The 72,089-nt window shown below is 47.6% G+C and overlaps 1 protein-coding gene across 2 annotated transcripts; it reads right to left on the reverse strand.

Moving 5' to 3' along the window:
• Nucleotides 1-8,568: 8,568 nt before the first annotated feature.
• LOC123045258 (phospholipid-transporting ATPase 2) lies at nucleotides 8,569-41,478 on the reverse strand. Of its 2 annotated transcripts, none has more exons than XM_044468246.1 (25): nucleotides 41,156-41,478; nucleotides 40,508-40,682; nucleotides 40,224-40,287; nucleotides 39,001-39,117; nucleotides 35,536-35,628; nucleotides 35,286-35,460; nucleotides 35,002-35,168; nucleotides 33,246-33,350; nucleotides 32,080-32,177; nucleotides 31,845-31,987; nucleotides 25,983-26,079; nucleotides 25,778-25,890; nucleotides 25,509-25,673; nucleotides 24,584-24,738; nucleotides 24,409-24,489; nucleotides 24,190-24,310; nucleotides 23,347-23,450; nucleotides 12,140-12,271; nucleotides 11,010-11,163; nucleotides 10,411-10,528; nucleotides 10,141-10,314; nucleotides 9,976-10,027; nucleotides 9,414-9,541; nucleotides 9,186-9,336; nucleotides 8,569-9,097 (listed from the first exon to the last, which is right to left on the reverse strand). In XM_044468246.1, the coding sequence occupies exons 2-25, from the start codon at nucleotides 40,672-40,674 to the stop codon at nucleotides 8,861-8,863; spliced, it is 3,111 nt and encodes a 1,036-aa protein (XP_044324181.1). In that variant the 5' UTR covers nucleotides 40,675-40,682; nucleotides 41,156-41,478; the 3' UTR covers nucleotides 8,569-8,860. The 2 variants fall into 2 exon arrangements, with proteins under 2 accessions (XP_044324181.1, XP_044324180.1); XM_044468245.1 differs by having other exon boundaries at nucleotides 40,074-40,287; nucleotides 41,156-41,477.
• Nucleotides 41,479-72,089: the final 30,611 nt, after the last annotated feature.

Here is a 72,089-nt window from a genome sequence, read left to right on the forward strand (position 1 = left end):
CACGGAGGGGGAAGGTGAGATCCCTTGGTGGTGGGAGGAGGGAGAAGAATAAGAAGAAGAGAGGAAGAAGAAGAAACTATATGGACCGTGATTTGGACAAGTATATGTGATATGTGTGTATGACTACTATTTCTGTGTATGACTATGTGAGATCCCTATGTTTGTATGACTATGTGATTTGGACAAGTATATGTGCTATGTGTGTATGACTATGTGAGTGGACTACTATTTCTGTGTTTTGGACTAATACATGTAATTTGGATATGATTATGTGGCATCTTTATGAATCACAAAACAAAAAACAGTAGGTATTTGAAAATAGTAGTTAGTGCAGCGCCCAAGGCCAAGGCGCTGCACTGTGTAGTGTGGCGCCCAAGGTCAAGGCGCTGCATTGTGCAAAACCTACTAGAATGCTTCTGTTGCTCTCTGGACTGGCATGTCCAGGTGTGCAGCGCCTAAGGGAAAGGCGCCACACTACACAGTGCAGCGCCTTGCCCTTAGGCGCTGCACACCTGCACATGCCAGTCCAGAGAGCAATAGAAGCATTCTAGTAGGTTTTGCACCCCAAAATTTGCTAAGTCCGTGTGCAGCGCCTATGGGCAAGGCGCCACACTATACAGTGCAGCGCCTAGCTGTTGGGCGCTGCACAGTAGAGTGCATCGCCTTGCCCTTGGGCGCTGCACACTGACTTAGCAAATTTTGGGGTGGAAAAGCTACTGGAACGCTCCTGGTGCTCTCTGGACTGGTATGTCCAGGTGTGCAGCGCCTAAGGGCAAGGCGTTGCACTATGCAGTGTGGCGCCTTTCCCTTAGGCGCTGCACACCTGGACATTTATTAGGCTGCACCAACTCCCTCCCACCCATCCTCACCCCACACACCCCCACCCTCAACACAAACCCGAAGCTCAGTGCCTCCCCTCTGCCCTCCTCTCTCCCCCTCTCAAATCCTTCTCAGATCCGGAGTATTTGACCGTGGATTTCGAAGCCAATCCCCTCCCTTAAGGTAATCTCCTCCGATCCCCTCGTTTTCATCCATAGGAATTGTCACATTTGCTCAAATCTTGCTAGTGTGGGGGAAACCCTAGTTTTTGATAGGATTTGGAAATTTGTGTTTCTTTGCTAATTTGGTATGGTTAGGCTTTCATAGTATGCTAGGGTTAGGGTTATGTGTGTTTGATGTTGGTGTTAGGGTTATGTTGGTCTTAGGGTTGTGTTCATTGTTAAGTGGGGGTTAGGGTTGACCAATAATTCTTTGTTTTGTAGGCATGGCTTCATCCGGTTCCATGACGAGGCCACCGTGTGCTAACCAAGAAGACATGCCGAACAAGTGGGAGGACGCATCTTTGGACAAGGTGAAGGAGAAAGATGTCAACATCCCGCAATGTTGGTGTGGAGATGTTTGCAAGGTGAAGGTGTCCACCGACCGAAAGAAAGCATGGACGGAAGGGCGGAGATATTTTGTATGCCCGAACTATGCTTATGATCGTGCACTTCCAACTAACGCCTATGACCAACCACCGGTAAGCTCGAGAAGTAAAATGTTACTCTCAAATGTGTGTCAACACTAACAACAAATTTTTATGCAGTCACCGCCTCCTCTATGCAAGTACTTCACGTGGATAGATCTTGAAGTGCCAGAAGATGTCAAAAAGGACCAATACGGAAATTGTCTTAGGCGGCAACGGCGGTTCGAAGAATCGTTTCGAAGAGACTTGGAGGAAGAGCGTTGTCAGAAGGAGAGGATGGAGCGGAAGAAACGAGAGGAGGAGAGGGCACGCCAAGCGAAACTTGCTCGTGAGGAGGAGAGGGCAAGAAAGCTTGCAAAGGCTCACGAGGCGCAAGAGGAGGACTCGGCACGTGACAAGAAGGGGAAATGGCCTCGCTCTACTCAGTAGGGAATTTGCTTCGGTGCACTCGTCGTCAACTATCTTCTAATGAATGTGTCGTGAAGTTGTGAGGGCATGTGAGATGTTGGTGAACTATCTTCTAGGGCAAGCTGCCATTTGTCATTTGTAATGAATGTGTCGTGAACCATGTCGTAGTAATGTTTGAATTGTCTTAAGTTATGAACTCGTCGGCATAAATTTGTGTTTGTTCAAATTGTTGTGATGCTGCAGTCATTGTAAGTATTATGGATGTGATGCAAGCCAACTGTGGGCGCCTAACTGTACAGTGCAGCGCCTAACTGTTGGGCACCACACAGTACAGTGCTGCGCCTAACTGTTGGGCACTGCAGTGCTGCTATAAGCTAAACTGCAGAAACAGATGCCATTTTGGCCTCCTGCAGCAGCACTCACATAACTTGAACATCCATAAAAGTATTGTAAACTGCACATACTAAACAAAGAGAACTAATAACTTGAACATCATATCATTTAAGACAATTCAACATTACTTCAAGTTCGCAAACACAAATACCACACTAGTAAGAGTTCACCAACATATAACATAACCTCACAAGTTCATCAACCTAATTAAACGACTACAAGTAACATGAACAAGCACTAATGCCTTCCGCGCGTGTTCCTGGTGCCACGCCTAGAAGGACGAGCCTCCTCTTCGTGCACTTCCTCCTCCACCTCCACCTCCGCCTCCGCCTCCGCCTCCTCCGCCTCATCATCCAAGCTAGCCATCCGCGAGGTCCCTACGACCACCTTTGGGTTGCCTTTGTTGTCATAGTCGTTGGGCGTGTACCGGCGTCTGGGCTGCCTAGGCTTGAACACATATGCGGACCGAGCTTGAGCGTCCACCAAAATCATGTCATCATCAAGCTCATGGCCCTATCACACAACGAAACAATATGGTGAAGGCCGGTGTCGTAATCAAGTGAGAATCACATCTAAAGGATTAGTCATACCTCTTGGGTAATCCCACCCTCATCATCCATATAAGCATATGAGGAACTCACATCGTCCCCCTCATGGTGAGATGCGGGGTCTGATGGTGTACCAGACCTAGAGGCAGATGGTTCATCATATTCAGGATCACGGCAACCGAGAATGTTCGATAACCGCCTTAACTTCTTGGCCTGACGCTGTAACATGAACAAGTGTGTAACATATCAAACTTCGCAACATAGACTGGCTCTCATAGTGAATGCGATATGTACCTTGAGGAATGCTCGTAGTGAACCATCATCATTGCCAGTTCCAACCGGTGTCTTCTCCAGAATAGACTGGCTCTCATCAGCTGCTTTCTTGATCTCGGTGCGCTAAGGATGAGAAAGAATGAATGTGTTAGCCATTCAAACATGTGTAATACGGTCAACGGGAAAGTAAAGAAGGGAACACTTTACCACATAGTTAATCACCGGAACAGCAGGGACTCCTTGCCCTTTCCTGACATCTCTGTTGTACTTCCCCTTTGCTAGATCCTCAAAGTTTATGGGTTCTTCAAGAATATCCTCATTATATGGCGGCGGCAATATCTCAACTCGAGTAGTTCCAATAAACCATCGTACGTAGTTATCAAAATCTTGTTGGTTGTGCTCACGAAGCGGGGCGTGTGCAGTGCTACGAGCTTGCTCCACAGAAAGCTGGAAGCGGGTAACATACGAAGCATGATGCTTGTCCCAGTCCTTTATCTTCCGCTGCCTTCTCCTGTCCAACCTGCGTGGTATAAAACCAAGCATTAGCACAATCAAAAGGAGTCCCGATGCTTAGACAATATGCAGACATGCTCTCTTACCTATGAAGTGCTTTGTCCGTGTCCACCCAGTCCGGCGGGTGAGGCTGGAACAGACCAAACTGACGATACACGCGATGCAGCAAATGAAACTCAACCGCCTAGTTGCATATCAGTGGGCACCGCATAAGCCAGAGATCCTTATCCCGCAAGCACATCGGGTTGAGGCGGAACTCCTCGGTGTACCCCAAGCTCTCACCCGCGCCATATGGCTGCCATTCCACCTATGAAACAGGGCAACAATGCAAATTTGATGACTATTTTTCAAGCAAGCATGAGAAAGGACTGAAGTAATGACCTCCTTACCTGCTCAGGCGTAATCGTGTCCAACTCGGCAATGTACTTTTGGTACATGAGATTGACATCGTTCGTCATCTCGGAAACGATATCCCACTTGTAAGCCCACGTGGGGCGCCGTAATTCGTCATGTTCATCTGCATACCAAGGATCAAACCTGACGCTCTTCGGGCGTCCAACAGGCAGACGCTCCCAGCTCCATACAGAAAGTAGAAGCAGATTACCACCAATGCCTGCACTATCTGTGATCCTGCAACACGCATCGTCCAGCTACATATGAAAGAAAAACAATGTTAACTTGACAGCAAGCTTGCATTGCTAATGAAGAAATGAGTTGATCACAAAACAGACCAACTACCTGTCGGTACAAGTAGGCAAGAGTCGCTGAACCCCAGCTCCATTTGCTATCGAAGACGGTCAACGCCTTCAGCCACATCCATGGAGCGTTCTTGCCAGTGGAGTCAGGAAACAAAGTCCTCGACACAACGTACCACATATACACACGAGCATGTGTCTAGATCACATCATCAGTGGCAACCGGAGGGCACGTCGCAAAGTTATTTTGAATCCACATGAAAGCAGCTCCGGCTGCTTTACTTTGCCTCTTCTTCTTCTCTTCTCCCTCCTCTACATCAGCCTCAGCCTCGGTAGGAGCCATACCGATAAGAGCAATCATCTGCTCGCGCCACCCATCAGAATCGGTGCTCATACAGAGAGGCCTCCCGTCGATAGCAAGACCGGTGATCAACGAGACATCCTCGAGTGCCACGGTCATCTCCCCAGTCCGAAGATGGAAACTGTGCGTCTCCGGCCTCCATCGATCAACAAGAGTGGACACCAGTGGAGCGTTCAGATTCGGCGTGGACCGGCTGACCAACAGAACCCACGGGAGTAGTCCTGCCTGCTTGATGTACGGTGTGTACCGCTCATCGTAAGGCATGGCAGGACCAGAGACCCCGTGATACCGAATCTTTAGAGGTTCAAGCTTCTGCAAAAAACAAGTAATGACAAATCTTAGGGCATGTAAATTTCAACTAAAGGCAAATTTGCAAAAGATTTAGATTACTCATTATTACCTTCTCCTTCTCGCGCATCATGTAGGCCCGGTGTTGCACGTCGTAGACATCGTCCAAAAGCCAAAACATCCTTACAAATTTCAAACAATAAACATATATGAGTTCATCTCAAATATCGGTAAACACTCAACATTTCATATGTGTTCATCTAAACATCTCATATGTATTCATCTACAAGAATCTCAACATCTCCTTCTCACACAATGAATAAATGATTGTAAATTCTCATATATATCTCGTATGACATATGTGTTCAAATAAATCAACATCTCATATTTCAAATAAACTCAACATCTAATATATATCTAAAAAAACTCAACATCTCACATATAGCTACAAAACTCAACATCTCATAATTATCTACAAAACTAGGCATCTCATATATATCTAAAAAAATAAACAATCTAGGTTTCACTAACAAGAATCATATACTACCGGATATGACTACACATCCTCCATCACAACACACAATCTTGGACAAACAAAGATCCAAACCAAGCAAATCTAAGTTTCCACCTAATCTTGGGCAAATCCCTAAAATTGCAACGATTTTACGGAGGAAAAGAAAGGGAACAAAAGAGTTTACGTACTAGGAAGGATTGGAGATAGAATCCAGGCCTCAAAACTTCAGATCTGAGAGGGGGTGTGGGGGGGGATCCGAAGGGGGCGCCGCCGCCGCTCTCTGTACAGAAGAGAGCAACTTCTCAGAGGTGGAAGAACTGCCTGGGAGGGGCTGGCCCGATGCGGCCTAAGTCAACGTGCAGCGCCTAAGACACGGGCGCTGCACTATACACAGTGCGGCGCCTAAGCCTTAGGCGCTGCAGTACTGTTTGTGGGGCCGCAACTGGACCAGGGCTGCCACGCTGGCAGGAGGTGCAACGCCTAAGGCAGAGGCGCTGCATAGTAGTGTGCGGCGCCCAGCTGTCGGGCGCCACACTAAAGGGTCAGCAGAGCGAATTTTTTTTGAAAGCAGGTCAGTTTGTGATTTGGTTTCGACCTCAGGTCAAATATGTGATTTCTGCCGATGCAGGAGGCCCTAAATTGCCGACACCCAAATCGTCCTCCCCGACTCTTGTGACCACCACCACGTCACAGTCTCCTCCCCTTGTCGGCTTTCCTAAGCTCGATGTGGTCCTACCGAAGCCTCGTGTGTCCTACCCGAGCAGCCCCTCACCCTCGAGCTCACCTATCGTGATACCGTTCTCCGTTGCCCACAATCATTGCTCCGATGATTCCTCGCCGCATCCAAGGAGGCTTACATGCTCTAGGTAAGAGCATCTCCACTAGGCTCCCCAACAACCCCCCAGGAGCATTTTTTTAGCGTCGGTTGTAAAAAAACGTCCCAGTCATGAATTCAAGACCTCGTTTTTAGCCGGATGTGACGAACGTTACGGTCGGCGCGCCCACCCCACACCCAGCTCCCTGGGGGCAGCTAGGGACACAGGCGTTTGCCTTTTGCATGCGCAGGCCCACCTGCCAGCGTCTCTCTCTCGTCCCTTTCCCTCCCTGGCCCACCCACGTGCTCCCCTCCACACACCCATCCCCCCTCTCTCTCGGCTGCAACTCCTCTCTTATCCTTCTCCTTCTCTCACCTCGCTGCGCTCGGCATGCCGCCGCCCTCGCCTCGCCGCGCACAGGGACGGCAGGATGAAGGAGCTCCGGGCCGGCTCCGCGCCTCCGCGTCTCCACGTCCCCTGGCTCCGCTCGCCGGCGGCCTCCTCCGTCCTTCGCGCCCTTCGGTCATTCTGGTGCAGCGGCGTGCCCATCGGCATCGGCGGTTCGAAGAACCGCACGGCGAGGCTGGCACGGCCCCCGTCTGCTCCGGGTGGCCCAGCTGGATCCCGAGCAGCAGGTCTGCCGCGAATAACCCAGGTCGTCCACGAACCCCTTGGCGCCGTCCAGCGCGCCGCGGAACGGCTCCAGCACGAAGGTCCCGTCCAGCACTAGGCACTGGGCGAACTCGTTGGCCGGCATCCATGTGACGCGCCCGTGGTGCAGCGCGCCACTTGTGGCGCTCCATCTCATGCAGCCGCCGCTTGCCAGCGTGGAGAGAGCCGATGGACACCACCTGCGGCATGTAGGCGCGCTCGTCGCCCTCGCGGAGGGACTTGGGCACGCGTGCTCTTTGGTGGCGTCCTGCTGCTGTAGCAGCGCGTCCGCCGAGGCTGCGGTGGTCTCCGCCGATGCCTTCGCGGCAAGTACCTCCCACAACACGGCCTCCAGCGACGCTGGAGAAGGTGCAGAGCCGGCTGCCGCTGCTGCCGCCGTCCTGGACGGGGAGGCGCAGCGGGAAGCGCAGGTCCGGAGGTGAATGGCGAGAGGGAGGAGCAGAAGCAGGTGGCGAGGGAGAAGGAGATGGGGTGAATGGACGGCGGCGAGGTTGGGTGGAGAGAAGGAGGAGCAGGGCCATGCCGCCTCCACCTCCATGGCCGACCAGAGGAGAGACAGACGAGAGGGTAGGGGGGACAACAAGTGGACTTTTTTGACCCCAGGTTAAAATTATCGCCGGCAGCCCCTCAGGCGGCGAAAAAAATGCCTCCTGGGGGGCTCAACGGCTGGAGATGCTCTAACGCCCTTGTTTTGTATCCCCTCCTCCCAAGTCTCTCAATGCATCTAGTTTTTTTTTAAACAAGGCAAAAAATTTGCCATTTTCATTAATTAAAAAAAGTTTAGACATAAGCCGCAAAGCGGAAAAAGAAAAAAGGTCTACTCTCGCGGCATAAGTAGGCTCAAATGCTTGGCTCCAGCAAGTGCCCAGAGGCGGGCTTCCTCCTTGATTCTGCTGACGACGATCGTTATTGGAGTGGCCATGTTGCGAAAAATTCTTGCATTTCCGTTCCTTTCAAATTTCCCATGAAACCAACATCATAACCGAAGCAAGGGCCTCCCTGTGTCTAGTTTGATGCTCGCATAGCGCCGCCATTCGCTGGAAAGTTGTTGCAGTGAAGTTTCGGCCATCCCGCGTGCCCGTGCTTGATTCCCTAGCTACGCAACTCTCCCCGCTAGCTCACGTCTCGACCAACGTGCGTTCCTCGATGCTACAAAGTGTGACTCAAGTGCTCCCGGGGCACCCTGGCACAGTCGTAATCCCAGGGTCTACACACAATTAGAGGACTCCTGATGGGCTTTATGCAAATTTGCAGGAGCTTACTCCCTAACCGTTGGATCGTCAACAGGTGCCCACGGAGGTTACATAGTCACTCTTCTAAAATGTGCAATGAAATTAAGTTGATAGATCAAGGGCATGTAAAGTGGTCGATGAAACGATCTCCTCTTATGTATTCCATGTCATGTAGAAAAGCCAAAAGAACAGGTTATACAACGCATTGTATCTGAACATTATCTCCAACAATTATTATTGTCTATTTTCTTTTCCGTTTCTGTCTTACAGCGTCTGCGCGATGAGACCAGCTTGCCAGATCAATGCGAAAAGAAAGTGCGGTTTTCTGAGGATAGCCGTATCACCACATCCAGCTCAAAAGGTGCAATTCTTGTCACATGCACCCGGCTCATCATGCAACTTATCTTTCGGAGCAGAAATAACCCTTAAATTTGGACAACAAAAAGGCTACAGAACTGTACAGCTCTCAGTAAGAAAACTGGAACCTCCTGTTACGACTTAGGAAAACTATTGTTCTGATATCACATGTCTAGCTTACTCACAAAAAAAAATTTACTGTTAGCTGGTGCAATTTCCTAAGGCCGTCATTGCCTCTCTGCTACATGACTTGTACACCGGTCACTGCTAGGCGCTAGCTGCCAAGGACCAAGGTTGAACTGAACCGCTGATGACCCAACACATCATCATCTGCTAGATGCAGAATCCGAAAGCAATGGTTGATGGATGGAACTCTTGTTCCTACGCAAGTCGGTTAGTAAATAATCAAGATAGGTCCCAGTCGACGACTCCAAATTCCCCGGGGCTTGGGCATGTCCGTCGGTTTGCTCAATTTGCTGGAGAACATCGATGGCACTAGGTCGGTACACGTTCCTCAAGTATCTGAGAGCCAGCACCGGGCCCATTCCTGCGGCAACAATCAGCTGGGAAAAATATATTTTCACCATAGATAACGGTCAGGCCACAGTCATAGCTATAAAGAGTATATATAACCAACAACAGTAGACTCACGGCCATGGTGATCCAGTATGAAGGTTGATTACACAGATGCCACATGACAGTGTGCATCTGAAGGGTTGGTACCGCACTGAGTATTAGGTTGATCATGTAGAAGGCTACAAAGTTCCCCCATATGAGGGTGATTTGTGGACAAGTGAATGAGCTGAAGACAGAAGACAGAAGACAGTGTAAGTGAAGTACGCTATGATGTGCTTGTAGCAACAAACCGTGAGAACTTACTTAGTATCCAGGGTCACCACAAAAGCCTGCAACCAAATGCATCCAGACAGGGCAACCATGGAGAGTTCCTCCATATCACTTTTCTCATCAGCATACGCGTTGATGGTAATTAGGAAAACAACAAATGCCTGAAACCACAAAAGATTAAAATCTCGTTATGAGATTAGATTTCCATGTGCAGCTAAAGCATAGTGGATGTAAAGGATCATGCGTGAGCCATGATTAGGTACTCATTTACATACAGGAAATAAATCAAGACAAAAAAATCATCGACTTCATGTACTAATAGTGCACACTGCATTTGGTTAGCACACTGACTGATAGGTGTATGTGTTATTCACTGCATATTCAGGCCTACTGAAAAATCTCACAAGCTGCTCGTCAACAAGTGGTTTGTTGTCCACAATAGATTGCATTAACAGAGCAAGAGATACTTGAACAGAACCTTCACTACTACCCACGTCCCAACCACTGCATCCACTACACTTCAATATATTCTTCAAGATACGGAAACCCAAATGAGTACAACATAAAAAGAATGAAAGAGTAATGTTTATTTTACATGGTACAGCGATCGCCCAAACCATTCAGCAAATGTACTGCGATTCAAGAGCCTGGAAACACAATGAAACTACTCATATTAGTCATGCCACAAAACAGCTACATAGCACACTTACAAGAAGCCTCAACAAATAAAAATGAAGGAACAAAAAAATTCTGTTTGTACCTCCCAGCTTGAGAATAAAGTAAAATCTGGGGATATCGCAGAACTGTTGTTTCAGAGATATCCTTGTCAAAAATTATTGTCATAACCGGAAGACTTGTGTAGAAAACATTGTAGGCCATCAGGCTAATCGAGTTGAAGATACTAGTTCCAGAAAGCCCTGACGAAAAGGAAAAACTAACATAGGACCCAGGTCAGCAGTCCATACGTAGTGGCTTCCCAGTATAATCAGAGGTACTGCTAATGGAAAGAGCATTAGGAGGCTAGACTCACAGAATCTGTATAAAGCAAATCAACAGCGACTTGTAGAAGGAGTACTGCGAAATGAATGCTGTGCGATTGTATGAATATCGACCATGGACAAGTATCAACCTTCTGAGAAACTTGAACTCTGCAAAACAATTGGAAAAACATACATACTTAGACTTCGTAAAAGTACATGGAATTTGGAGGTAGAGTTCAACAAAAGGATAAGATGGTAGGGATTCTCAGTACAAAGACATGATCCATTGGACATTTTCTTTTTCAGATGAAAAAATGATACCAGTTCATATGGATAAACAAAGGTCGAAAATTCACAATCTCTGCCTACACTAGTTTGGAATCTCTATACAGGGTTCAGAAGACTGGATGGTCAAAACCAGAGCCAGACATGGAGTGGGTTTCTAGGACCTGGCTTCAGCTAGAAAGACGATTAAAGCAGCCTTCAAAAGTTCTAGACGACCACATAATGTTTAACATTGTGTCCAACTTAAAATAATGCAAGCATAAGAACACCTCTGAGCTCAACAATACAAAGGCAGCACTGACATACACATTACAAGGTAAATGTAAAATCAGGAAACTCTGTAAAATTAATAAAAGATGCATACTTCCAATGCTATAATCAGCAGCTCTTGCAGCTTGCAGTCCCTCCCTACCACTAATCCCTACTCCAACGTTAGCCTCTTGAATCATTCTTACATCATTACCACCATCACCAATTGCTAGAGTTAAAGAACCAGATGATTTCAGGATCCCAACAAGCTGCACAAATGCAAAATAAAGTTAGTTTTCAAGTGACCAGCTAAATAGCAGCAGCGCATGATATGTTATTGAGTAGCATCACGATCTACATCAATATTTCAGACTCTTGCTCTCTATCAGGATCTACATTGTGTCCCTCATTAAGTAATTATTAACACTAGCAAGATGCCCGTGCATTGCACGGAACACCAAGATGCATTTATTTTACAAAAAATCTGTTGTGATTGACCCATGAGGGAGTAATCTTATGTGTAAAAACTAACGGCATCTGCAGCTGCAGGTTTACTTAACTCAGCACGTACACTGCTGATGCAGATCCTCCCCGACACTGACCTGCGCAAGCACGTAGATGGCGCCGTCCGTGTCCCAACAGCTCAGACTGAGCGGAGTGGGGGAGACGAGAAAGAGGAGAGATAAGGTGAGGAGTGGGGCGTGGTGGTGGTAGGTGGTCGGACTGAGCGGAGGCATGGGGATGGACAACGCCGTCAGCGGCCACCATGCCAGATTGTTCCAGAGGCTTCCTTTTTTAATTGCTCAATAATGAGGTTATGTGAGATAAGGATGAACGAGGGAAGGCCTTATATGCAAATGTGGAGAGAGGGCGGGTATCTTTTTGCAAAATTGCCATAGTTTGCTTTCTATCCCTTGGATATAGATAATAGATCGGACGGTCTATATTGCAGGATGGCAGGCACACCATCATCATCAACTCGGTTTTTTATAAGAGTAGAGATAGAGATAAAGTCCAGTAAGTCCAGTTGAATGCTACGGCTCCATTTGCATCAAGGTGGATTATAATAGTATGGGATGTCATTAGTAGAATCACGAAAAATAAATCAAAATTGTAAATGATCTTGCCCAACATGAGGATCTTCGGTACCAAAGACGACATATACTCATCCCATTCAGTTTTTTTAAAACCAATTTACATGTCAAAAGGTAAGAAAACTGTTGGTAGAAACAGCCAAAGGGAAACCTGTGCTTTCTGCAAAGGTGTCATCCGACAGCATATTGCTGTTCTTGACATCATGGCCAGCTTAGTGAAAGATTCCAGCGAACGCTTCAGAATTATTTCGAGTGCCCAACCATCCAAAACGAATGCAAGATCCTGCATAAACAGATTTGACATGAAGTACTCCAGTCAACCAAAACAAACTATGAACCCATTCAGAAGTAACATAGTTTAAGTTTGACAAACACACTAAAGAATATGATAGCAAATATGATATGATAGTTCAAACTGAATATACAAAACGAAAAAAAAATCCTGAAGATTTAACATATACTCCCTCCGTTCCTTTATCTTAAGTGTACTTGCTTTCTCCTGCTTCTAAAGATTTGAGTTGGTGGTGAGTTCACTCACCCATTCACTCTTTCTCCTACCCATGGGACCCACTGAATCCATACCTAATATTAAAAGGACGAAAGGAGGATTGTTTCTTCCCAATTTGTTTCGTACATCATCCCCTCCCATACGGTGGTTTTTACGTATGTCATTCCCTCCCTGTAGTATCGAATCCATCACTGCACAGGACCGACCCGGCCACGATCACCCCACCTGTGCCTACATACAACCACACGAACGACAGGATAAGCGATGTCGCCCAAGATATACCTAGCACATCTATTGTCATCGTCGAAGTACGGTAACCACCACAAGACGTGCGGCTGCATATCGTCTGATCCCAGCCGCACGCAGGAACACATACATGGCGATGGGGTCGTCGTTGCCGTGGCTGACCATGCCGACGGCCGACATACCACCACATGTGGCACGACACCCGCTCCATCCGACTCCCCTGATCCATCCCCTCCTCCCGAATTTGTCAGCAATTACTCTCGATCCTCTTCTCCATGCGTTGCTCAACAAGTAGTCGCACGAGATGGCGTGGAGGCGGCCAGAGGTCTGTCATGATCCTGCACACCTAGGGCCGCGCAAGTTCCTCGATGGACACTGTGCGGTGCGGCTCGACCTTGGCTGACGCACTCATCCACAACAAGCCGCGGCCCAGGAAGCGCTTGGGCGTAGGGGCAGCAGCCGAGCGGTGGAAGCGGTGGAAGCGGCGCAGGGATTCTGATGTGGATGCCGGAACAAGGACGGGTGCTTCCAGATCAGGTGCGATCTGGTTGTTGCAACTTGCAACTCTGAGCACCCTTACCCGATGGCTTCGGTTTCCCCTTCGGGCATCTAAGCCCAACAGATCACGACAGTTCCCGCCCCACGATCGAGCCGGCGCATGGCTTGCCTTTGAGAAGTTAACGAAGACCCTTCGCCCTACTCCGCAAGTCGGTCAGGGGCTACACCCACCAGGTGCACTATCGGGCTCCCAATATCTACAAAGGGCAAGAAAACCGCCCTGTTCATGCTTCGCTCATTTCGACATTTTTTAAGATGGTTTTTGTGAAACCGGATGTCTCCAACAACAAAGATAGGGAGGTCGGACACCTTGCACACCATGCACGGTTTTCCTCGATTTCCTCCTGACGAGCCCGACAGGTCGTGTTATCTCCAACCTCTTCAAGGCGAAGATCATTTTTCCTCCCAAGGATACTTAGGACTCCATCAAGACCACGCCAAGCATACCAAGATGGCGCATTCAGTTCGACATCGACCCAGATGCAGCCGAGCTCATGACGGACTCAAGGGCTACTGACGGTACACAGTACCAGGGGTATCCAACCTCCGGGGAAGTCGGTTGCCAGATCGGCCTTAGGGCGCAGCTATAGGCCAAGCCCCTTGCCGTGCCAGCAGGCCTCCCAAGACCGGCCCACCAAGCCGACTGTTGGCCCACCAGGGGCGACCTTAACTTGTACTCCAACATACATGTATCAATAGATCTGATAGGACTCTACTATGTAAACCGACTTGGGCTCATGTAACCCTACCCCTTGTTCACATATATAAGGGGGGGGGGGGGTAGGGGGCTCCAAAGTCAGCATCCAATCTATGTCAAGATCTCTCATATGAGACACCAATCAATACAATCAGACATGCAGGATGTAGGGTATTACCTCCACCGCGAGGGCCTGAACCTACGTAAAATCGTTCATCTCATGTGCACCCTATTCTGATCCTCTATGCGTACTGTGCCCCATAAGCAACCCTATCATGGGGTTTGCCTGTATTATGCACCGACAGACACGGTGCTGACCCCCTTCCACACCGTCAGACGCCGATTGCATCAACCTCATCTTCCCCATGTCCTCCACCAATGACCTACCAGCAAAGGCGGTTACTACAGCCAGCGCTGCAGCCCGGCGCGGCAGCTCTATCTGGTCACTGCCAGGAGTTGCAAATCCGCTAGCCTCCCCTACCGCCCCTTCTTAGGTCCACGTGGAGCCGCCACCGGTCGTTGGCAGCGCATCCGCACTGATGGCACTGCCCAAGGTTTCCTTCCTGTCGATCTTCTTGCCGGCGGCCGTGGGCGTCGTGAGGATCCACTGCAGCTTCAGCTCTACGGCCGAGACAGTGACCACGTCGAAGACTATATCATTGGGTTGTAGGCTGTATGAGAATTGGGTGTCCCAGCGCTTGGGGTTTTCCCTTGGCAGGGCCACGGTTTCTGCAACAACAACAACAATAACAAAGCCTTTAATCTCAAACAAGTTGGGGTAGGCTAGGGTTGAAACCCATAGGATCTTGCGACCAACTCATGGTTCTTGCACATGGATAGCAAGCTTCCACGCACCCCAGTCCATGGCTAGTTCTTTGGTGATACTCCATTGGTGATACTCCAATCCTTCAGATCTCTCTTTAGGGACTCCAGCCCCGAAGCCCTCCGCTATGCCGTGGCTGACTTGCGCCCAATCGTGGCAAAGCTGCAGACGCGTATTGAGCCTTGGCAGCGGAGGTGGCTGTCTAAGGCGGCCCGCACGATTCTCATAAACTCATCCCTGTCCAGTCTCCTCTTGTTCCTCATGAGCTTCTATAGCTTGCACGAATCTCTGCATCACGAGATCGCCAAAGTCCAGTCCCGTTTCTACTAGGCGGGCGACAACAATAAACAGAAATACCATATGGTCAGCTGGCCAGACATCTGCAAGCCTCGGGAGCAAGGGGGCCTTGGGATCATGTGCTCTAAGCGCATGAACATCGCCCTATTATCCCGATGGCTTTGGCGGATTGCACAAGGGCAAGGTGGCCTCTGATTAGACATTATCCGAAACAAATACCTACGTGGGCAGCCCCTCGCCTTCTGCCAGAGATCTGGCGGCTCCCAGTTCTGGCAGTCGGTCATCCAACTGCTCCCGGTGCTTCACATTGGGACATCCATCTCGGTTGGTTCTGGTGCTGCGACTCTATTCTGGTTTGACCGTTGGGCGGGAGACTCCCCCTTCGCTGCGCGCTTCCCCGACCTCTTCTCCATCGCCGTTGATCCTAGGATCTCTGTTGAGAGGGCCCTTATTGACTTAGGGCGCCTCGCCTTCCGAAGACCATTTGGGCCTCCGGATGTTGCCGCCTGGCAGGAGCTGCTTGACTGCCTTGCCCTCCACGAGCCTCTAGTTGACGCTGGCCCGGATCTCGTTAGGTGGCGCCTGGAGCCGTCGGGACAGTTCTCCACCAAATCCCTTTACCGGGCCATTGCCCCCTCCTCCGCCCCCCTCCCCTTGCAGTGGTTTGGCCAGTCCGCCTTCCCCTGAAGATCCGGATCTTCATGTGGCAATGGATTCGCGGACGGATTCCGTCCGGTGCGGAGGTCCGTAAGCGCAATGGCCCGGGTAGTGGCCTTTGTCCGCTCTGTGGTGTCCCCGAAGACTCGAATCACATCTTCTCTTGTGTGTCCGCCCAATTTCTTTGGGGTTGGTTGGTAGCAGGTGCCACACCAATTTCCCCGACATGTTCGCTGAACTCCAGGCCTCCCCCCCCCCCCCCCCCGCATTCTCGCCACATTAGGTGGCTGTAGATTGGGACCCTCGCTTGGACCCTCTGGACGATCCGCAATAGACTTGTGATTCAGCACATTCCGCTTCGACATGCTACTGACGCCCTCTTCAAACTGTCTGGTTACTTGCAGCTTTGGCGGCCGCTTAGCCGCCCCCAGGACCGTGACGCCATCTTTGCCTTCATCGCTGACCTTCGCTCGATGGTTGTCCGTTTGTCGCCGCCGCTCCCTCCGCCACCTCCCGAGCCGGATTAGGGGCCGGGCTCCCTCTCCGGCTCCCTTGTTTTTAATTTGGGCTTGTTGAGCTGTGCCCTCAGCAGAACCTCTTGTACTTTGTGTTGTGAGACGTGTGTGTGTGGTGTGAACCTTCTCGTGTACTGCTTTGTGGCGGTTTGCTTTATCTATAAAGCGGGGCCAAAGCCTTTTTCGGTAAACTTCCTACTGCCATGTTGAATATATATCATGCATGCATGGTAGGCTAGCTCATGTTGATTTCAAGTTTGCTCAAATCTATAAGCATACACTTTTTAAGAATGTTGTTAACGGGGCATACAATATTAAATGGGATACTAAAATGTGGAGAGATCTCAAATGTTGAATTTTGCTAACCTATTGAACGTACTACAGTCCTGAACTTTGGCATTAGAAACATAGGATATAGATCCCTCGCATCACTCTCCAAGGGGCCGGCTCGAGCGAAACCTAACCCGCTGCCACCCCCCTCTGAATACCCGCCCCCACGCAGCCGTCAGGCGACACTGCCGGGCAAAACCCGTGCGGCAGCCGGCGGCGGCAAGATTCCCTCGCTTGGTGGCGCGTAGTGGCTAGCCCTCCACGGCTTGGTGTGCGACGCGAGGTTGGGCGCCAGGAGGCGGTCCCCGAGCTCTCTCGCCGACAGCGAATGGCTGCAGTGGTGGCGCGCCATTGCTAGGCCGGCGCGATGGCCTCTGAGCGGCACGGATCTGGCACATCCGGCTCGGAGGTTTGGGAGCTGGGGCGGCTGCAGCGTGCGTCCTCAGCTATGGGAGGCTCGGCCCTTCTGCCTATGTGCACCGGCGAGTCTGGTGGTGGCGTCCCGAAGGCTTTGATCTGGCAGTTGTGTGGTGCTCCTCCAATCCAGCCACGCGAAGCCAACGGCTAGTGTTGGGGCTGCAGCGAGACATGGACGTGGAGTCCCGATCTGGCGAGATGGAGTGGGGTGGCGGCCCCTCCCTGCGTGGGCTGGTTGATCGCGGGCTGGTTGCAGATCAACGGCGAAGTGGGCGTTGTCTCCTTCGTGCGGCATAGGTGTCTGGGCGCTGGATCTGGCTGGTGCTAGCAGGATCTGACTTGTCGGCGTACCGGCGGTGAGGTAGATGGCTCCACTGTGGTGGTGGCGCTGCCACGACGCTAGGGGCGTGCGAGTCAATGGAGGTGCGGAGCGTGAGGGTGTGTTGTTGGGCGGTGCTTCGGGCTAAAGCTTGTCGGGCTCTTGCCGGCTGACGACGTCGGCATCCGCGGATGTCGTTTCACTTCCGTAGCATCTACATCTTACTAGTTTCGTACTCCCTCCGATCTAAAAAAAGTGTCGTGGTTTTAGTTCTTGAACTAAACCACGACACTTTTTTGGATCGGAGGGAGTACTAAAATTCCACAATGTAAGGTGCATTTGTTGTAATCGCACATAATCCCGTTTTTACCCCTCCACCATGTTAGAGTTATAATATAAGTCATGTACCCCTTTGTATTTATCCCGTTGTATAAGGGGTTTCCTACATATGTTCCACACCTGTACATGTATATATATATCAGCCTATGGCCTCATGGGAATACAAGTTGCTTATTCCTAACATGGTATTAGAGCTAGGTCAATTTTTTGCACGCTGCAACTCGTGCGTTTGATCCGTCTCTACATCCCGATCGCTCTCCAACCGGGCCGCTCGAAGCGTCCCCGCTCGATCTCGTCTCGCAGGCCCCCGATCTATCTCCTGCTCCCGCCGGCTTTGATCTCGTCCCGCAGGTCCCGCCGGCTTCGATCTTGTCCCGTAGGTCCCGCCGGCTTCGATCTAGTCCTGCAGGTCCCTGATCGATACCTCCCGATCGAACCCCTGCTCCAGCCAGCCCGATCGATCTCGTCCCGCAGGCCCCGATCGCTCCCTTGCCGCAGGTCCTGGACTCCCACAGGCCCTGCTCCAGCCGGCCCCGCCTGCTGCTGATTTCGCCCCCGGCTGCTGCGGGTCTTCAGCCGATCGACTGCCTTCCGCTCCCTGATCCCTGTTGATAAAAAAAATGTCTGCTGCATCGGGCTATGTTGCTGTCCTTCGCTGTCCGGTGATCTTTGATGGTACTAACTACACCGAGTTCACTGGCTTTATGCGCATTCACATGCGTGGCATCCGTCTCTGGGGTGTTCTTTTCTGGCGAGGTCTGCTGTCCGCCACGTCCGGTTCCTCCGGTGGCCCCTACTCCGCCGACTCCACTGGTTCTTCCTACGGATGCTAATCAGGCCGCCAAGGATGCGGCTAAGCTTGCTGATGAGGCTACTGATCGTGCTTATGATGAGACGGTTTTGGCTTATGAGGAGGCTCTTCAGACGTATCATGGTGCTCTGTCTGTTTACACCCAGTGGCTTGATGATGATGCTCGTGCTGCAGCTGTTCTCACTGCTAGTGTTCTGCCTCAGTTTGCTTCTGAGTTTCTGGGTCTTCCTACTGTCTTTGAGATGTGGACCCGTCTTCGTCAGCGCTATGAGCCCTCTGGTGATGCCTTATACCTTTCTGTGGTCCGTCAGGAGCATGCTCTTCAGCAGGGTGACTCTACTGTTGATGACTTCTATGCACAGAGTTCTGCTATCTGGCGCCAGCTTGATTCTCTCCGCAGTGCTGGTTGTCGTACTTGCCCCTGTTGCCAGGCTGTCCAGGCCAATTTGGAGTTTCATCGCGTCTACGAGTTCCTGTCTCGGCTCCGTAAGGAGTTTGAGCCCCGGCGTGCTCAGTTGTTTGCTCGTGGCCGTATTTCTCTCATGGAGGCGCTTTCTGAGATTCGTGCTGAGGAGACTCGCTTACGTGGTGCTGGTTTGCTGGAGGTTCCCTCTGTGCTCGCTACTCGGGCTTCTTCCACGCCACCTGCTGCACCGACCCCTTCTCGCTCGAGTGCTCCGCCGCTCTTGCCCACTCCTTCTGGAGGCTCAGGTCGCCCTCGTCCACATTGTGACTACTGCAACAATGATGGTCATATTGAGTCCCAGTGCTACACGAAGAGGAAACACCTGCGCAAGGCGCGATCATCATCTTCAGGGACTTCGTCATCTACCTCGACAGCTTCAGCCATTGCTTTGACTGAGCAGGATATTCTGAGACTTAAGCGTCTGCTCGCGGCTTCAGGTTCTTCCTCGACGGGTACTGCTGGTTCTGTGACTGATGCTTCCCGCACTGAGCAACCGCCCTCTACACAGTCAGGTACATCCCCATGGGTTCTGGACTCTGGAGCTTCTTTTCATATGTCTTCTCATTCTTCCACTTTGTCCTCTCTTCGATCGCTGGATTCTCCTGTTCATGTCTTCACTGCTGATGGTACTCCACTTTCTGTTGCTAGTAGAGGCAATCTTTCCACTCCTTATTCTGTTCCTGATGTTGCTCATGTTCCTCGACTTACCATGAATCTGTTTTCTGCTGGTCAACTTACTGATTCTGGTTGTCGCGTCATCCTTGACGTTGACTCTTGTTCTGTCCAGGACCGTCGCACGCACACTCTGGTTGGGGCTGGCCCTCGCCGCCGTGATTCTCAGGGTCTTTGGGAGTTGGACTGGCTTCATGTTCCTTCCGCTGCCACCACCATCGCCAGTTCCTCCGCTTCAGTCGCCTCCGTTACTGGTTCCTTCAAGCAGTGGCATCATCGACTTGGTCATCTGTGTGGTTCTCGGTTGTCGTCTTTAGTTCGTCGAGGTCTTCTGGGGTCTGTCTCAGGAGATGTCTCTTTAGAGTGTCAGGGTTGTCGTCTTGGCAAGCAGATTCAGTTACCATATTCACATAGTGAGTCAGTGTCTAAGCGTCCTTTCGATTTAGTCCATTCTGATGTATGGGGTCCGGCTCCTTTCGCTTCGAAAGGTGGTCATAAATACTATATTATTTTCATAGATGATTTCTCTCGTTACACATGGCTTTATTTCATGACTTCTCGTAGTGAGGTGTTGTCTATTTATAAGCGTTTTGCTGCCATGGTTCATACTCAGTTCTCTTCACCCATTCGTGTTTTTCGTGCTGACTCCGCTGGCGAGTATATCTCTAAGATGTTGCGTGGTGTTCTTGCTGAGCAAGGAACTCTCTCTCAATTCTCTTGTCCTGGTGCTCATGCTCAGAATGGTGTGGCTGAGCGAAAGCATCGACATCTTCTTGAGACGGCTCGTGCATTGATGATTGCTGCCTCTCTCCCGCCTCATTTTTGGGCTGAGGCCGTCTCCACCTCCACCCATCTTATCAATATACGGCCTTTCGCTGTTCTACAGGGTGGTGTTCCTTTCGAGCGTCTTTTTGATCGTTCTCCCGATTATTCGATGCTTCGCTTGTTTGGTTGTGTTTGCTATGTTCTTCTTGCCCCTCGCGAACGCACCAAACTGACCGCTCAGTCTGTTGAGTGTGTCTTCTTAGGCTACAGTGATGAGCATAAGGGCTATCGTTGTTGGGATCCTATCGGTCGTCGGATGCGTATCTCTCGAGACGTGACTTTTGATGAGTCTCGTCCCTTCTACCCACGCTCATCTTCCTCGACTTTTTCAGTGGAGGATACCTCTTTCCTCCCTTTTCCTGACTCACCTATCACCCCCGTCGAGCCTGTGCCTATTCGTTCCACTCCCTCTGCTTCTCCACCTCTCGTCGATTTGCAGCCACCCTCTTCCCCGGTCTCCTCGCCTAGCATGTCACCGGATTCTACACCTTCATCTCTGGTGACTTCTTCGTCGCCACCCCCCGATTCTACCTTGGCGATTCCTCCTTCTATTGTTCCATCTTTTTCATGACCTGTGGATGCCTCCGTGGATGAGTCGTCATCTTCCTCTCAGCCTACTTATGGCTTGCGTTCTCGTCCTCGTCCGCCTGTTGATCGCTTTGGATTTCCCACCGCTGGTGCTGCTGTTCTTGAGCCGACTTCTTATCGTCAGGCTGTTGTTCATCCTGAATGGCAGTTTGCGATGGCAGAGGAGATTGCTGCTCCTGAACGCACTGGTACCTGGGATCTTGTTTCTCTTCCTCCCGGAGTCCGTCCCATCACTTGTAAGTGGGTCTACAAGGTTAAGACTCGCTCTGATGGTTCTCTTGCGTCACAAAGCTCGTCTTGTGCTTGTGGTTTTCAGCAGGAGCATGGTCGTGATTATGACGAGACTTTTGCTCCTGTGGCCCATATGACCACTGTTCGTACACTTCTTGCCGTTGCTTCTGCACGCCACTGGTCTATATCTCAGCTTGATGTTAAGAATGCCTTTCTTAATGGTGAGGTGCGTGAGGTGTACATGCAGCCACCACCTGGGTATTCTGTTCCTGATGGCATGGTATGTCGTCTTCGTCGCTCTCTCTATGGCCTTAAGCAAGCCCCCCGCGCCTGGTTTGAGCGTTTTGCCTCTGTGGTCACTGCCGCTGGTTTTTCAGCAAGTGCTCATGATCCAGCATTGTTTATTCACCTTTCTCCTCGTGGTCGGACTCTTCTTCTTCTCTATGTTGATGACATGATCATCACTGGGGATGACCCCGAGTATATTGCCTTTGTAAAGGCCCGTCTTAGTGAGCAGTTTCTTATGTCTGATCTTGGACCTCTTCGCTACTTTCTTGGGATTGAAGTCTCTTCTACCTCTGATGGCTTTTTTATATCCCAGGAAAAGTATATCCAGGATCTTCTTGCTCGTGCTGCTCTTACTGACGAGCGCATTGTTGAGACTCCTATGGAGCTCAATGTTCACCTCCGTGCTACTGATGGTGATCCTCTCCCTGACCCGACGCGTTATCGTCATCTTGTTGGCAGTCTTGTCTATCTAGCTGTCACTCGTCCGGACATCTCTTATCCGGTTCATATTCTGAGTCAGTTTGTCTCTGCTCCCACATCGGTTCACTATAGTCATCTCCTTCGTGTTCTCCGATATCTTCGGGGCACGATCTCTCACCGTCTATTCTTTCCTCGCTCCAGTTCTTTACAGCTTCAGGCCTATTCGGATGCTACGTGGGCTAGTGATCCTTCAGATCGCCGTTCACTTTCTGCTTACTGTGTTTTTCTTGGTGGTTCTCTCATTGCCTGGAAGACGAAGAAACAGATTGCAGTTTCCCGTTCGAGTGCCGAGGCTGAGTTGCGAGCAATGGCTCTTTTGACGGCAGAGGTGACTTGGTTACGGTGGTTACTTCAGGATTTTGGTGTTTCTGTCACTACACCGACTCTGCTCTTATCTGACAGTACAGGTGCTATTAGCATTGCGCGCGATCCTGTGAAGCATGAGCTCACCAAGCATATTGGTGTTGATGCTTTCTATGTGTGCGCTGGTGTGCAGGATCAGGTTATTGCTCTTCAGTATGTGCCTTCCGAGTTACAATTGGCGGATTTCCTGACGAAGGCCCAGACTAGAGCACAACATGGCTTTTATCTCTTCAAACTCAGTGTTGTTCATCCACCATGAGTTTGAGGGGGGGTGTTAGAGTTATAATATAAGTCATGTACCCCTTTGTATTTATCCCGTTGTATAAGGGGTTTCCTGCATATGTTCCACACCTATACATGTATATATATCGGCCTATGGCCTCATGGGAATACAAGTTGCTTATTCCTAACACACCACATACATGGAAACCTCACGTCCTCATGTTAAAATCAAGCAACCTCCCTAACACGAGCCAACCTCCCAATGATTTGGTTGAAAAATAAACTCCCAATTGATTGGTTTGCATGCGCTGCTGATTCCTTGGGATATGCCATTGCATGGGCCATGCAAGGCGAGCGGGCGATCTGCACGCACCCTCAAATCACTGGATGAGGTCCATAATTGATATACCTGCTGCTAACCACCAAACTAATCGAGGGTAATTTTGTCCGAAATGCTCCATAATTCCGTTCCTTGGTCATTGTGCCAAAATAATACAGCTCAGATAAAGGAACGGAGGGAGTATGACCTAAAGGCATTGCAGCTAATGTAACGTATTGTCTGAGCATCTAATGTATTGACGTAAGACTAATGTCATTTTCTCATGTATACCATTTCTGCTATAAAAATGGGGTACAGAAGATATTTGCCACACATAAGATTTGATACTACCCGTGTAAGGTACAATATGGAATCCAGAAAAAATACCTTTCTTTCCAACGCAGTCTTCATAATTGTCAGTGCCCTCTCTAAGCTCTGTAATATGTCATCTTCAGTTTTTCCATTGATGGACAACAATTGACCTTTGGACTCTGCAGGAGATACAAGAGTTGCAGTGATAATTTTGGCAACAGATTGATGGATACAAAATAGTGTTGTCTTATGATCAATGATCTGCAGTACTGACCACATGGTAAAGCATAAATTTAGCTTAATGGAAAAATTGTGTTCTTGAGATGCTTTTCCTGTTTATACCACAAACGCATTCCTGTCTATACCACAAATGAGTGTGATACTGGCAATATGGTTGTGCAAAGGCTATTGAGGATTTGGGCCCTCTGGAACAGTCATGCAATAAATGTCCTACACCTACTCTAAATCTGTTTTAATGTGTGGTTTTTATTTCTGAGATGCCTGCAGTAAGTTGCCATTTTAATACATAATTCTGTTTTGACAAATACAACTTCTCAGTCTGGCGGTACAAATAGGATGACCATTTTCTGACAGTTAGCTGTCCATGAACTCCTAGTAACCATCTTCTAGTCGTAACTTAGAACCAACCACACCACGCTTATTGGCAAGAACGAACTAAGATCTTATACTGGAAAGAGATTAAAAGATGGTAGACGAACCACGTAAGAACTTTCAATGCTTGATGAGTGAAATACTAGTAACTAGTAATAGTAACCAACCGATAAAAGCACCAATGAAATAATAAAAGATGAAAGAGGCTTGGTGGATTATTCCTCCTGCTCTAAGACAATTCATCACAACAGGACAAGTGTCACAGAACATTTGCCAGATAATCTATTTCTAGTGATAATACAGTACCAGGTGTTATGAGGTTACAGAGAAGTCCAATCTGGATTGCTGTAGTTTGCTTATCACCAGTTAGCATCCACACATTGATTCCAGCCTTCCTTAGCAATTTAATAGTTTCAGGCACACCATCCTACCAGGTCACAACAATCTATGAGAAGGAGAACGGCAAGCATGCAATTGCACAAGTAATTCCACTGATTATTAGAAAAAACAACTAACAAATAATACCTGGAGACGGTCCTCTATGGCAGTGATGCCAAGAATGTGAATACCTTGCTCTAAGCTGTTACAGACTTCGGCAATTTTATGCTGTATATTATGAAGCTTGTAATATGCCTCAAAAATATAAAAAGATACAAACTAAGTGAACCATTATGAACTGGTAAGGTCAGGAGTGATTTACCTCCCTGTTGTCCAGTGAGCAGCTAGCATCTTGAAATTTTTTGGACCATTCTTTATATTCATCTTCTTCTAAGTCACGGCATCCCAAACATAATGTCCGCAGACCAAAATGAGAATACATTTCTACTGCCTCAAGATAGGTCTTTGTTTGTTGTCCTGGCATTTATGTGCTAGAAAATTGATTATCTTGTATAACAAAAGCCAGGTGTTTAATCATTTGATGCATTCCTTCAAATACCATGCTTTATTGCTATGCAAACCATTTTGGTATCAATTGGTGCCCAAGCCATATGTTCATTGAAGGAGTGAACCCAAATGGGTGATTGCATGGCATATATTGACATGTTTAAAATAGAGTAGACACACACGGTTTCATCAAAGAAAAAACACAGAGAGTAGAAAAGCCCAAAAACCTCTGCCTCCTGCTTCAAGGAAAAACTGGACACAACTTAATAACAAATCAGTCAAGGAAGACAACTTGGTGCCAAAAGAAGAAGAAATGCCCAACAGTGCTGTCATCGATCATCATGCTCACCGCATGGTTGATCAGGAACACCGCAATGCTTACGTCTTCAACGCTGAGATGCCTAATGTTCAGATGCTAAACCAACACGAAGCTTCAGGTTGTGCTCCAGTCAATCACATGATAGGCATATTTTCCAGGAGTGGACTACTCGTACGCTTGTAAGTATTACATTTTCTATCTAGCAATGCATCGAGAACACAAAGTTTTGCTTTTTCTGAAGAAACAAAGTTCTGAGAGGCACTTTAATCTAGCAGAAAACAGGTTTGGAAGTAGCCCAAACTTCAGTGCTCACCTTCGTACAATTAAACTATCAAATGAAGGCATGCAAGAGTGTATGAAAATTTGAAGTATAATAGAGGAAATACAATATTTGGGAGCTTCGTGCTGATAAACCATGTACCTGGACAAGAACGTGGGAAAATAGCTTCATCAGCACCTTTAGTGAGAAGAAGAAACCTCCCACTCTTGGCCTCCTTTATCACAATAGACATTCTTTTGCGATCAGAAGTGAACTCCAAAACATCCAACACCTCATAATAAAATTTAGAACCATTGAAACAAATCTCTGCAGAATATCAGACGAAAATTGATCAAGCAGACAAGTAACAGAAAACCTAAATAGAGTAAGAAGTTGACCATCTTAACAGACTCTATCAAGCATTTACTAACCAGCAATGCCACTGCTGTCTTTACTTGTAAGCAACATATTCAGGTTTGATGCAGCATTGACCAAAGCTTCCTCATCTTGTGACTGTGCTTTGTATGAAATAGTACCATCGTTGCTAAAATTACGAAAGGTATAAGGAACAATGCAAATCTCAAATAGGCATGACAATTCAGAATTGTTTGTCCATAAAAATAGTGATTTACTTGCCTTTTGATAGGAACAACTGTGTTGCAAAGAGCCATCACCATCAGAAATTTGACTACATCCGGATCGTTACTTGAGACAGCATTTAGAAGTCTGGCATCTAATTAGAAGAAATAATACATCTTACATGACAAAAGACAGCTATAGTTTGTTTCCAGAAAAATATTTTTGGCATATGAATGATAACACAATAAATGGAATGTTCAACAAATCCGTGAGAAGAATGCCCAGTATAGTTCTTAATACCCACACATCAACTTGCCTAATTAAAATCGCAAAGAGAAGTCTGAAATTTAAGATTATTGATCCTAAAGATGACATAATTCAGCTCCATCATCACCCTCGAACAGTGCACATGCCTTATATAGATATAAGGTGGGTATTTCACCTCTTAGTTTCTGAAATATAGGTATTCGCCTACTCTTTACAAAAGAAGGGTATAAATTACCATTGTCCGCATATAACAATATAAAACAATCTCTGCAAAGCAACCGTGACCAACTCTTGGCATCCGCACGTATGTAGTGATCAAGAAACAGAAGGTTGGTAGAAGTTATGTCACGACCTCCTCCTGGCCCGCTCCGGCCGGCGCGGCGGCCCGCGCCCACCACGAGGAACGGCATGCTGCCATGGCCAGGTCAGCAGGGGCCCACCCAATCTCGTCGTCGCAGTAAAAGCAAGAGGAGGCAAAGGCACACTTTTGGCATGGACCAGGCGCGCAAGGCTGCGACCGCCACAGGAGATGCCAGGGTTGGGGCCACCACGCCTGCTAGCGAGACGTCATTGGCTGCAGGGCCATCAGAAGCCTCCAGAGATTCAAACCCCGCTCCGTCCCACGAGCCCAAGGAAGATCCTGTTGGGCCAACCGTTGGCTCACATGATCCGATGGCTTGTCGGGACCTGGCCACTCTGAGCGAGGTGCCAGACTCGCGGTCTGAGGAGCCAGCCGAGCAGACCCCCTTGTCGGGACAAAGCGATGCTTTGCACACGTCCTCCCTGCCAGAGGGACCCGGCGCACGCGCTGACAAATCCACGCGGCCCCACCCTCGCGACGCGCCAGGCGGGGAGATGCGCGAGGCCACTACCCCTGCCTGCTCGCCAGGCCCTGCAGCTGATGGGCCGCCGTTGCCGCCCTCCCCATCAAGAGGCCCCATTGCAACTAATGGGCCGCCGCTCTCACCCTCCCCATCAAGAGGCCCCATTACAATTTTGCAGCGGGGTCAAGCCCAGCACGCAACGCCAGGGAGGCCCAACGACGACCCCACCACAGCAGCAACTTCCACGGCCGCATGCACCACCCCTGGTCCGCGTCCAGCTGTGCCTGATCGCTTCGCTTCCCCGCCTATCACTCTCCGCCACACTCGTGGCCGCGCCGCGCCACAGCGATTGTGGACGTTGGGCGAATTCCTAGCCGCCGCCACTAAGCAGGTATGCGCGGCGCTGCCGACACCTGGGAAACGGCCACGTCGCCCGCTTAACTTCTCCCCTCGACACGGGCGCTTGGCATCTGCCACCCCTGCGGGGCCACCGCCTACCTCCGAGCGAAGGGCGCAGGTGCAACTTCTCCACACGCTGGGGATCGTGGGCATCAACCAGAAGATAACAGCGGCCGAGATGAAGACTTATGAGGGAATGTTTGCGGCACCCATCCCGTTGACGGTGATCAAGGCCATCACAACTCTGGTTGATTGTGAGATCCCAGCGTGTCTCGCTTCGTCGCCAACCATCTCGGCGCGTGTCGATGGCACAGACAAGAACTAGACCCGACCGGCTGCCTAACCGTCGATCCCGTTTCCATGGATCACGGCCTGAAGGTTGTAGTTTGGAATGTGCGCAGTCTCAATGCGCGCGCCCAGCGCACCGCCATTAGATCATTACTGGACACCACTGGGGCATCGATTGTCTGCTTACAGGAGACTAAAATGGCGTTGATATGTTCGTCTGTTGTCCCTGACACACTTGGACCGGAGTTTGACGATTACACCTACCTCCCGACGCTGGGCACACGAGGCGGCATCCTCCTGGCGTGGAAGAGCAGGGCCGTGACTATCACGGATCCGGTGTTCACCACAAATGTGATCACGGCCACCGACGCGCCTTAGTGGCTGACCGTCGTATACGGACCCCAGGAGGACGCGGATAAGATCTCGTTCCTGCAGGAGTTGGGTGAGATCCGTGCGGATTGCACTAGCCCTTGGATCCTATGTGGAGACTTTAACATCATCTATCACGCAGAGGACAAGAGCAGCGGCGGGTTGAACCGGCGCATGATGGGCACGTTCCGTCGTGTCATTAACGACCTCACCCTGAAGGAGGTATACCTCAACAGACGCCGTTTCACGTGGTCTAACGAGCAATCACCTCCGACTCTGTTGCACCTGGACCGTGTGCTATGCACGTCCGATTGGGAGGATGCGCATGCCGAATGCCATCAGCGTTGCCTCGCGTCAGTCGTATCGGACCACTGCCCCCTCCTGTTGGACTGCTCGCCCACACCGACGGCCCATCGGCGCTTCCACTTCGAGGACTGGCTGCGCCTGGACGGGTTCCACGACACGGTCGCTGCGGCTTGGGGCTCAGTCCACGACCTGAACCCTTCCGACGTCTTGTGTTGCACCTACAGGCCACAGCCCGACGGCTCACAAGTTGGAGCGCCAAGACCACCGACAACATCTGAGACAAGATGGCCATCTCCCGGGAACTCATCATGCGCTTCGACAAGGCCATGGAGGACCGCGTGCTCTCGCCACCGGAAGATTGGTTGCACAAGCAGATCAAGATCGCTTACCTCGGGCTTGCCTCCATGGAGCGAACCATCGCCAGGCAACGATCACGCATCGCCAATCTCAAGGACGGAGACGCCAACACCAACTTCCACCGGCGGTGCTCCTACTGCCGGCAAAAGAACCGCATGCACAACATCAACGTCGACGGGCAAGTACTCACCAGCCACGAGGAGATGGCTCAAGCGGCCTTCACACATTTCGACGGCTTGCTCGGCACCGCCGTCAATAGGGACCACACGCTGGACTTGTCACAGCTCATCGAGCCAACTGATCTGGCGTGCCTCGACGTGCCATTCAGCCTAGAAGAGATCTGGGACGTAATAAAGCGCATGCCGCCGCGCAAGGCGCCGGGGCCCGACGGATTCACCACTGAATTTCTCCGGGCGTGCTGGAGCATCATCAAACAAGACCTGCTCGACGTCTTCTAGCTGTTGTTCGAGATGCGTGGGCACGGCTTCAGCAAACTGAACCAAGCGCTCCTGACACTACTGCCCAAGCGATGCCTAACGCGTGCCTTTGACTCCCTATCATGGCCTTTCCTCTTCGAGGTTTTGCGCCAGTACGGATTTGGCGATCGCTTCAGGGAGTGGATCGCAATCCTCCTGTCCATGGCCAGCACTCGTGTGATGCTCAACGAGGAACCCGGCCCGCCGATCTGGCACCGTTGCGGGCTGCGCCAAGGAGACCCTATATCACCGCAGCTCTTCATGCTTGCCGTCGACACCCTCGGTCGCCTCATGCGGCATGCCCTCCAGGAAGACATCCTGCAACAGCTGCACCCTCGGCGCGACATCCCGTCCATCAAATGCTAGCACTAGCGCCCCCAAAGAAAACCCTACGACAAATCGAAAGGATCCAGCGAGGGTTTCTCTGGGCAGGACGCGCGGCTGCACACGGGGGACACTGCCACGTCAACTAGCGACATGTTTGCTGTCCGATCGAATATGGCAGACTCGGAGTTCGCGACCTGGAGCGCGCCGGGTTGGCACTGCGCTTGCATTGGCTCTGGTTTGCCCGCACGGACAGCGAGCGCGCGTGGCAGGGTCTAGACCTGCAGTTCACCACCGATGAGCGAGCCCTTTTCTTCGCATCCACATCCATGGTGGTTGGAGACGGCTCGACTGCCCTATTCTGGGAGGACCGATGGCTGCACGGGCAGTCAGTCTGAGAGATCGCGCCCCTGCTCTACGAGTGTATCCCCAAGCGACGCCGCAAGTCGACAACTGTGGCTGCTGGCCTTGCCGGGAACGCGTGAGCGCGCGACATTCATGGCACACTCGGGGTCCACGAGATCGGGCAATACCTGCTACTGTGGCAGGACGTGATGAGCACTACACTCTCCAACAAGCCGGACAAGCTGCGCTGGAAATGGTCTGCAAACGGGATTTACTCCACGCAATCATGCTACTTGGCCACTTTCCGGGGATCGACTTCCTGCCACTCCTGGAAGCTCATTTGGAAGAGCTGGGCGCCACCGCGGGTGAAATTTTTTCACTGGTTGGCTAACCAAGACCGGTGTTGGACCGCAGACAGGCTTGCTCGTCGAGGGCTACAACACCACCCCCGATGCCTCCTTTGCGACCAAGCACCCGAGACGATCCAGCACCTGCTGCTCGCGTGCCTCTTTGCCCGTCAGACATGGCATGCAACCCTAACATGGCATCCCTGCCCCTGTCCCGGAGCGCGAGGCCAACCTCATGGACTGGTGGTTGCGCACGAAGGAGGCCACACCACAAGGATTGCGCAAAGCCCTGCAGTCCGTCGCCCTACTAGTGCCGTGGATGCTCTGGAAGCACAGAAATGATTGTCTTCGAGCACGCGAGACCATCTCCCGAACAGATCCTGGACAAGATCAAGGTAGAGATCAGCTGTTGAGCCACAGCAGGGGCCCAAGGACTCAGGGTCGTCTTGCCACAGTCATGGGATGTCCACTGATCCTAGCGCCCACTATGTAGTTCCAGCCTCCTAGGAGGATTGTACTTGTACACCCCATCTTTTTAATGAAATGAAACACAAAGGTCTTTTGCGTTTTCTCGAAGAAAAAATGTGGTATTTAGTGTTGAAACATATTGCCCGCTGTTCTAAGGTCAGTTCGAACTTTTAGGTGAACTGGTTGGTGCATCCGATTCAATATTGCACCAGAGCCAAGAGGCCTCAAGTTCTAGATGCAACTAATACAATATTTGATAAAAATATATGAGGTCTACATCTATCCCGCATCTAAATACTGATGGAGCCTAAAAATATTCACCCAAAAGTCTGAACTGATCAGGGAGGGGCGCAACCAAGCTCAGGGATGGCTGTTGCTGGATGTTGGACGGGGATTAGGACGATGGTGGCCGGCACGCGCGACGCAGGGAGACCTCGGGGCGGCATACGCAATGGTTGGGGGCGGGGCGGTGTAGGCGGAGGTGCGGAGCTGCTTGGCAGCGGCAGAGGTGGGGCTCGCTGGCCGGAATACGGGGATGGCGGAAGTGGCGGCGCCGGATTCACCAGTTCTGGAGCCAACGTGGCGTCGAGGGTGGCGGCGCCGGAACCCTAGAGAGAGCCCCGCATCTCCTCCCGGTCTCTCTGTTTTTTGTTCGGTCAACGAAGGGGAGGAGGACCCGTCCTGAGGTTGCGTTGGGTGGAGTGGTATTTCTGTTGTAATAACGGGCAGAACTTGGGCTAGGCTTTAACTTGCATAAGTGGCAGCTCGGAAATCTCCAGAATCACCGAATTCGCAGCTTCCGCTTCGACGTACCTGGTAGTTCAATTTTCACAAGCGATTCTATGAAGCTGAGACAAGAATCTGCATGTTTGTTTTAGATTGTGATTCTGTGAGGCCTAGAATCCGAGAATCTGAAGCTGCAGCTCAAACAAAGGCCACCTAAATACGTTGATGGAGGGAGTACTTAGTCAACAAATGAAAATGCATGTGCTTTGCCTCCAATTACATGAAATATTTGGCAGTCAATGAAGAGCTTCAGGTACAGCTCGTACTTCATGCAAAAGAACACCATGTTTCATATCAAGCCCTACTAGACAAGCTAAAAATACGCCTGCCAGAATGGGACGAACATCGAGAACAAGTTGATACCTTTTAAAGCATCTCCGGTTTTATCTCCATATAGAACACCACTTATGCAACATCTTCTGAAAATCATTCTATTCTCTGTCAATGTCCCAGTTTTGTCGCTTAATATATATTCAACCTGCCCAAGGTCTTCGCTAATAGCTGTGCTGAAAGAGGCACTTATATAAGATCTAAGATATAAAGAACACAGGTCTGATGAACACCTAATTTATACAGATGAATAAACTATATCACATACTTAGCTGAGTGGGCAGGTGTATTTGTTTCCGGATCAAACATTTGATCATCACAATCAATAAATTTTGCGTATACACCTTTAGCCAAATCAAGAGTAACCTAGAAACACTAACAAAGTTAGGCAATGGAACTTTATTTAACACTAAGCAGAAGAAACCATAATATAGTTAGTAACAACTCTAATAGTGGAACACTCTACAGTTGAAAGATCGGGCAATTAAAACCACTTACGTCATCAATGAACAAAATATGAAATGCACTAGTAAGTAGAATTAAAAAAGATGGTACCTCATAAATGAGGTTTTCCTCACAGAAAGAATCAATAAAGTTTGCAATCAAACATCTACAGAGAATTTTTGTGTAAGCATGAACAAGCCAATGGTTACCATGATGGTGGCGGTGTAGGTTTGTTCGCTGAGAGAGAATAGTTCAATCGACAGTTTCTCTTACAAAAAGAAAAGGAATAGTTCAATTGGTAAGAAAAATTACAACTAATTATTTGCAGGTTACGATTGATCCTGATGACATGTGATGGCGGCACCTTGAAACTAATTATTTGAATTAAAACATTCATTCGGAAACCAAAGAAATAATACACTGGAACATAGATTTGAAATATATTTTTTGCAATAATGCACGTGAAGAAAGAAATACTACTATACTGGGAATGCACTTGGAAAATTAAGTGTCACTTGCTTATCACGTCAAGGGGGGTAGTGTTGAAGATGTGAACTTCAAAAGGCAATAATATGAGCAATAGCGCGAGCCTGATCTCGGCAGCGTGTACCAATGTCATGCAATCTCAATCATTCAAAATTAGAGTTGATGGCTAATTTTTTCAGGCTTAAGGTTTTGCAAACTGGGCTTCCAGGCAATGAGCAAAGCCCAGGATGGAACTAGGAAAGAAAATCCAAGGGGGGGTGCTGGGCTAAGGCCATCAACTCTTTATGTTCAATCAAGAATGGTGAACTGGAATTTACACAAAAACATCTTAGTACTATTTTCCGTACACTATCATGAATGTGAAGGATCAATACAAAAAAATCCTCTTGCAAATTCTTTTACAAATAAAGCTTCAAAATCAGAGCTTTGTGCATTGCAAATTTGCAAGCTGGAGTACCTCAAACAAACAGCATGAGAAGGGAAAAAATCAACTTATAACCATACCTTTATGGAAATCGGAATCATTATTGAACAGAGTAGTTCAAAGCGCAATGGGATAACCAAGAAATCGTACCATGGTCTTTCAGCAGGATACATGAGATACCATAGCTACACAAAAGGACACAAAGTAAACTAATAATCAGATCAAAGAAAAAATAGAATAAAGTTCATTCAATCCCTTGCAGATCTAGATTTAAGAGTAGGAGAAAGTCTATAGTTAGCCCCTCAACTACTGGTTCAGTTTAATTTACACCCGGAACTTTAAAACCATATAATTTGCACCTACCAAAACCGTTTATATTAGGTCCCAAGACCGATTTCATACGCATTTTGGATGGCATGGCTGTCAGATCATCAATCCTACCTGGACAGTAGGCCCTACACGTCAGAGATAAGAAAACTGTAAAAACGACTCTTTTTCTCCTTTCTCTATCCTCCCCCATTTCTCTATATTTTTCCTCCCTCCAGCCACCCAATCCCAGCCTCTGGCGAGCACTCGAGGAGAGGTTGCCTGCCTGGATTAGTGCCCAAAATGGTCTCACATAGGGTTTTGGGACCCTGGCCTCTTTGGCTCTGATAGCAGGAGAGTAGCATCTGGATCCCACATGGTCTCTGCAGCTGCACAATCTAGCGCCAGATAACCGAAGGCTCCTAAGGATTTCGGTATGGATGGAGGATATGGTATTGGAGCTGGAACTGGCTGTGGCTGGCTGGCCGCCACCAATAGAGAAGCATCACACACTAGGGCACTTCAGTCATAGGCAAGCATGACCATGGTCCATGGCATCCTTCTCCACTTCATCACATCTGGACAAGCTTGTGTCCATAACAGTAGAAACAAAGGAGCGAAATGATCGCAGCGACATTACCATGCCCTGGCTTCCTAGACAGCTCCAATGTTGAGACCCATTCATGATGAGGCAGATTCCCAGTGGTGCCAACTGCTGAGCACGACAGCTAACCAGGTCGTGAGGTTCCCGCTTCAGGCATCCTCAACATAAACTTGGCCATGAACCTGAAGGCGAGGGGGGAGATAGAAGTAGGAAGGGAAGGAAGACAAGAGAAGACAAAGAAGAGGTACAAGGGGTTGACAGGTGGGGTTAAACAGATTTATGATGGTTTATTTCTACACGCGTCTTCCCAATGTTGGGCCCCTAGCATGTAGATTATGAGTCCAAGGACTAGTCAAGACTAGTCTATCGACTAGTCTATGAGTCGCAACTCCAGGGCCGACTACACTTCAGTGTCGACTAGTCTATGAGTCGCAACTTCCGTGTCGACTTGTCACGATTAGTCATGATTAGTCTATGAGTCTCAACCTCAGAACGACTCGTCGACTTGTCGACTCGTAAACCTAGGATGGATGTACAGCCATCTGGTTTTATTTTGCTTTTGCTTTTGCCTTTGCCTTAGTTTTTTCCGTTCGCTGTAACTTTTGAGCCATCTTGGTGCCTTCACCTAATACAAAAGATACGCATTTGATGCATGTTCGGGAGATGGTTTATTTCTGTTTTAGGTGGGGATGGGACAGGTGGTTTGCAAGTATTTGGCTAGGGGGGTATCTGCACCATTATTCAGAGTAAGGTGCAAACTAAAGGGTACTGAAACTGGTGCTGCAAATTGAACTGTCGCAATAACCATGTCAATAGTTGAGGGGCCAAGTAGTTTTACCTACAGAAAGTATAAAAACATGCATCGAATGAAAGTACTACTGAATTTGCTACTTAAGGAAACTGCTTTCGTCGGAGATAAATATCACCTTACGACCATGGCTGTCCATCCAGATATTGCCAGCAAGACCCAGCAAAAGAACAACAGCAATTTGGAAAATAAATATTGCAACGGTGAGTTTGTCTATCATTGAATCAGCAGCGGTAAGCTTGGGCTCCGCAGTTCCCCTGCTCATTCCTGATTTGGTTTCATTGCCTGACACAAAAGACATTTTGTTTGGTCAGTTAAGTGCACACCAAATGCCTCAAACATGCATCTTTGGGGTAGTAAATCAAGAATAGGCTAAACGAAGTTTGATATAGCTATCTTTACCTGTGTAAATTGCAACTCCACATGCCCATTCCGTGTACCGTAAGTAACATGACTGAAGAAGTGTATTGTTGATAGTTAAAGGACATTTCTCATTATCAATGATAGGAGGGAACAAGCGCATGTTAGCATCAAATCTTCTTATGTCATTATCTGGGTTGGGGCACTCGACTACACCCTGCTCAATCCAGAGACAGGCAATCAGAGAAGGCATGAGAAAAGGCCAAGAATGTACAAGTACAGAAAGGCTCACCTTGATTTTCCCCAATTGCTCCGATGACAGGTCAGCACAAATTGACGGGATAATTCTGGTTTTCAAATCAGTTTCACCATCCAAAGCTGCGGTCTGAAGTAAAAGTGAGAAAAACTGGCACTATCAGTACTGAAAACAGCCAAAGTAAATTTTCTATTTAGATTATTGTAACAGTAGGTAACATGGTGGCTTTCAAGCTGCACAATATTTCTGTAAATTATCATAAACCAATCACAAAAGCGAAACAGATCTATCCCCAGATATAGAAGGAGAGTACAAAAGGAGCCTACTGAAATTGAGAAGACTATGGTGTGCACAATAAAAGAGAGCATTCTAGCACAATTTCCTTCTGCATGCCAATAAATACGCACAGGTTCATCTATGCCAAGTTCTCATATACTCGAGAGTAATAAAACAAGACTGCTGCACACGATTAGCAGCCCTTCACGTGCAAAGCCGGTTCAAGTAACCAAATTCGAACACAAAAATAAATGAAATAGATACAGTTCTGTTGACTTGTTTTCTTACTCTCAATATTGTTAATGTGAAAGGAAAGATATAAAAACATGAAATTTTGCATGCTTTTGACGAAAGGCTGAAATCTTAAATCAAACTTAAAAAAATTATCTATACTATCTATAAGTATGAGTTGTATTGAGATACTAATCACCTTTTAACAATCCATCAAACATGATCAACAGAATGAGTGAAACTTTTCTTGCAATGCCGATAAGTTTCAGTTGTTTATATTGCAACTAGTGTAAATTAGTCCATTAATCATCACTACAAAACGACCAGATAACCTCATGTTCAGTATTTTTGTTTTGTTTTAACTGTGAAAATTAAAATCTCTCAAACACTGCCTCTGTTTCGCTATCTCCCTCCAGTTTCACCGCCTCGTACCCTTTCCTATGTTTCATCAACAGCATGTTTAATTTGGACAAAATTAATAATCATCCGCAAGAATTTTGGAAGAGTTGTTTTCTCAGCCTTATATCATTCTTCAACCATCTGTCAGTGGTTAGTTCAGTTGTTACATTATATGCTCCGAGGGATCTACACTGCATGTGCAAGATAGTGTATTGCAAGCACAGGAAAATTTTAAGCCCACCTATAGAAATGATTGTACAGTTCCATGTTAACTTGAAAACATTGATTCAAGAAGTTTCAGATAACATTCAAGAAAAAGAATCTGATAACATGCACATCTTGAGAGCAAATAAATGAATTTCATATACAAAAATATAAAATAGAAACAAAATTGTAAGCACGACAAATGAAATTAGATAGTAATTAACTAGGAGATGATAAGTAAAATGAAGAGCCTATAAGCATACGAGTGGCTAAGGGAGATATGGCATTGTCCACAACCACTGGATGGATGATTATGAGATAGGATCAAAGATTTCGGATGGCTCAGATTAGAAGTGTCAAGACCAACTCGTGCCTTTATACTGGTTTAGCTATAGATATATGCTTGAGTTCAAGGTGTGGAATCTACTTAGATATATATTTATGATTACGAAACACTTTTTACATCCAGTTCTCTACCAAATCGCTATACTTGGCCATTGCCCCCTCCTCCGCTCCCCTCCCCCTATCGATGGTGTGGTCCGTCCGCGTCCCCCTGAAGATTCGCATCTTCATGTGGCAGTGGATCTGTGGACGGATCCCGTCCGGTGTGGAGGTCCGCAAGCGTAATGGCCCGGGCACTGGTATCTGCCCCCTCCGTGCTGTTCCCGAGGACTCCAACCACATCTTCTTCGCCTGCGTCTCCGCCCGGTTCCTCTGGAGCTGCTTTCGCGAGATTGTCGGTGGGAGTTGGTGCCACACCAATTTCCCGGACTTATTTGCTGAACTCCAATTGTCCCCTTCGTCCTCTCGCCACATTAGGTGGCTCGAGGTTGGGGTCCTTGCCTGGACGCTTTGGACCGTTCGCAATAAGCTAGTGATCCAGCGTACTCCTCTTCGTCGCACTACTGATGCTCTCTACAAATTCTCGGGTTTCTTGCAGCTTTGGCGGCTGCTTAGCCGCCCCCTGGATCGGGATGCCATCTCTGCCTTCATCGCCGATCTCCGCTCGATGGCCGTCCGCCTGTCGCCCCCGCCGCCACCGCCTCCGCCGGAGCCTGACTAGATCGCCTGCACTGGGCAGGCTTTGTTTTTTCTCTTTCTTCTGGGCTTGTTGAGCTGTGCCCTCAGCAGAACCTTAATACTTTGTTGTGGTACTTGGGTGGTGTGTGTGTGTGGACCTGTTGTGGTTGTATGTCTTGTGGCGGTTTGCTTTATTTATAAAGCGGGGCGAAAGCCTTTTTCGGTAAACACTTTTTACATGGCTCTGGAGAAGTGGTTGTCATTAGTTAACATATTCAGCAAGGCCCAGATTTGTAGTGGTCACAGTTCATGGCTCTGCACAAACAACTGCGCCCGCACAGATAAGGAAGTGGAAGCGGTGCCTGCGACAGGGTATAACGCAGGAGGGCAGAAGGTGGTGCCTGAGATGGGGTAGAACATAAGAGGCGAAGCCTGCAACGCGACAGACCACAGCAGGCAGCGCTGCCATGGGGCCAAACAACAGGATGCGGCACCGGCACTGGTAAAGAACAGGAGGTGATCCGGCCATATGGCAGAACAGGACGACACAAGTGGATTTCACCAGCAAAGGTGACACAGCAGGTCAACAGAATCTTGCAAAAAGCGATGTATTGATGGGGGCGATTTGGTATCATCAGAGTCGAGAAATGTGAGGGCAAACATTTCCATGCAATTCAAAGGATCTGAGTTTGGTACTAGGCAGGATTCCTAGTTGTCAACCAAAATCCATGGAGGTGGGTCCCAAATGCTATTCCGATTTCATTATGATTCAAACAACAGGTATTGCTGAGAGGCACAATTCCTGGTCCCCAATACTCAGCTTAATTCCAATATCCCAGTAATTGGTTTACCTTCTAGCCAAACCAACTACTAAAAGGATTCTGAAGGTTAATTTCTTCTAGGTTAAACAACCATGACATATAACTCCATAAATTTGTTAATTAACTCGTACTAGCAGAGTGTCTAGAAAAATAAAAATGCTCACTACTACCAGCTTGCATTTTTCACCATCAGCGGCTGTTTCCTGTTTCCAAATATTATTACTGTATAGTCACTAAAATTTCTCATCACATATTAGTAAACTTAGTTTTATAAACTGGGAAAAGAGAATTTCGATGTTCAGATTTAAGATTCTGCAAACATTAAAATGTAATAATCGGGCCATCAGAAGGGTAGCATCAGAATCAACATTCATTAGACAAATATGACCTCCAGTATATCCTGTTGAATTGACATGTCAAGGCATTTCAGATGAATTTAATATGCACCTAAGCAAGGCCATGGCCACCCAAGTGAGTCCTATCACACATATCATGTAGCAGGAATACCAAATAAACATATTATCTAATGTTTGTTAGTAGAATCATTTACCTCAACATAACAGATGCCTTGAGGATCAGAAGTTCCAATGAGAACAAGATCACATGGGATCTCATCATTCTCATGGAGCCACACTATATTTCCGACATGTATCCCCCTTGCTTTGATCTGAAAACACAAATTAGTATTGTACAATCAAATATTCATCAATCTAAACCCAAGTAGCCATAAGTAGAACCATTTGAAATAGGCAGAATTGCTCTACGACAAAACAAATGTGTGGTGCTTGCTGAACGTCAATCTAAAATCAACAATTCATTGAAGACTCTACAAAAAATATGGTCATTTACTATAGAAGGCCCAGTAAAATATTGTTGGTTCCAAATCTAGTGAAGAGAAGATGTGTAAGATGTCAATCTTAGATCTTAGTCAGTTCGATACGTCCAAATATTGAAAGAACTCCTAACAATTAGCCATCAAATCTGATGGTTCGACCATCTATAATCAACTATTAAGCCTTTGATTAAAGTATTTGACAAATAAGATTTTTCCTCGTCCCTGCTCTCTCCTAAATCTCAGAATAGTATCTGTTTTTCAAGGGACATGGCATGTTCTGTCAAATGACCATGATTATTGATTCTGAAATGTCGATTACAAAATAATCAATTGTTCAGTGTCCTCAGCAAACATCATACTTTTGCAGTGTCCCAGAGTTAATTTTTCCTAAGAAATACAACTTCATCCATTTAGCCGAACATGAAAGATACACTGACAAATGACAACTCCTATAATCCGTTCACTCTCGCTGATATCAATGATCCATAAGGCACACGTAACAATGCACTGTTAGGTCTTTACAGTACACAGATGGACATACAAGTTCCAGCACAAGCAATAGCTAAGCAAATTACAAGTGAGTGCAAGAAACTTCAAGCTTTAGGCTTTATACTTTGAAACAATTTGTGGTGCCGACTGCCAAACTGAACAATTGATATCAGATTATGGCTGACAAACAGAAGTAATGATGAACGCAAATATTGACACAACTTGTTACAGGCTAAGGAGGATGTTGTTCTCTCTCCACTGAGAGAGAAATAAATGTTGGTAGAGAAAGGGGAGAAAACCTGTCTACGGATGCCATCCTTTACCACCCAGATTCTCCTTTCATTTACTTTCTTGTCGGAAAGATACCTATTGTAATCATCCCAAGCCTCTTTTGAAGCAGAAACAATGAAGATTATGGCAAGCGGGCCCCATGTAGTTGCAGGACTTACAGGAGTAATAGTGGGCCACAACTGAAGGCAGGCGATTAGCAGAAAATACTGATTCATGAAACGCCTGAAATATTTAGAGAAGTGAACATGGAAGAAATGTAATTTAATGCAGAAATAGTGACGGAATAAATTCAATAGAAAAGGAAACAGGACGGTTTTGTCGGGTTTTTGACAAAGTGCTAAAAAGATGATGGATCTCATGTACGTTGCAGGTCAGAGTACTATACTTGAATGGTAGAGTGTGCAAAAATACCAAAACAGTATAAAATAACTGAGAACCTGACCTGAATTGTTCCAATAAATTCTTAGGGAGAAAATTCCACAAGGTGTATTTGGTATTGGAAACCCGATTGTCACGGTAGGAATCCCGGCAGGACTCATCATTGATATATACAAAACGTTGCATTTTTGAGCTAGATGTCACTTCCGTGCCATTTAATGCACTGCACATTGATCACTCTGAAAGAAAGAGACAGTCAAATATGAACATAAAAAGGATATGATAACGACAGTACAAATACCAAATTGTAAGATATGCTTGCGTTTGAGAATGCATTTTTATGTGTTTCATGAAATTTTAAATCCAGCTTAATTCAAGAGAAGATGAATCTTGTGAATCCTCGCGGCAGTGGCTAATCATGTATCTACGTGCTGCTTCTCGACTCTTCTACCTAAAGAAGGCAGCACGCGACTGCTAAGAAATCTAAAACGTACAGCCATATATGGATGCTACTATGGAAACAAACTATGCATACACACACACATTGGTTTGAGATTTGCTATAGAACTGCGCAGCCTCATAAGGAGCAGAAAGAGTGAAAACAAATTGCTACAGATACAGATTAGTACGCCATGCCCCAGATGCTCTTAAGAATGGAATCCTACTATCCCAATCCTGAATAATGGGTATCAAATTGACGGGATATGCTCACCACACATCGCATTCCACTTCGCGTGCCCGCTAACGTCGTCGTCCGGTGCTCGGCGGCCGCGGCGGCGGCTGGGGGTTCCCTCTTCAAACCTGCGTCCTAGCGGATCGCGGAATCTTAGGGAAGAGGAGTCAGGGGTGGCCGAGACGAGGGTTGCGGGTGCGGGTGCGGGTGGCAGGGGGTGTCGGTGGGTCAAGGAATCGGGAGCTTTGGCTCGGAGAAGACGCCGTTGGTGCCCTCGAGTCTCGAGACTCCGGGAGTCTCTAGAGAAAGGCGGCGCCTCAAGGAAGAAAAACGGAAGGGAAGAGAAATAACGGGGTATCAGCATATGCCCTTCCGCGGTTCCGCCCCTACGTCTACAACCGGACCCCAAAAGCCCCGGCGGGCTGCGTCCGGACAAAAAAATGCTGTCCAATTGAACGCTCTATTCCCTTGTCCGGTGAAGAGTGTATGTTTGGCTTTTAAATTTGTTCAAAAAATATGTACTTCTATCTTCCCAAATCCCAATACACTTTTCAAGTAGAAAAAATCCCAATACACTTTTAAAGTAGAAAAAATAATTTTCTCTCATAACACAGTGATCAAGACCAATACCATTCTACACTTGGTTTTCTTAATTTCTACATGAACTTAGTTCATTGGGGGTTGGATAATTGAAGAGGAGAGGAATTGTGGCTTGCATCTTTCCATTGCATTTTTTACTCCACTTCATAATTTGTCCTAAAATTTCTATATGTACACTTTTCATCAGGCGGAGGGAGTATATTTGATCCAAACGTCCGAACTGACCGGCACTTCTTATAATCGGCTCATATCTAGGGCAGATATGATATGCACAACGCTCGTTGTTCGACTCGCCTCTAGGGCCCACTTTTAAAGAAGTCATTGTCAAGCTTGAAGCAGTGGCATCGAAGAACTCATGGACTTGACATGCTCTGTTTGGCACGCCAGGTTCATACAATGACATCATTATGTTCCAACGATCTCCTTTGTTCAAGAAACATTATGATAGGGAAGCTCCACCATGCAACTGCACCATCAACGGAAACTACACCATGAGGAGCTACCTTGCTAATGGTATATATTCTCGGCGGGCGGCATTTGTGAAGACCATATCCGATTCGGAAGGCAACGAACAAAGCCGCTTTACAACAATGCAAGAGGCGGCTAGGAAGGATGTGGAGAGAGCATTTGGAGTGCTCCAAGCTCCACTACTAGGAAGTACATTGTAGATAGATGCTTAGCAGTAGCGAGGGGTATATGGGCCGCGCTACTGCTAATTAGTAGTAGTGTGGGGTCTAACACCCCTCTACTACTAAGTTGATAGTAGCAGCGCGGGGTATAAACCCACGCTGCTACTAAGTGGTCTCCACCATGCCCCTCGGGACATGTTGTCCCTTTTTAATTGATTTACCCCGTGGAACCCGAGGTTTTTGGTGCATAGTAGTAGCGAGGGGAATAAACACGCGCTACTACTAAGTTGATAGCAGTAGCGGGGGCTATAAACCCACGCTGCTACTAAGTGGTCTCCACCGTGCCCCTGGGACAGGCCATAGTAGCAGCGGGGGGTATAAACCCCGCGCTACTACTAAGTACAAGGTTTCTTAACAGTCCTGAAATCCCCATCTCCTCCCCCAAATCCCTCCTCTCTCGTGCCATTCTCCCCCTCTCTCTCCGTAGGCTCTCCCATGGGGCTCCTGGCCATGCGCGCCTCCTCCTCCATGGCGCCGAAGGAGGCCTCTGCCTCGCACCGCCGGCGACTAGGAGCTCGTCGGTCTTCCCCTGCGTCTCCATGCCATCGCGCCGGAGCACCTCACCACCAGCGACCAGCCCCGCTGCTCCCTTCATCTCCTTCCTCTCCCCCTCGTTTCTCTTTTTCTCTCTCTCTCCCTCTGGTTTGACTCACCCTCCCATGTCCATGCTCGTGCAAGTCGTTGCCATGGACGACCAGGAGCTCTCTGCCTTGGCCGCGAAGAGGAGCCCCACACCGCCACCTTGCTCTGCCCTGGATCCGGGCCCTCTCTAGCAGCCACCGCCGGATCTAGTCTGCAACTACCCGTCTGCGCCTTCGGCGACCCCTGTCGTCGCTAGATCGAACCATTGTCGCCATTGATAGCACGCACGGGATCAAGAGTTTTTTTTTTGAAATTAATAGTAGTAGCGCGGGGTATAGGACACTTGCTATAGGACACTTGCTGTTTTCAGCAGAATTACCATGGTGTTGTTTTTTGTGCATAAATAAAAGTTCTTGGAATTGAGCAAAGGCCCACCATTATGGCATGGGAAGGGGTGGGTTGTGGCGTTAAACCGCCATTAACCGGAGCGTCGGCGCGACTGTCATGGGTGTAAGTCTGACAATAGTGTATAGGGGTACGAATTAGAGGGGCGCAGTTGTTACACTCGGATTTACGAGTTCAGGCCCCTCATGTGGAGGTAATAGCCCTATGTATCAGTGCTCTGAGCTGTTTTGATGGAGTGTATGGTTTACAGAAGATGCGAACCCTTGTCACGGAATGGGAGGAGGCTTATATAGAGTTCGCCCTCGCCCATGAATGTTGTCGTTACCAAGGGTTTAAGGAGGAGTTTAAGGGCGCCAGTTACTGGTAACAGGCGCACTAAATACATTTGATGAGGGCAGACGAACGTCCTAACCGTTGTGATCCCGGGGAGCCTCCTGGTCTTCTCTATCTGAGTGATGACAGGTTCTCCGAGTGAAGTGGTCCGGTCGAGTTGAGTGCTATCTTCCGAGTGATTAGTGACTTCTAGTGACCGTCAGGTTGCAGAGTATTTGAATGTTGGTCTGGCCCTAGGGCCCAGTGTAAGGTGCATGGTGTCCTAGGGTAGGGTTTGTAGGTCAGGCCTGTTTCCGTACCCTTAGTACATGTCCCCATCGTTAGCCCCCGAATTGGTCAAGGTTAGTCAGGCCGAATCGGAACGAACCTCCAAGTGAGCTGAGTACTATAGAGGCACTCAAGAGCTCATGTTGGTCATTCGACGACCTTGTCTTCGCACGACGCCTTGACAGATTCCGGATCATATGACTCCCAAGTGAGAGTTGCTTACAGTCCTGAGCTAGGCGAGGGATGTCTCTTACCGAGTGGAATGTGTCTTCGTGCATCGGGTGGCAGACAAGACTCGAGCGTTTTTGGAAGGATTTTAAAGGGCAAGCAATCGAATTTATAGATCTTGGATTTTGCGGGATTTGAAATCAGAGATGCGCGCGCGAACGGTTGCGACGCGGTGAGTGGGGGAAGTGGCGCGTGACGCCTTGATTTTCGCCCACTTTCCGCCACGCATCTCTGGATCTCCGCCAGCGAAATTTGTAGATTTGCAGGCCCGTAATCCAGCAGTGAGGATCGGCAGGAGGAGAGGCCAGTAGTATAAGAAGGTTGTCGCGTCGGTGAGGGAGGGAGAGAGCCAGATCCCCTTTTCTCCCTTGCATTTAGTCTTCCAATCTTTCTCTTCTCCTCCACTCCGCGCGAGTCTGCTCGGCGCCAGAGCGCTCCGTCGTGATGGCAAAGGACAAGACAGCGAAGCTGTAGAGGGTGAAGAAGGCGTCGAGTTCCAGGGTCGCGCTCCCATCGACCACCACGGCGGAGGACATCGGCGGGCTCGTCATCAACGGACTGGTGCGGGAAGAGAGCTGGAGGCTGCCAGAGGAGGGGGAGACTGAGCCTGCGTTGCGTCTGGCGGAGCGCGTGCTCCTCGTCGCTCACGTCGAGAGAGGTTTTTCTATGCCGCCCCATCCTTTCCTCCATGATTTCTTGAACTATTTTGGTGCCCGGCTTCACCATCTCCCTCCGAATGCCATAGCATACCTTGGTGCATTCATTTCCATGTTCGAAAACTTCTGAGGCTGCCAGCCGCACTGGGGGCTATTCAAACACATCTTCACATGTCGTTCCTAGTCGATCAAAAAGGCTGACCCTGAGGGGGAGAAAATCCATGTTATCCAATTGTGCGACAGCTTAGGCATCCAGATGAGGGGTAGGAGCACTCTCCCTATAATGACCTTTCCCGAGTCGGTTAGAGGTTGGCAATCAATTTGGTTCTACTGCGATGACATTCCTTGTGCTGGTTCGTCGACTGGCCTCCCTCCTTGCATGCCCGAGAGGGTCAATGCACCTCCATCGCTGAGATGGACAAGGAGGAAAAGACAGAAGTGGGGATTCTTGTAGCTTCTGTAGTCGGTCTGATTCAGGGTGGAGTGACAGGCCTGGATCTGCTGGAGGTCTTCCTCAGTCGGCAGATCCAACCGCTGTAGGAGCGGGCTCATCCCATGCGGCGGTACGCCGAGGCTAACGACCCGACTCGAGTACACCTGGAGGACGTCGACAAGGAGACTGTAGAGCACTGGCTCAGAGGTATCACTGGTGCTCACGACAATCCTCGGGGATTGAGGCAGATCCCGCCCTTCGACAACGCGCACCCGCCAACGGAGGTGTGATATGCATTGAATCATTTCCGTGCAAATTATCCGACTGAACTGACTGATCCGAATATCTTTGTTCTTTGTGCTTTACAGGAATTGTAGAGGTTGTTCTCGCCTGTGCCAAACGGAGGCCACCTCGTCAGGAATGTGGAGAGCGACCAAGGTAGTGTTGAGGACAGCTATGTGAAAGACAGCAAGGAAGAAAGTGACGACTCAGAGGGGAGTGATGAGACTGAGTCTTCTTCGTCTGCAGAGGTGCGTGTGGAACGCTGTTTCAAGCAGACCCAAGACTCGAGTGCATGCCAGAGCAAGATTGCGGTCTCGAGTGCTAGGAACCTAAAGCGCACTCAGGCATCGATGCTGGAGCCGATGGAGAATACCACCAAGCAGCTCAAGGTTGCCTCACCCAAGCCTCGGAAAGCTCTGCCCAAGATCAAGGTCACCATGCCCATCACATTGACATGAGTGTTGCACCTTTTCCTTTTGTCTCTATGAACTTTTTGGCTCTTTCGACCGAGTGAATCTATGAACTAGGGCCGCTACTTCGACGATGTCACCCATGCAGGTTGGCGGAGACCGTGCCGAGGCCGAGTCGGCGGATGCGGCCACCTCCCAGAAAGGTATTGACGGTTTCTTTTGGCTTTGTTCTATGATTCGATTGAATTGTGAACTATGGCTGACAATGTCGGGTGAACGTAGTGCCTGCAGAGATGATCCACATAGCGGACGATGATGAAGAACCGCCGCGGAGGGATGCCAAGAAGGGGAGCAAAGCTTCGACTGCCTCATGGGCCACTGCTCAGAAGACGCCACCAAGAAAGATGCCTCGAGCTCCACCTGCGTCCGACGTGACCGCGCCTCCGGGGCAAGGCTCTTCCCAGGCCGGTGCTACCCCGTCGTGCCTGCGCCGACGGCCCCGACCCCGACACCGACTCCTCCCGTCAATATATTCAATCTGCATAGAGTGCTAGAGGACCAAACTAGAGTCGGCAAAGAGGCAATGATCCAAGCAGAGTTGATGACCCAATGTCTGAAGGAGGTGTGCGATGCCAGCAAGATGGCATATGATGCTAGTGTAGCTCTCCAAGCAAATATTCGAGTAAGTTCCATCATAAGTGTGATTCATCTGTTGTAAGTGTTTCGATCGGTAGATTTTCGGTACACCCACTAGGGGTGTGTGTCCTGTGGGGGCACGTGGAGTGCACCCATAGGGTGTAGGCCCCGAGACTGTCGTCGATTGCTCGTAATCGGCGGGAATCTTAGAGATTCTTGCATTTCCATCTTTGGTCGTCACTCGAATTAGGCGGACTGTGCTGAGTGGATACCTTTCCAGTGGGGGTACGCTGAGTGCACCCACTGGGTGTAGTCCCCGAGACTGTCATCGATTGTAGGCAACCAGTGAGAGTCTTGTAGAACACACATGCATGTTTTTTTGTTCCTCAACATGAGTCACTTTCCAGTGGGTGCACACTGAGTGCACCCACTGGGTGTAGTCCCCGAGACTGCCACCGATTGCAGGAAGTCGGCGGGAGTCTGATAGAACTGTGATTTCCTCAGCTTGCTGAGTGGGTTGCACTAGCAACTCGTGACAGAGGGTATTTCAGGATCCGGTACTGATCGAGCTTGTTCCTTCCGGGGGTGCTGATCCTAGGGTACTTGGGGTTCCTTGCTGAGTCGGAGGTCAGAGGGTACTTCAGGACCTGGCACTGATCGATCTTGTTCCTCCCGGGAGTGCTAGTCTTCATACACTCAATGCACTTTTTATCCACGACTGACTCATTTTCTTTTCCCGTGCACTAGAAAACTTGTGAGCTCGGGGCTCAGTACGTGTTGCTGGAGAAGGAGACGAACTAGCTCCGACTGGATCTAGACATGGAGAAGTGGAACACAGCTCGCACGCCAGTGGAAGTGAAGACCATGGGAGGTAAGTCTCAACAACCGAGCATTCTGCTTTCACTTTCTTCCCTTCTTTGAACTGAGTGACTTCACTTGAACAGATATGCATAGTGAAAATTATCAACTCCAAGTGCGGCTTAGGACCTTTATTTCTTTAGAAACTATGAAGCAGGCACTTGTTGACAAGGACAATGAACTAGCTGGAGCACAGAAGGTGGCAAGGGAGAAGATCAAGGCCGCTAAAGAGAAGTTGGCTTTAGTCGCAAAACTTGAAGAGGAGAACAAATCACTGAGGGCCGCTGCTGAGGAAGCGAAGGTAGAGATTTCCAAGCTCAAAAAACAAGCCGAATAGGTCAATAGGCTCAAGACCCAGGCGAGTGCTTTCTAGCAAGAGAAGAAAACTTTGAGCGAGAGGGTCATTGATCTCACTCAGAAGAGGGACTCTCTAGAGAAATACATAGAAGACTCCACGGAGGAGATATACACCAAACTCGCAGGTACCTTTGCTATCCGGGTGAACTCTTTCTTATTTCCGATTGAACTTTGCATATGTTGACTCGGGTCTTATCTTTGTTTGCAGAATATTGCCCCGACTTCGAGTTGGAGACTGATAGGATCGAGAGGGACTTGAATCCCACCAGGTCGCTCATCAGGGACAAGGCAGCCCTGGGCATTATATGGCTCGAAACCCGCCTTGACGGTTCTCTAGGGTATATCTTCCGTTTGCGGGCCACGATGGGAAGAATCGACAAGGAGTTGTGGCCAGGAGAAACGCTCCAGAATGATCTAGAGACGATGATAGCTCACCTTAATCAGATTCCCCGACGAGTGCAAGCATGAATGAAGTCCGCCGCCTGTTGCGGGGCTGATGTGGCGATCTCCCTTGTCCGTGTCCACTACAAGGATGCTAAGGGGGAAAAGTTGAAGTCCTTCCAGGTCGCAACATGAAGAAGCTCAAGTTTGAAGACTTCATGTAGACATTCATCAAGGCGGCCACTCGGATTGCACATGGCATCGATCTGGACACTTTCATCGAGTCGGCCAGTCCCACTGACGAGTGAGAAAAACTTTAAGCTTTATCCATTTGCCTCGGTATGCCGAGTGAATTTGTATCCGTTAAACTCTTTCGGGCTTTTGGCCCAAATACTCGCATTTGCTTTTGAACTTCTGGAGTTATCCGAATGCTTTCCTTTGAGTTTTTGAATGTCTGAGACTTATGTGAAAGTTGATTCGCAGCTAAGCCCCCGAGTGAGAGGTGTTGGAAATATGCCCTAGAGGCAATAATAAATAAGTTACTATTATATTTCCTTGTTCCTGATAATCGTTTATTATCCATGCTATAATTGTATTGAAAGGAAACTCAGATACATGTGTGGATACATAGACAACACCATGTCCCTAGTAAGCCTCTGTTGACTAGCTCATTGATCAATAGATGGTTACGGTTTCCTAACCATGGACATTGGATGTCATTGATAACGGGATCACATCATTAGCAGAATGATGTGATGGACAAGACCCAATCCTAAGCCTAGCACAAAGATCGTGTAGTTCGTATGCTAAAGCTTTTCTAATGTCAAGTATCATTTCCTTAGACCATGAGATTGTGCAACTCCCGGATACCGTAGGAATGCTTTGGGTGTACCAAACGTCACAACGTAACTGGGTGGCTATAAAGGTGCACTACAGGTATCTCCGAAAGTGTCTGTTGGGTTGGCACGAATCGAGACTGGGATTTGTCACTCCGTGTAACGGAGAGGTATCTCTGGGCCCACTCGGTAGGACATCATCATAATGTGCACAATGTGACCAAGGGGTTGATCACGGGATGATGTGTTACGGAACGAGTAAAGAGACTTGCCGGTAACGAGATTGAACAAGGTATCGGTATACCGACGATCGAATCTCGGGCAAGTACAATACCGCTAGACAAAGGGAATTGTATACGGGATTGATTGAGTCCTTGACATCGTGGTTCATCCGATGAGATCATCGTGGAACATGTGGGAGCCAACATGGGTATCCAGATCCCGCTGTTGGTTATTGACCGGAGAACGTCTCGGTCATGTCTGCATGGTTCCCGAACCCGTAGGGTCTACACACTTAAGGTTCGATGACGCTAGGGTTATAAAGGAAGTTTGTATGTGGTTACCAAATGTTGTTCGGAGTCCCGGATGAGATCCCGGACGTCACGAGGAGTTCCGGAATGGTCCGGAGGTAAAGATTTATATATGGAAAGTTGTTGTTCGGGTTCCGGAAAAGTTCGGGTTTTTTCGGTATTGTACCGGGAAGCTTCCAGAAGGTTCCGGAGGATTCCGGAGGGGTCTGGAGGTCCGGAAATTGTTCCACCACGTCCAATACAGTAGCATGGGCTGTAGGGGGGTGCCCTAGCCTTAATGGGCCAGGGGCACCAGCCCCCCCAAGGCCCATGCGCATGGGAAGGGGAAAACCCTAAGGGGGAGGGCCTCCACTTGACTTGGGAGGCACTCCTCCCCCCCTTGGCCGCCGCCCCCTCCTCAGATTGGATCTGAGGGGGCCGGCCCCCTCTCCCTTGCCCCTATATATATGTGGGGGGTGGGAGGGCAGCCGCACCACATGTTCTAGCGCAGCCCTCCCCCTCTCCCAAGTACCCCTCCTCTCCCGCGGTGCTTGGCGAAGCCCTGCAGGATTGCCACGCTCCTCCATCACCACCACGCCGTTGTGCTGCTGCTGGATGGAGTCTTCCTCAACCTCTCCCTCTCTCCTTGCTGGATCAAGGCATGGGAGACGTCACCGGGCTGTACGTGTGTTGAACGCGGAGGTGCCGTCCGTTCGGCACTAGGATCTCCGGTGATTTGGATCACGACGAGTACGACTCCTTCAACCCCGTTCTCTTGAACGCTTCCGCTTAGCGATCTACAAGGGTATGTAGATGCACTCTCCTTCCCCTCGTTGCTAGTTTCTCCATAGATAGATCTTGGTGACTCGTAGGAAAATTTTGAATTTCTGCTACGTTCCCCAACAGTGGCATCATGAGCTAGGTCTATTGCGTAGATTCTTTGCACGAGTAGAACACAAAGTAGTTGTGGGCGTTGATTTTGTTCAATATGCTTACCGTTACTAGTCCAATCTTGTTTCGACGGTATTGTGGGATGAAGCGGCCCGGACCGACCTTACACGTACACTTACGTGAGACAGGTTCCGCCGACTGACATGCACTTGGTGCATAAGGTGGCTAGCGGGTGCCAGTCTCTCCCACTTTAGTCGGAACGGATTCGATGAAAAGGGTCCTTATGAAGGGTAAATAGCAATTGACATATCACGTTGTGGTTTTTGCGTAGGTAAGAAACGTTCTTGCTAGAAACCCATAGCAGCCACGTAAAACATGCAAACAACAATTAGAGGACGTCTAACTTGTTTTTGCAGGGTATGCTATGTGATGTGATATGGCCAAGAAGAATGTGATGAATGATATGTGATGTATGAGATTGATCATGTTCTTGTAATAGGAATCACGACTTGCATGTCGATGAGTATGACAACCGGCAGGAGCCATAGGAGTTGTCTTTATTTATTGTATGACCTGCGTGTCATTGAACAACGCCATGTAATTACTTTACTTTATTGCTAACCGGTAGCCATAGTAGTAGAAGTAATAGTTGGCGAGACAACTTCATGAAGACACGATGATGGAGATCATGATGATGGAGATCATGGTGTCATGCCGGTGACGATGATGATCATGGAGCCCCGAAGATGGAGATCAAAAGGAGCAAAATGATATTGGCCATATCATGTCACTATTTGATTGCATGTGATGTTTATCATGTTTATGCATCTTATTTGCTTAGAACGACGGTAGTAAATAAGATGATCCCTCATTAAAATTTCAAGAAAGTGTTCCCCCTAACTGTGCACCGTTGCGAAAGTTCGTCGTTTCGAAGCACCACGTGATGATCGGGTGTGATAGATTCTTACGTTCACATACAACGGGTGTAAGCCAGATTTACACACGCGAAACACTTAGGTTGACTTGACGAGCCTAGCATGTACAGACATGGCCTCGGAACACAAGAGACCGAAAGGTCGAGCATGAGTCGTATGGTAGATACGATCAACATGAAGATGTTCACCGATGATGACTAGTCCGTCTCACGTGATGATCGGACACGGCCTAGTTGACTCGGATCATGTAATCACTTAGATGACTAGAGGGATGTCTATCTGAGTGGGAGTTCATGAGATGAACTTAATTATCCTGAACATAGTCAAAAGATCTTTGCAAATTATGTCATAAGCTCGCGCTTTAGTTCCACTGTTTAGATATGTTCCTAGAGAAAATATAGTTGAAAGTTGACAGTAGCGATTATGCGACAGTAGAAAGCTTATGTCCTTAATGCACCGCTCAGTGTGCTGAACCCCAAACGTCGTCTGTGGATGTTGCGAACATCGGACATACACGTTTTGATAACTACGTGATAGTTCAGTTAAACGGTTTAGAGTTGAGGCATCAAAGACGTTTTCGAAACATCACGGAACATATGAGATGTTTCGAGGGCTGAAATTGGGATTTCAGGCTCGTGCCCACGTCAAGAGGTATAAGACCTCCGACGATTTTCTTAGCCGGCAAACTAAGGGAGAAAAGCTCAATCGTTGAGCTTGTGCTCAGATTGTCTGAGTGCAACAATCACTTGAATCAAGTGGGAGTTGATCTTCCAGATGAGATAGTGATGTTTTCTCCAAAGTCATTGCCACCAAGCTGCTAGAGCTTCGTGATGAACTATAACATATCAGGGATAGATATGATGATCCTTGAGGTATTCGCGATGTTTGACACCGTGAAAGTAGAAATCAACAAGGAGCATCAATTGTTGATGGTTGGTGAAACCACTAGTTTCAAGAAGGGAAAGGGAAAGAAGGGATACTTCATGAAATGGCAAATCAGCTGCTGCTCTAGTGAAGAAACCCGAGGTCGAACCTAAACCCGAGACTAAGTGCTTCTGTAATAAGGGGAACATCCACTGGAGCAGGATTACCCTAGATACTTGGTAGATAAGAAGGCTGGCAAGGTCGATAGAAGTATATTGGATATACATTATGTTAATGTGTACTTTACTAGTACTCCTAGTAGCACCAGGGTATTAGATGCCGGTTCGGTTGCTAAGTGTTAGTAACTCGAAATAAAAGAGCTACGGAATAAACAGAGACTAGCTAAAGGTGAGCTGACGATATGTGTTGGAAGTGTTTCCAAGTTTGATGTGATCAAACACCGCACGCTCCCTCTACCATCAAGATTAGTATTAAACCTGAATAATTGTCATTTGGTGTTTGCGTTGAGCATAGACATGATTGGATTATGTCTATCGCAATACGGTTATTCATTTAAGGAGAATAATGGTTACTCTATTTATTTGAATAATACCTTCAATGGTCTTGCACCTAAAGGAATGGTTTATTGAATCTCGATCGTAGTGATACACATTTTCATGCCAAAAGATATAAGATAGTAATGATAGTACCACTTACTTGTGGCACTGCCATGTAAGTCATATTGGTATAAAACGCATGAAGAAGCTCCATGTTGATGGATCTTTGGACTCACTCGTTTTTGAAAAGTTTGAGACATGCGAACCATGTCTATTGGTGTATACGCATGAAGAAACTCCATGCAGATGGATCGTTTGGACTCACTTGATTTTGAATCACTTGAGATATGCAAATCATACCACATGGGCAAGATGACTGAAAAGCCTCGTTTTCAGTAAGATGGAACAAGATAGCAACTTGTTGGAAGTAACACATTTTGATGTGTGCAGTCCAATGAGTGCTGAGGCATGCAGTGAATATCGTTATGTTCTTACTTCACAGATGATTTGAGTAGATACTGAGTATATTTACTTGATGAAACACAAGTCTGAATTATTGAATGGTTCAAGTAATTTCAGAGTGAAGTTGAAGATCATCGTGACAAGAGGATAAAATGTCTATGATATGATCATAGAGATGAGTATCTGAGTTACGAGCTTTGGCACGCAATTAAGACATTGTGGAAATTGTTTCACAATTAATACCGCCTGGAACACCATAGTGTGATGGTGTGTCCGAACATCATAGTTGCACCCTATTGGATATGGTGCGTACCATGGTGTCTCTTATCGAATTACCACTATCGTTCATGGGTTAGGAATTAGAGACAACCATACTCACTTTAATAGGGCACCACGTAATTCCGTTGAGACGACACCGTTTGGAGAAACCTAAGTTGTTGTTTCTTAAAAGTTTGGGGCTGCGACGCTTACGTGAAAAAGTTTCAGGTTGATAAGCTCGAACCCAAAGCGGATAAAATGCATCTTCATAGGACACCCAAAACAGTTGGGTATACCTCCTAATTCAGATCCGAAAGCAATAGGGATTGTTTCTTGAATCGGGTCCTTTCTCAAGGAAAAGTTTGTCTCGAAAAGTTGAGTGGGAGGATGGTGGAGACTTGATGAGGTTATTGAACCGTCACTTCAACTAGTGTGTAGCAAGGCACAAGAAGTTGTTCCTATGGCGCCTACACCAATTGAAGTAGAAGCTTATGATAGTGATCATGAAGTTTCAGATCAAGTCACTACCGTACCTCGTAGGGTGACAAGGATGCGTACTACTTCAGAGTGGTACAGTAATCCTGTCTTGAAGGTCATGTTGCTAGACAACAATGAACCTACGAGCTATGGAGAAGCAATGGTGGGCCCATATTCCGACAAATGGTTAGAAGCCATGAAATCCGAGATAGGATCCATGTATCAGAACAAAGCATGGACTTTGGTGGACTCGCCCAATGATCGGCAAGCCATTGAGATAAATGGATCTTTAAGAAGAAGACGGACGTGGACGGTAATGTCACCGTCTATGAAGCTCGACTTGTGGCGAAGAGTTTTTCACAAGTTCAAGGAGTTGACTACGATGAGATTTTCTCATCCGTAGCGATGCTTAAGTCCGTCGGAATCATGTTAGCATTAGCTGCATTTATGAAATCTGGCAGATGGATGTCAAAACGAGTTTCCTTACCAGTCGTTGTAAGGAAAGGTTGTATGTGATACAATCAGAAAGGTTTTGTCGATCCTAAGGATGCTAAAAGGTATGCTGGCTCCAGCAATCCTTCTAAGGACTGGAGTAAGCATCTTGGAGTTGGAATGTACGCTTTGATGAGATGATCAAAGATTTTGGGTTTATACAAAGTTTATGAGAAACTTGTATTTCCAAAGAAGTGAGTGGGAGCACTATAGAATTTCTGATAAGTATATGTTGTTGATCAGAAATGATGTAGAATTTCTGGAAAGCATATAGGGTTATTTGAAAAGTGTTTTTCAATGGAAGACCTGGATTAGGCTACTTCAAAATTGAGCATCAAGATCTATGAGGATAGATCAGAAACGCTAAATGGTACTTTCAAATGAGCACATGCCTTGACATGATCTTGAAGGTGTTCAAGATGGATCAGTCAAAGAAGGAGTTCTTGCCTGAGTTGTAAGGTATGAAGTTAAGAGTTAAAGCTCGACCACGGCAAAAGAGATGGAAACGACGAATGTCGTCCCCTATGCTTCAGACATAGGCTCTATAGTATGCTATGCTGTGTACTGCACCGAAAGTGTGCCTGGCCATGAGTCAGTCAAGGGGTACAAGAATGATCCAGGAATGGGGATCATTGGATAGCGGTCAAAAAATTGTCCTTGGAGTAAATAAGGACATGTTTCTCGATTATGGAGGTGATAAAGAGTTCGACGTAAAGGGTTACATCGATGCAAGCTTTAACACCTATCTGAGTGACTCTGAGTAGCAAACCGGATACGTATAGTGGAGCAACCATTTGGAATAGCTCCAAGTGGAGCGTGGAAGCAGCATTTACAATATGACATAGAGATTTGCGAAGTACATACGGATCTGAATGTTGCAGACTCGTTGACTAAAACCTCTCCCACAAGCAAAACATAATCAAACCCTAGAACTCATTGAGTCTTAATCACATGGTGATGTGAACTAGTTTAGTGACACTAGTAAACTCTTTGGATGTTGGTCACATGGCGATGTGACCTGTCAGTGTTGATCACATGGCGATGTGAACTAGATTATTGACTCTAGTGCAAGTGGGAGACTGTTGGAAATATGCCCTAGAGGCAATAATAAATAAGTTATTATTATATTTCCTTATTCCTGATAATCGTTTATTATCCATGCTATAATTGTATTGAAAGGAAACTCAGATACATGTGTGGATACATAGACAACACCATGTCCCTAGTAAGCCTCTGTTGACTAGCTCGTTGATCAATAGATGGTTACGGTTTCCTAACCATGGACATTGGATGTCGTTGATAATGGGATCACATCATTAGCAGAATGATGTGATGGACAAGACCCAATCCTAAGCCTAGCACAAAGATCGTGTAGTTTGTATGCTAAAGCTTTTCTAATGTCAAGTATCATTTCCTTAGACCATGAGATTGTGCAACTCCCGGATACCGTAGGAATGCTTTGGGTGTACCAAACGTCACAACGTAACTGGGTGGCTATAAAGGTGCACTACAGGTATCTCTGAAAGTGTCTGTTGGGTTGGCACGAATTGAGACTGGGATTTGTCACTCCGTGTGACGGAGAGGTATCTCTGGGCCCACTCGGTAGGACATCATCATAATGTGCACAATGTGACCAAGGGGTTGATCATGGGATGATGTGTTACGGAACGAGTAAAGAGACTTGCCAGTAACGAGATTGAACAAGGTATCGGTATACCGACGATTGAATCTCGGGCAAGTACTATACCGCTAGACAAAGGGAATTGTATACGGGATTGATTGAGTCCTTGACATCGTGGTTCATCCGATGAGATCATCGTGGAACATGTGGGAGCCAACATGGGTATCCAGATCCTGCTGTTGGTTATTGACCGGAGAACGTCTCGGTCATGTCTGCATGGTTCCCGAACCCGTAGGGTCTACACACTTAAGGTTCAATGACGCTAGGGTTATAAAGGAAGTTTGTATGTGGTTACCGAATGTTGTTTGGAGTCCCGGATGAGATCCCGGACATCACGAGGAGTTCCGGAATGGTCCGAAGGTAAAGATTTATATATGGAAAGTTGTTGTTCGGGTTCCAAAAAAGTTCGGGTTTTTTCGGTATTGTACCGGGAAGCTTCCAGAAGGTTCCGGAGGATTCCGGAGGGGTCCGGAGGTCCGGAAATTGTTCCACCATGTCCAATACAGTAGCATGGGCTGTAGGGGGGTGCCCTAGCCTTAATGGGCCAGGGGCACCAGCCCCCCCAAGGCCCATGCGCATGGGAAGGGGAAAACCCTAAGGGGGAGGGCCTCCACTTGACTTGGGAGGCACTCCTCCCCCCTTGGCCGCCGCCCCCTCCTCAGATTGGATCTGAGGGGGCCGGCCCCCCTCTCCCTTGCCCTTATATATATGTGGGGGGTGGGAGGGCAGCCGCACCACAAGTTCTAGCGCAGCCCTCCCCCTCTCCCGCGGTGCTTGGCGAAGCCCTGCAGGATTGCCACGCTCCTCCATCACCACCATGCCATTGTGCTGCTGCTGGATGGAGTCTTCCTCAACCTCTCCCTCTCTCCTTGCTGGATCAAGGCATGGGAGACGTCACCGGGCTGTACGTGTGTTGAACGCGGAGGTGCCGTCCGTTCGGCACTAGGATCTCCGGTGATTTGGATCACGACGAGTACGACTCCTTCAACCCCGTTCTCTTGAACGCTTCCGCTTAGAGATCTACAAGGGTATGTAGATGCACTCTCCTTCCCCTCATTGCTAGTCTCTCCATAGATAGATCTTGGTGACTCGTAGGAAAATTTTGAATTTCTGCTACGTTCCCCAACAAGAGGAACGCTCTCCACTTGGAGCAGGTTTTTAACTTAGGCGAAGGCTGGTTCGCAGCTAAATCCCCGAGTGAGAGGAACACTCTTCACTTGGAGTAGTTTTTTAACTTAGGCGAAGGCTCGTTCGCAGCTAAGCCCCCGAGCGAGAGGGACACTCGTCACTTAGAGTAGTTTTTTAACTTAGGTGAAAGCTGGTTCATGGCTAAGCCCCCGAGTGAGAGGGGCGCTCATCACTCGGAGTAGTTTTTTAACTTAGGCGAAAGCTGGTTCATGGCTAAGCCCATGAGTGAGAGGAACGCTTCTCACTCGGATTAGTTTTTTCACTTAGGCGAATGCTTGTTCGTAGCTAAGCCCCCGAGTGAGAGGAACGCTCGTCACTCGGAGTATTTTTCTAACTTAGGTGAAAGTTTGTTCGCAGCTAAGCCCCCCGAGTGAGAGGGACGCTCGTCACTCAGAGTAGTTTTTTCACTTAGGCGAAAGCTGGTTTGCAGCTAAGCCCCCAAGTGAGAGGGACACTCGTCACTTAGAGTAGTTTTTTAACTTAGGCGAAAGTTGGTTCGCAGCTAAGCCCCCGAGTGAGAGAGACGCTCATCAGTCGGAGTAGCTTTTTCACTTAGGCGAAAGCTGGTTCGCAGCTAAGCCCCCAAGTGAGAGGGACGCTCGTCACTCGGAGTAGTTTTTTTAACTTAGGCGAAAACTGGTTCATGGCTAAGCCCCCGAGTGAGAGCAATGCTCATCACTCGGAGTTGTTTTTTTTACTTAGGCAAAAGCTGGTTCATAGTTAAGCCCTCGAGTGAGAGGGACGCTCGTCACTTGGAGTAGTTTTTTAACTTAGGGGAAAGATGGTTCGTAGCTAAGCCCCTGAGTGAGAGGAACACTCATCACTCGGAGTGGTTTCTTAACTTAGACGATAGTTGGTTCGCAACTAAGCCTCCGAGTGAGAGGGACGCTCGTCACTCGGAGTAGTTTTGAACTGAGACATTCACCCACATGGGGTTTGGACTCAAAAATGTGTATGGAAGGGGTGGGCTCAATGAAGTACTGGAAAAGTCATGCTTTTATTCATTGAATGTCACCCGAGTACTTTTATTACATCTTGACATCTCAATCATCAGGTATAAAATCGGCGAAGTAGGTCGGCATTCCAGGCACGAGGATCGTCTATCTTCTTCTGGAGATTGTAAAGTTTGTACGCCCTGTTATGTAGGACCTTTGAAACGATAAAGGGGGCTTCCCACGCAGGAGCAAGCTTATGCGGTCTCTGCTAATCCACTTGGAGCACAAGATCGCCTACTTGAAATGCCCGACCTCTGATGTGTCTGTCATGGAAACGTCACATGTCCTATTGATATGTGATCGAACTAATGAGGGTCATCTCTCTTTCCTCCTCCAAAAGGTCAACGCCGTCCTGACGCGCTAACTCTGACTCAACTTCGGAGTATGATTCCACTCATGGCGAATTGTGGAGCAAATCATTCGGCAAGATAGCCTCTACTCCATAGACCAGGAAAAAGGGAGTGTGATTCATGGACCGATTGGGGGTCGTCCTCAGGCCCCACAGAATAGATGGCAACTCGGTAACCCAGGCTTCGGTAGCATGCTCCAAATCTCACATGAGGCGTGGCGTCAATCCTTGAAGGTTCAGACCGCTCTCTCTTTCGGCTTGCCCATTCGACTGCGGGTGTGCCATCGAGGAATAATCGACCCGAGTGCCTTGGGTGCGGCAGAATGCTTTGAATTCGTCTGAGTCAAAGTTCGATCTATTGTTAGTGATGATACTATGGGGGACGTTGTATCTAAAGACCAACTCTTTCATAAACTTGATCGGTGTCCGAGAGTCCAACTTCTTGATGGGTTTAGCCTCAATCCACTTAGTGAACTTAGAGACCGCAAGTAACAAGTGAGTGAATCCACTCTCCCTGGCCCTGAGGGGCCCAACCATGTCGAGTCCCCAAACTGCGAACGTCAAGACGAGTGGTATGTTCTTCAGTGCAGACGCGGGCTTGAGTGACAAGTTTGCATAGAACTGACAACAAGTGCAGTGCCGGACTATTTCTTGGGCGGCTTCGTTGGCACGTGCCAGAAGCGGGCTTGTTAAGCTTTAGCCATGATTGTCCGAGAGGACGCGTGGTGTACGCAAGTCCCTGAGTGGATCTCCTCTAGATCAATCAACATTCTTCTAGACAAATGCAACGTTGAGCCACACCGGTGACGCTTTTTCTGTACAATTGATCGGCCATCACTGTAAATGCCTTGGATCTATGAACAATTTGACATGCTTCGACGTCGTCTTCTGGGAGTTACTGCCTGAGAAGGTATGCAATGTAAGGTACCGTCCAATTGGTGATTGCCAGAACTCCATGACCAGGTCAATAACTATTGGGACTTCAACTTCAGTCAAATCGGAGTGCCTGACCACTTGTGGAGGCTCTTCAGTGAAAGGATCTTCCTTCACCATTGGGGAGTGAAGGTGCTCAAGGAACACATTGCTGGGTACAGGCTTCCGAGTGGAAATGATCTTTGCTAGGTTGTCAACTGGTTGGTTCTTGGCACGAGGGATGTGATGAATCTCTAAACTTTTGAATTTCTTTTCCAACTTTCTCACTGCATTGCAATATCTTGTCATGGCCAGGCTTTTGATCTCCCACTCCTTCATCACTTGGTTTACCACGAGATCCGAGTCACCGTAAACCATCAGGCGACGAGCGCTGAGTGAGATGGCCATACGTAATCCATAGAGGAGCGCTTCGTACTCAGCCTCATTATTGGAGTAGTCGAAGTGGATCTGTAGAACAAAGCTGAGCCGATCGCCTTTTGGAGACACCAAGACTACTCCAGCACCTGAACCATCCAGAATCCTGGAACCATCAAAGAACATGGTCCAATGTTCTGGGTGACTCTGAGTCGGCTACTGCTGCTCTGTCCATTTGGCCAGGAAATCGGCCAACACCTGGGACTTGACTGCTTTTTTTGCCTCGAACTTGATATCCAGGGGTAAGAACTCAATAGCCCACTTCACCACTCAACTAGTTGCATCCCGATTGTTCATGATCTTAGACAACAGGGCATCACTGACGACTGATACTTTGTGATCTTGGAAGTAATGAACTACTTTGTTCGCAGTCAAGTAAATACCATAGACGAGCTTCTGGTAATGAGGATATCTCTTCTTCGACGGAGTTAGAACCTCGGAGATGTAGTAGATTGGACGCTGAACTTTGTAAGTCTTGCCCTCTTCTTCCCGCTCCATAGTGAGGACGGTGCTGGCTACTTGACCAGTGGCCGCAATGTACGAGAGCAATGGCTCTTTGTTGTTCGGAGCAGCAAGCACCGGCTGGGTAGAAAGCAGGGCTTTGAGTTCAACGAATGCTGCTTGGGCTTCAAGAGTCCACTCGAATGAATTAGACTTCTTCATCAATCCATATAGGGGCAGCGCCTTCTCACCGAGGCGGGAGGTGAATGGACTCAAGGCTGCAAGGCAGCCTGTGAGCTTTTGTACATCGTGAAGGCGTTCGAGACACTTCATTCGGACTATCGCGCCAATTTTTCAGGGTTGGGACCTATTCCCCATTCAAAAACGAGGAATCCGAGTAATTTGCCCCCCCCCCCGGTACTCCAAAAGTGCACTTCGCTAGATTTAGCTTGATGTCATACCTTCGCAAATTTGCGAAAGTCTCAGCGAGGTCAGCCAGTAGGTTAGAACCTTTCTTGGACTTGACTACTATGTCATCCATGTACACCTCGATGTTCCGACTAATTTGCATGTGTAAACACTTGTAGACCATGTGCATGAAGGTGGCGCTGGCATTATTGAGACAGAATGGCATGGTGCTATAACAGAAGCACCCGAAAGGGGTGATAATGGCTGTTTTTGTTTAGTCTGCCCCATACAGTCGAATCTGATGGTACCCGAAGTACGCATCTAGAAAAGATAGTCGCTCACACCCCATAGTGGAATCCACTATCTGATCTATACAGGGAGCAGAAAATGATCCTTGGGACAGATCCACTTGATGTGCTTGAAATCAAGGCACATTTGGAGAGACTTGTCTTTCTTAGGAACCATAGCGACGTTGGTGAGCCACTCGGATTGGTATACTTCATAGATGAACTTGGCTGCCAGAAGCCGAGCTATTTCCTCGCCAATTGTTTTCCTCTTTTCTGTGGCCGAACAACAAAGGTGTTTCTTCACAGGCTTGGCCTTCGGGTCAACTCGCAAACGGTGCTCAGCCAGCCCCCTGGGTACACCCAACATGTCGGATGGCTTCCATGCAAAGATGTCCTAGTTCTCACCGAGGAACTAGATGAGCGTAGCTTCCTATTTGATGTCGAGTGTCGTTGATATGTTGGTGGTGTGGCATTGGGATCTTCTGGATGAATGTGTACTGGCTTTGTCTCCCCATCCGACTGAAAAGCGGACTCCGTAGTCGGTTTCCTGGAACACAACAAATCACCCGGGCAACATTTTTCTTGTATTCTTCCAGCTCAACAACAGCCATATGTTCATCTGCAACCTACGACCCCTGCTGCAAGCACTCCTCAGCATGCTGCCTGCTGCCTATGGTTACACCTTTTGGACCATGCATCTTAAGCTTGAGGTACACATAACATGGGCGGGCCATGAAGCGTGCATAAGCTGTTCGACCAAGGATAGCATGATAGGCATTGCGGAATTCGACTACTTCAAAGGTCAGCCTTTCCTTTCAAAAGTTCTTTTCATCTCCAAAGACCACATCTAGAGCAATCTGCCTGAGTGACTTTGCTTTCTTGCCAGGGATTACCCCGTGCAACTACATACTGCTTTCACTGAGGCGGGACATCTGGATGCCCATCCCCTTTAGGGTCTCAACTTAGAGTATGTTCAGTCTGCTGCCATCGTCCATGAGGACCTTTCACAGTCGAGTGCCTCCCACTATGGGATCAACCACTAGTGCCTGCCGCCTAGGGGTGGCAATGTAGGCAGGGTGATTTGACTGATCGAAGGTGATTGGAGTCTTTGACCAATTCAGGAACTTCGCTGTCGCTGGCATGACCATGTTTACTTCTCGATTGACAACTTTCAATCGACTCTTGCTCTCAACATCTCCAAAGATCACCAAAGTTGAAGTAACGCTAGGGTAAGCTTCATTCTTGTCCTCATCATCAGCGTCGTCTGGGCTCTTATCACTCGACTGACCCTCTCAAAACTGTTGTATCAGCAACCTACACTGCCAAGTGGTATGCTTGGGCGATATCAGATTACCCTCCTCGTCTTTTTGGTGTGAATATGGCATGGAAAATTAAGAATGTCTTGGCCTGACTGATCTTTCTTCTTGTTCACAATCCACTTCTCTTTGGCTTTTCCCTTGTTCTTGGCTTGTCTGGCTAGAGCCACAGCTTCAGCCTGGGCCAAACCCTCAGCTTTGTGTTTCTGCTTTCGACTGGGAGTATGTTTACAAGATTGGGTTCATTGGCTTTCCCTTTGCTATTATGGAGATGGCCTTCTTCCTCGCCATTCGCATATTGAGTGGTGATTTACATCATTCGACTCATGGTCAAAGGCTCCGACCAACCAAATTTCAGGATGAGCTCCCGATACCTTACACCGGCCTTGAAGGCACAGACGACTTGATGCTCGGTGACGTTCTCAACCACATGATGCAGAGTAGACCAACATTGAATGTATTCTCTCAAGGTTTCATTTAGTTTCTGAATACAGTGTTGCAACTCAGTCAATCCGGCAAGCCATTCACACGTGCTTTCAAATGTTTTGATGAACACTTGAGCTAGATCCTCCCAACAGTAGATGCTAGTGGGGTGAGCTAGTTGAGCCAGGACGGGACTGACCCTTTCAACATCAAAGGCAAATGCTTCATGGCCACATAATCGTTGCTGCCACCAATCTGTATAGCCACTCGGTAGTCTTCTAGCCATGTCTCTGATTTGAACTCGAATCACTGGTGAACTTACTTATCCCTGCTACCAATCTAAAATTGGGGGAATCTTCGCGGCCCTGATGGCCCCGCAGAAACACTCGGGCCCGGAAACGAAGGCTCACTTCCACTCAAACGATCTCTGTCCATGGCTCTGTGAGCTTTGGCTCTGTCTACCCGGTTCTGAGCGAGAACTGGTCTTGCGTTGAACCATGGATCACGGAGGTCGATTGGTTCCCCCTAGTGGCCACCGCCACCGTAGTGGGGAGGGCTAGCCCTTTGGTCGTCGCCATATGAATGCCTATCGTCATACAACCAGGGCGCGTACGAGCCATCCCGCGAAGGGGGCGTCAGCATGCGGCGATGATCATCATGATGTCACGGAGGTGTGAACCGATCGTGACCCTGTTCCGGGTACTGATCCCGGTGACGGTCACGATCATCTCACCGCTGAGGCGATTGTTTGTTCCTTCTAGGGGCAACTGGGCTCTGAGCCGACTGGACGGTGTCAGCCTTGACAGATCTGCTATGAATCATGTTGCATGACTGGGAGACAACTGAATTATGCTCTTCAGCCGCCTTGAGCAAGGCCCGAATCTGCCAGAGACCTTCTCCTGCCCCTGACCGAGACAGCTGGATGGAATCTGCTATCCGAGTAGGCACCGCCAAATTCTGAATCAGGGTGCAGAATACCTGGTACTTTTATCGCGGATTACTCAAAAACAACTGCCACTGCCGATGACTAGAGCTGGGCTGTTATCGCCATCATGCCCAATCATCGAGTGACTTTTGGAGCTCCTCCAGATGGGTGTGCTCAGCCAAGTTGGCTTGGCGTGCGGCTTCCAAGGCCTCAGCCTCGGGAATTGTCCCAATGATGGGTGTCTGATACGTCTCCAACGTATCTATAATTTTTGATTGTTCCATGCTGTTATATTATCATTCTTGGATGTTTTACCATCATTTTATAGCAACTTTATATCATTTTGTGGGACTAACCTATTGACATAGTGCCCAGTGCCAGTTGCTGTTTTTTGCCAAACATTCTAATGCATTCTCTTCTAACACTTTGGCACAATTTTCCTTTCCATCATTTTCATGAAAGATATTAAAAAGATGAAGCATATGTGGCAACCTCAATTCTATTTTTTGTAGTTTTCTTTTATAAACTAAACTAGCTAGTGATAAAACAAGAAACTAAAAGATTCAATTGCAAGATCTAAAGATATACCTTCAAGCACTAACCTCCCCGGCAACGGCGCCAGAAAAGAGCTTGATGTCTACTACGCAACCTTCTTCTTGTAGACGTTGTTGAGCCTCCAAGTGTAGAGGTTTGTAGGACAGTAGCAAATTTCCCTCAAGTGGATGACCTAAGATTTATCAATCCGTGGGACGCGTAGGATGAAGATGGTCTCTCTCAAACAACCCTGCAACTAAATAACAAAGAGTCTCTTGTGTCCCCAACACACCCAATACAATGGTAAATTGTATAGGTGCACTAGTTCGGCGAAGAGATGGTGATACAAGTGCAATATGGATGGTAGATATAGGTTTTTGTAATCTGAAATTATAAAAACAGCAAGGTAAAAACTAATAAAAATGAGCGTAAACGGTATTGCAATGCTTCGAAACAAGGCCTAGGGTTCATACTTTCACTAGTGCAAGTTTTCTCAACAGTAATAACATAAATGGATCATATAATTATCCCTCAACATGCAACAAAGAGTCACTCCAAAGTCACCAATAGAGGAGAACAAACGAAGGGATTATTGTAGGGTACGAAAACACCTCAAAGTTATTCTTTCCGATCAATCCATTGGGCTATTCCTATAAGTGTCACAAACAGCCCTAGAGTTTGTAATAAAATAACACCTTAAGACACACATCAACCAAACCCTAATGTCACCTAGATGCTCCAATGTCACTGTCATGGTACTAAGTCTGACAGTAAGAGTAGGGGGTACGATGAGGAGGCAAGGCCCTGGCTACGGTGAAGTTGTACACACGAGTTTACGAGTTCAGGCCCCTCTCGGAGGAGGTAAAAGCCCTACGTCTCGGTGCCCTGAGGCGGTCGACTGGAATATGGTGTGTGTGTGTGTGTTACAGGGAGTGCAAACCCTTGTGCCAGAGGAGGGGGGCGGCTTATATAGAGTGTGCCAGGACCCCAGCCATCCCCCATTACAGGGTTCAATGTACATTAAGATAGGGCATTACTGGTAACGCCAGCTATAAAGAGCTATTAATGACCTTTAAGACTTCGGAGTGAATGCCTGACCGTTGCCATCCTGAGTGACTCTAGGTCTTGTGTACTCCGAGTGGTTTCTTGTATGGTCGAGTGCCTTCATCTTGGTCAGGGGTATCCGAGTGAGGTAATTGGTCGAGTGGATTGCACTCCATGGGTACTTCAGTCGGTATCTCTTGTTATACCTTGAATGTCCTTGATTCTAGGGTAGTGACCTTTGGTAGGTCATATAGGTCAGGCCTATGACCCTACCCTAGGTCCATGGCATCGTCATTAGCCCCCGAATGGATTGAGGTCCAAGTGAAAATAGAGTTGAAGTTGATCCCGTCCTGACTTTTATGCTTCGAAGGCATTCTTACTGAGTTCGGGAATCATGCTGAAACTTCAACTTCATTTTAGTCGCCTTGGTCGATTCAGAGGTTGTCAAGTGAACTACACTGGGAGTCTTCAAGTGCTGATATGGTACGAAATCTTCGGTGTGATTGGTTACTCTGCGGTTCCCGGATCTCAAGGGATTCGAAAGTTTGGGGAAGCGCACAGGACGGAGCGCGCCACAATGAATGGGGTGGATAGATAGGGGTGCCTCGATCCTTGCGCCACCTTTTTCACCATGTATCGGGCGCGCGTCTGTTGCGAGATTTGACAGGATTGCTCGGGCCCATGCGTCAGCCACTCGGAAGCAGGCTCATAAAAAGGCGTCGAGGCTGATGTGTTTGCATAGTGCACCTTATTCCCCTTCTTCTTCCTCTGCCTTACCACTGCGTTCTCCTCCGCTCTCGATGTTGTTGCCCCGCCCATGTGCAGTCCTTCGCCATGGTTAAGGACAAGACGGCGGCCCTGGAGCACGTGAAGAAAGCGATGGTGACGGCGAAGGGCAAGAAGACGAGTCAGGGATCGTCGTCGAGGTCCAGATTGCCTCCTGGTTGGATCCAGTGGGACTAGATTCAGTCCATGATCCGAAAAGAAGATCTGGAGGATCTGGCCGCCGCGGGCTTGATCACTGACGGGTCTTGGAGGCTGCCCGGGAACAAGATCGAGCCTCAGCCGCAGGAGGGTGACTGTGTCCTCCTCGCCACTCTTGTCGACCATGGTTTCTCTCTGCCTCCGCATCCCTTCTTCCGGGGTTTCCTGAACTTTTTCGGTGCCCAGCTTCACCATTTTTCTACCAACACTATCACATACCTTGGTGCATATGTTTCTCTGTGCGAAAACTTGGGTTGTTGATACGTCTCCAACGTATCTACTTTTCCAAACACTTTTGCCCTTGTTTTGGACTCTAACTTGCACGATTTGAATGAAACTAACCCGGACTGACGCTGTTTTCAGCAGAACTGCCATGGTGTTGTTTATTGTGCAGAAAACAAAAGTTCTCGGAATGACCCGAAAATCCACGGAGATAACTTTAGGAAAATATGAAAAATACTGGTGAAAGAATCAAGGCCAGGGGGCCCACACCCTGTCCACGAGGGTGGGCGGCACGCCCCCCTGTCTCATGGGCCCCTGATGCTCCACCGACCTCAACTCCAACTCTATATATTCCGTTTCACAGAGAAAAAAATCAGAGAGAAAGTTTCCTCGCGTTTTACGATACGGAGCCGCCGCCAAGCCCTAATCTCTCTTGGGAGGGCTGATCTGGAGTCCGTTCGGGGCTCCGGAGAGGGGGATTCGTCGCCGTCGTCTTCATCAACCATCCTCCATCACCAATTTCATGATGCTCACCGCTGTGTGTGAGTAATTCCATCGTAGGCTTGCTGGATGGTGATGGGTTGGATGAGATTTACCATGTAATCAAGTTAGTTTTGTTAGGGTTTGATCCCCAGTATCCACTATGTTTTGAGATTGATGTTGCTATGACTTTGCTATGCTTAATGCTTGTCACTAGGGCCCGAGTGCCATGATTTCAGGTCTGAACCTATTATGTGTTCATGAATATATGTGAGTTCTTGATCCTATCTTGCAAGTCTATAGTCACCTATTATGTGTTATGATCTGACAACCCCGAAGTGACAATAATCGGGATACTTCTCGGTGATGACCATAGTTTGAGGAGTTCATGTATTCACTATGTGTTAATGCTTTGTTCTGGTTCTCTATTAAAAGGAGGCCTTAATATCCCTTAGTTTCCACTAGGACCCCGCTGCCACGGGAGGGTAGGACAAAAGATGTCATGCAAGTTCTTTTCCATAAGCATGTATGACTATATTCGGAATACATGCCTACATTACATTGATGAACTGGAGCTAGTTCTGTGTCACCCTATGTTATAGCTATTACATGAGGAATCGCATCCGACATAACTATCCATCACTGATCCAATGCCTACGAGCTTTTCACATATTGTGCTTCGCTTATTTACTTTTCCGTTGCTACTGTTACAATTACTACAAAACTGCTATCTTTACTTTTGCCACTGTTACCATTACTATCATACTACTTTGCTACTAAATACCTTGCTGCAGATACTAAGTTATCCAGGTGTGGTTGAATTGACAACTCAACTGCTAATACTTAAGAATATTCTTTGGCTCCCCTTGTGTCGAATCAATAAATTTGGGTTGAATACTCTACCCTCGAAAGCTATTGCGATCCCCTACACTTGTGGGTTATCAAGACTAATTTCTGGCACCGTTGCCGGGGAGCATAGCTCTATTCTTTGAGTCACTTGGGATTTATATCTGCTGGTCACTATGAGGAACTTGAAAGACGAAAGAACTAAGATTTTTCCCTCAACTACGAGGGGAGGTAAGGAACTGCCATCTAGCTCTGCACTAGATTCTCCTTCTGTTTTGAGTAAGCTTGCGACACCTAAACCTGCTACTGCTATGAATTCTGATATGTCGCATGTTATTGATGATGCCACTTCTGCTATGCATGATACTTATGATGAAACTACTTCTGTGCGTGATACTACGTTGCCATTAGGTGAATTTCTTGATGAACAACTTGCTAGGGTTAGAGAGAATGAAATTATTGAAGATGCTATTATAGATGATAGTGATGATGAAAGTTCTCCCTCTGATTATGAATTACATGTTGTTCCTGAGGGTTATGTTATGAATGAAGAAGCTGCTAAAGCTATTTTTGCTTGCAAAGATAGATATGATCTTAAGAAGTTATTAGCTAAATGGAAGCAACAATCTCTTAATGCTAGAATGAAACCCGACCCTGCTTTTGCTACTTCACCTATCTGTGTTACTGATAAGGATTATGAATTCTCTATTGATCCTGAAATAATTACTTTGGTTGAATCTGATCCTTTTTATGGCCTTGAATCTGAAACTGTTGTGGCACATCTTACCAAGTTAAATGATATAGCCACCCTGTTTACTAATGATGAGAAGTCTCGCTATTATTATATCATTAAGATATTTCAGTTCTCATTAAAGGGTGATGCTAAGACTTGGTTTAATTCTCTTGATCCTGGTTGTGTGCGTAGTCCCCAGGATATGATTTATTACTTCTCTGCTAAATATTTCCCAGCTCATAAGAAACAAGCTGCCTTGCGGGAAATATATAATTTTGTGCAAATCAAAGAAGAGAGTCTCCCACAAGCTTGGGGGAGGCTTCTCCGATTACTTAATGCTTTTGCCTGATCATCCTCTTAAGAAAAATGAAATACTTGATAGCTTTTATAATGGACTAACCGATGCTTCCAAGGACTACTTGGATAGTTGTGCTGGTTGTGTTTTCAGGGAAAGAACAGTCGACCAAGCTGAATTACTATTGAATAATATGTTGACTAATGAAAATAATTGGACTCTTCCTGAGCCAATTCCTGAGGCAATTCCTGAACCAATTGAGCCAACTCCTGAGCCTATTCCTAAACCAACTCCGAGGAAGAGAGGTGTTCTATTTCTCAGTCCTAAAGATATGCAAGAGGCAAAGAAATCAATGAAAGAAAAAGGTATAAAAGCTGAAGATGTTAAGAATTTACCTCCTTTTGAAGAAATACATGGTCTTAATTTACTGCCTGTTGAAGAAACACATTGTCTTGATAACCCGACACAGGTAGTAAAGGTAAATTCTCTCTATAGATATGATAAAGCTGAAATCCCGTCTACTAAATTTCATAGCCCATGCTTAGATGAATTTGATGACTTTATGGCTAGACAAGAAAGTTTTAATGCTTATGTTGGTAGAGAATTAAAGAATAATGCTTTCGAGATAGGAGGCTTGAGTGATTATATGGCTAGAGTTAAAGGTGAACTTAAACTCATTAGCAAATATGCTTCTATGGTTACCACTCAGGCTGAGCAAGTACTTAAAGCTCAAAGTGAATTGCTCGATGAATTAAATAATAAACATGACTTTGCTGTTAGAGTGGCTACTAGAACTGGTAGAATGACTCAGGAACCTTTGTATCCTGAAGGCCACCCTAAGAGAATCGAGCAGGATTCTCAGAGAAATAATTTAGAGGCACCTAGTTCCTCCAAAAAGAAGAAAAAGAAAAACGATAGACTTTGCATGCTTCTAGTGAACCTGTTGTAGACACACTTGAGAACCCCAATGATATTTCTATTTCTGATGCTGAAACACAATCAGGTGATGAACATGAACCTAGTAGTAATGTTAATGATAATGTTCATGTTGATGCTCAACCTAGCAATAACAATGATGTAGAGATTGAACCTGCTGTTGATCTTGATAACCCACAATCAAAGAATCAACGTTATGATAAAAGAGACTTTGTTGCTAGGAAGCACGGTAAAGAAAGAGAACCATGGGTTCAGAAACCCATGCCCTTTCCTCCTAAACCATCCAAGACAAAGGATGATGAGGATTTCGAGCGCTTTGCTGAAATGATTAGACCTATCTTCTTACGTATGCACTTGACTGATATGCTTAAATTAAATCCTTATGCTAAATATATGAAGGATATCATTACAAATAAAAGAAAGATACCGGAAGCTGAAATTTCCACCATGCTTGCTAATTACACTTTTAAAGGTGGAATACCAAAGAAACTTGGAGATCCAGGGGTACCAACTATACCATGCTCCATTAAAAGAAATTATGTTAAAACTGCTTTATGTGATCTTGGAGCCGGTGTTAGTGTTATGACTCTCTCTTTATATCATAGACTTGAATTGAGTAAGTTGACACCTACTGAAATATCTTTGCAAATGGCCGATAAATGAACCGCTATACCTGTCGGTATTTGTGAGGATGTGCCTGTTGTGGTTGCAAATGTCACTATCTTAATGGACTTTGTTATTCTTGATATTCCCCAGGACAATAGTATGTCGATTATACTTGGTAGACCTTTTTTGAATACTGCAGGGGCTGTTATTGATTGCAACAAAGGCAATGTCACTTTTCATGTTAATGGTAATGAGCATACGGTACACTTTCCGAGTAAACAACCTCAAGTCCATAGCATCAATTCTATTGGAAAAATTCCAACTATCATTATTGGAGGTTTAGAATTTCCTCTTCCTGCTGTCAAGAAAAGTATGATATTCTTATTGTTGGGGATGTTCATATCCCCGTTGAGGTAACTTAGTGTTATTCGAAATTTCTCCAGTTCCGTGTTATTCGGAATGAGTTTGTTAACAAGACTTGATCAACCTTGTTAATGGGTTCATTTTGATGATCATGAGATGGATGAAATTAGAAGGCACAACCTTCTGTACCCTCTTTTACTTTCTGTTATTTAGAATAAATAAAGCAAAAATAGTATTATCTGTCCGTTTTCTGAATTATCCGTGCAATAAAAAATATCCTGAAAATAAAAGTGCTCCAAATGCCCTGCAAATTTAGTATGATTCTTATGGAACATTTGAGGATTTTAGGCACTGAAAACACTGCAGGGGGGCAAGCACCTGGCCACGAGGGTGGAGGGCGCGCCCACACCCCTTAGGCGCGCCCCCTATCTTGTGGGCCCATGGTGGCCCCCTCCACTTATTCCTGCACCCACACACTCCATCTTCTTCCCAAAAAAATCCCCATCCAGCTCAAGCACGAGTTCTAGCTCATTTTTCTGCGATTTTCGACCTCCTTGCTCAAAGCTCCATTCACAAAACTGCTTTGGGAGATTGTTGCTTGGTATGTGACTCCTCCATTGGTCCAATTAGTTTTTGTTCTAGTGCTTTCTTCATTGCAAAATTTTGCTGCATAGGTGACCCTGTTCTTGAGCTTGCATGTTAAATTTATGAGGTCCCAAGTAATTCCAATGCATGATATAGGCTCTAGGCACTTGTAGGAGTAGTTGCTACCAATCTTATTTAGTTTTATTCACTTTTATTTTGAAGTTACTAAAAATTTCAGAAATTTTCAGAAAATGATAAGGAGATTTTTGAGGGGCTCTTGTAGCCAAGGCTCCAAGGATAAACAAGCTAAAGAGAAGGAAAATGCCAAGTATAATCTTCCTCGTGTAGCGGAAGTACGGCCGTGTGAATGGCCCTGTGATAATTTCTTGAGAGAAGCCGGGATTTATGAAGACTTTTATTCTTTGATTGAAAATGCAGGCCTCACCGACTTCCTCCACGACTGGATCGATCAGTATCTCTTACTCACCAATACTTCCGTGCAAAACTTTTATTACTATCCTAAGAATTCACCTCCTTCAGTATAATTTCATTTATATGATGAATTCAAGGAAATGTCATTACGTAAT

Source organism: Triticum aestivum, chromosome 2B (genome assembly GCF_018294505.1).
Source record: "Triticum aestivum cultivar Chinese Spring chromosome 2B, IWGSC CS RefSeq v2.1, whole genome shotgun sequence".
Taxonomy (NCBI): domain Eukaryota; kingdom Viridiplantae; phylum Streptophyta; class Magnoliopsida; order Poales; family Poaceae; genus Triticum; species Triticum aestivum.

Bases quoted from the DNA above. Each gene is read 5' to 3' on its own strand.
- LOC123045258 (XM_044468245.1), bottom strand. From the start codon at position 40,674: ATGTGCAGTGCATTAAATGGCACGGAAGTGACATCTAGCTCAAAAATG. The intron at 24,311-24,408 runs GTATTATTTGTT...GTGACCTGGTAG, and splicing joins CCATAGAGGACCGTCTCCAG to GATGGTGTGCCTGAAACTAT. The intron at 10,315-10,410 runs GTGAGTCTAGCC...GTCCTATGTTAG, and splicing joins ATTTGCTTTATACAGATTCT to TTTTTCCTTTTCGTCAGGGC.